Source organism: Notamacropus eugenii, chromosome 2, assembly GCF_028372415.1.
Source record: "Notamacropus eugenii isolate mMacEug1 chromosome 2, mMacEug1.pri_v2, whole genome shotgun sequence".
In the NCBI taxonomy this organism is placed as follows: Eukaryota; Metazoa; Chordata; class Mammalia; order Diprotodontia; family Macropodidae; genus Notamacropus; species Notamacropus eugenii.
The window spans coordinates 477883732-477944679 of record NC_092873.1 but is presented as its reverse complement, the minus strand read 5'-3'; the positions used below and the strand labels follow the sequence as shown (position 1 = coordinate 477944679).

At 38.3% G+C, this 60948-nt stretch overlaps 2 protein-coding genes and 1 pseudogene across 2 annotated transcripts; 2 read left to right on the top strand and 1 right to left on the bottom strand.

Annotated features, from left to right (window-relative positions):
* The first annotated feature begins 16208 nt into the window (after window positions 1–16208).
* On the top strand, window positions 16209–21393 carry LOC140529790 (cytokine SCM-1 beta-like). The gene is made up of 3 exons (XM_072648711.1): window positions 16209–16474; window positions 19419–19533; window positions 20761–21393. The coding sequence occupies exons 1-3, from the start codon at window positions 16414–16416 to the stop codon at window positions 20939–20941; spliced, it is 357 nt and encodes a 118-aa protein (XP_072504812.1). The 5' UTR covers window positions 16209–16413; the 3' UTR covers window positions 20942–21393.
* A 2236-nt stretch (window positions 21394–23629) lies between these two features.
* Window positions 23630–24147, bottom strand: LOC140524196 (myosin regulatory light polypeptide 9 pseudogene; annotated as a pseudogene).
* A 3725-nt stretch (window positions 24148–27872) lies between these two features.
* LOC140524195 (lymphotactin-like) lies at window positions 27873–33807 on the top strand. The gene is made up of 3 exons (XM_072638610.1): window positions 27873–27960; window positions 31714–31825; window positions 33104–33807. The coding sequence occupies exons 1-3, from the start codon at window positions 27900–27902 to the stop codon at window positions 33279–33281; spliced, it is 351 nt and encodes a 116-aa protein (XP_072494711.1). The 5' UTR covers window positions 27873–27899; the 3' UTR covers window positions 33282–33807.
* Window positions 33808–60948: the final 27141 nt, after the last annotated feature.

The following is a 60948-nucleotide window of genomic DNA, read 5'->3' as shown; positions in this document are numbered from 1 at the left end:
AAAAGAAATCCTACTAATGCATATCCAACAAGTGGCTATCCAACCTTCACTTGAAGACCTCCAAGGAGGGGGAGCCCATTCCTTTTCAAGGCAGATTGAGGACCTCACAATGAGTCTTTTTTGATAGGGTTGTATGTGTGCTTTGAGAAATGAACTTGTCCTTCCTGGGCACTGAATGGAAGCAAGATAAGAATTATGCAAAGAAGGACAATGGCCGTGATGATGGTAATATTAAACAGGGAGATGTATTGGAGTTCAAAAGGTGTCCCTTTACCACATGTACTCCATAGACTCTTCGGGGACTGCAGACTTTGAAGGCAGAGGACCTGAACTGGTATCCTAGCTTTTCCCCTTATTACCTGTGTGAATTGGACCAATCACTTCATCTTTTTTGGGGAAAGTCTCAGTTTTTTTCATTTGTAAGATAAAGTACTTGGGTTCAATAATCTTTCAGAACCTTTTACACTCTGTATCTGTGATCTGATGGAAAGGGGTAAAAAAATACAGAAGCCGAGGCTATGTGCTGAAATTTCATGCTGTAAAAAGATGTCATTTAAAAATAAATTCATTATGAACCATTATTTGATGATGAATGGAACTGTTCTCAGGTTTTCCATTCAGTATAGTGAGTGGCTAGGTCAATTGCACTGCTAACTTTCCCTTCAGGTGCCATCCAAGTAGAACTGGTCACTCTTCCCAGCCTGTTGGTTGGACAGCTTCCAGTGGTGGAACTCCACCCTTCAGGGGAATCCCCTAACTTCGTTTCTCTTGAGAGTTGGGGTTGAGTACATTGTCAGAGACCACCAGGGTTCTTCCCCCAAAAAATACAGTGTTATATTTTGGTTCATAGATACAAATGGCTGGGAACCCTGGGGGCTGGGGAGAATCAGTCATACTCCCCACCCAACTCAGGGGGTGCCTTTTGCAGACTAAAACTGGTTTCAGAATTGAAACAGTTTCCTCCCCACTCTGCCTTCCTGCCCACCCCAATACTTCAAGAGGGTCAACCACAAGCATTTTGCAGGGCCTAGTGAGTGATGAGCTCAACGTTCCCTTTCAAGGACAGAGCTCTGAACAGAGTAGGAAAGAGGCTGAGGTTCTAGCCACCCTGTGGTCTTAACCTGCACCAGAAAAAAAGACTATACCCCATGACTAAAGTTTGGTCAGAGTGATTAATGTAAGAACACGAGATTTAGAGTCCACAGATTGACATAAAAATAATCACCAACATGCATTTATTAACCACTTCCTATATACCATGCACAATGCTAAGGGCTAGAGATACAAAGAAAGGCAAACACTGTTCCCTCCCTTAAGGAATTCACGTTCTAATATCTGGGTTCAAATCCCATGTCTGACACAAGCTCTGTGGCTGTGGGCAAGTCATTCACTGAGCCTTAGTTTTGTCATCTGTACAAAGGGGATAATAATAATAGTTAACGTTTTTATAGCACTTTAAAGTTTACAAAATACTTTATCAATATGATCTCATTTGATCCTTGCAACAGCCCTAGGAGTTGGGTGCTATTATTATTTCCATTTTATGGATGAGGAAACAGGTAAATAGAGTCTAAGTGACTTGCTGAAGGCTACACAGATTAGAAAGAGCTCAAGGTTGGGATTTGAACTTGAGTCTTCTTGTCTCCCTGTCCAACATTCCATCCACCATGCCACCTATCTGCCCAGCTGGTAAATTAATGATAATGCTTACCCAGGAAGGTTCTTGGGGGGAAAGTACTTTGCAAACTGAGATAAATGTGAAACTTACGTAAACTAGTATTTTGGAAGCTTCCAGTGTTTTGTACCTTATCTTCTGTAGTTAAGTCAGAGATGGAGGAATGGGAAAGGCCATCTAGAGTTTGCCTGGGGAGTTCAAGGTACAGAAGCACTGCTGGGGAAGCATCTCTCCTCTCAGGATTTCATATAAAGGCAGGGTAAGCCTATACCCCAAAAGCCATGCTAGCCATAGGGTTATTATGCTTCTAATGTAGATGGCAAGTGGATAGTCTGGGTCTGTTCTTAGGAAGCCTCTGAGTTCAAATTTGACTTCAGATACTTGCTAGCTGTTTGACCCTGGGCAAGTCACTTCAGCTCTGTTTGCCTCAGTTTCTTCCTTTGTAAAATGGGGATAACAATAGCACCTGAATCTCAGGATCATTATGAGGATCAAGTAAGATAAAATTATAAATTCCTTAGCATAATGCTATTACTATAGCATTTTCAAATTTGCAAGCATTTTATCTTATTTGATAGAAAAGTCCTGTGAGGTAAGAGCTAGAGAGATTTACTTCCCTATATTATATATGAGGAGACTGAGACTTAGAGATTTCTCTAGAGTCACATAGAAACTTGATGAGGTAGAATTCGAACCCAAGTCTTCCTGATTATAGGTGCAGTACTCCATCCAGTAAGTCATGCTGCTCTCTCTTCATCTGAGTCATCCTACACAGGGACTAGAAGTATCCTGTTTGTCGCTATTGGAAATAACCTTAATGACCAAATGTAAGAAATACTGAAGCTTCCCCAACCCATTAAATGAGGAACACTTAGGGAAGTTGAGTCACCTACAAGTTGAGGCTGTATTTCCCCAGGAATCTTTCCTTTCTGTAGTAGCATGAATCAGCACCCACCTAGCAGTCCAGACTCTTCTCTCCCTTCCCCCAATGCTTGGTTCTCCTAATCTCAAATAAGCATCCTATGAAAACATAAGACTTTAATGGTTTAGGGGAGAGTGCCCATGCTCTCTGTGGCCACTGCAGAATATCCACTCGTCCACAGGGACTCAGTAGATTGTTCTTCATCATTGTCCTTCAGTTTTGTAAGTATCTCCCCTCAATTAAAACTTTCTTGTGAGCTTTATATTCCCTTGTAGTGGGCTTTTGGTATTTTGATCCTCCCTGAGACTTTATTAAGATACCAGACAACCTGTGCTTTGTGGAGGTTGCATGGTTTTGTAAAAAAAGGATTCTGGGACTTTTGTTGTTGTCATAAAAGTCCTTCTTAGGTAGATATTCATTCACTGTTGATTCCTTCCTTCACAAAAGGGAGAAAACACTTATAAGGATGACATTTTGAGCTTGGATGACTAGGATAATGGTAATACCATTAATAGTCATGGGAAAGCCAGGAAATGGTTCTTGTCCACATGAAGCTTATAAGGTAGAGTCAAAGTTTCACGGAATTAAGAGCAGGTTTAATGGAAGAGTTAAGAATCCAATTTTAGACGTGTTGAAAATTTAGGGGACTCTGGAATGTTTGCTATTAACAAACAAGACTGACCTTTTGGCAAACTACATAGCATCCCTAGTGATGTAACTTGAGGAATTCAGGAAAGGAAAGCTTGTCCCCAGATGTCTCTCTTATCTCTTCTTGGTGCCTGACATACCAAAGTTAGAGCTCTATTCCTTTATCTTCAAGCATTGCTCCTGGTTAAACCCTCGGAGGATTACAAGTTCCATTTCTCCCATGGATCACGATCTGTTTAGAATGAATAGTGTAGTCTACTGTAATCAATCTTAGCTAGTTGATAATCAGTTTTGGATAAAGGAGTGGGACGTGTGTGTGTGAAACAGGAGTACCTAATTTTTTTTTCTAATGGGAGTCTGGTAAAGCCTTAGGACCTCTTCTCAGACTAGTTTTTTAAATGCATAAAATAAAATACATAGGATTACAAAGGGAACCAAATATGTTGAAATAATTATTTGTATGTTTTTTTTTAAATTCATGGACACTGAGTAAAAATAGACTCTTAAAAGTCCCTAGATTACAGAAGTGAAGATTAGATCACCCAGGTGTGCCTTCTAGTCCACCCACCCTCTCCCTCTGGGTGACTTCCTCTAACTCTCTTTCTAGTCATGTTTTCAATCTTGCAATAAAGTCTTTTACTCTACTGTAGAAAAGATGTCAAATGTAAAGAGAGCAGACTGGGCCTATAGACCAAAGAGTTTACATCCTCAGTGATTCAGCAGTGATAAATGTAGCAGCGAAACAAATTAAGGAAGTATACCAAGAAGTCAGAACAAATGGAGGGAATGTATTATTTTAAATAATATTTATTTAAATTAAATTATTTTCTCCATGGATTGATGTCATTCATGCGCATTTTGCATTGAGGCCAAAATTAGTAACCTGCTATTTTGGCCTCCATGCAAAATTCTAGAAATAATAACATCTCATATTTGCTCAATATTCCTATTTGTATTTGCTGTTTCCTTTATCACAACAGTCCCACAAGTAGATAGGTCAGATCTTCCTATTTTCTTTCCCCATTTTCTAGAAAATAAAACAAAGTCCTTGAAGTGGCCAAGTGATTTGCATGGATAAGCAGCAACCACAAAATTCCAGCGTAGGCCTTCTAAGTCCACAACCAGCTCAGTTTTACCTACTCCCTATTTCCTCACTCTGGTGAACAGATGTGAAAGACACATCGATGGCTAATTGAGATTGGATACTGTTTCTTAGTTTTCATACAGAGATTTAATCCCCTCCCATTGTAGGACCATAAATCACTAACACCCCTCACCCCTATCTCAAACAAATTTTGGGCTTCTCTTTTCTGCTAAAAAGCACATATTATAATGATATCAAATTTTTTTTTTTAGGAATATAAGGTATTATCAATATGTTCTTATCCCTCTTCTGCAATAATTGGTCAACACGGTTCCAAAACAATATTTCTCATAAAACATGGCGCCCAGAACTAAATAGCTTTCTCTGAATGCCAGCTCCCAAGTTCAGTGGGCCTTCCTTGATCTGAATACTACATAGCCATTAATGCAGTCTAAGGTTTCATTAGCTTTTGGGACAGACACATCATGTCTATTGAGTTTCTAGACAACTAAAGCTCATGGGTTTTTTTTGCTAGCGATATCTTTCTCATCCTGTGTAAATATAAATAAGTTTTTCAACCTAAAGACATGCCTTTACATTTATGACTAATTTCATATTATGATTTTTTGTATCTGTCAATGTTTGTGAATCTTAGTTATGTTTTCCGATATAGCTAGCTTAGTCATCTCATCCAAAGGATGCTCTAAATCTTTTTCTAGTGACTTGCAGAATTCTTTCTACATTCCAATCCATCCTCCAAACAGTTGCCAAAGTGGTTCTTCTAAAGTGTAGATCTTACCTTTACTTAATAATTTCCATGGGCTCCCTATTACTTTCAAGTTCAATTATATTACTTTGTTTGGCATTCATGGCTCTTTATAACCTGATCTCTTCCTGCGTTACCGATCTTGAGGCAATTAAGTGGTGTAGTCAATAGAGGGCTGACTCTAGAGTCAGGAAAACCTGAGTTCAAATATTTCCTCAGACGTTTACTGTGTGACCCTGGGCGACTCATTTTATCTTGTTCAGCCTTAGTTTCCTTAATTATAAAGTGGGGATAATAATAGGACCTAATCTGCAGGGCTGTTGTAAGGATGAAGTGAAATAACATTTGTAAAATGTTTAACACAGTGCCTGGCACATGGTGTACTCTATGTAAATGCCTACATCCATCCCCTTTCTTACACCTTATTCCCTTTTGTCTTCTCTACGATGTGGCTGAACTGGCACAATTGTTGTTTCTCATATCTGACACTTCATCTCCCGTTTCTTCACCTTTGTACTGGCTGTACCCCCATGCCTACAATACTTTTCCTCCTCATCTCTGTCTCTTAGAATCCCTGGATTCCTTTAAGATTCATAAACTATAGGAAGCTTTTTCTCATCCTCTTACCTACTATAGTCTCCCATCTACTCTCTCTCTCTCTCTCTCTCTCTCTCTCTCTCTCTCTCTCTCTCTCTCTCTCTCTCTCTTGCTGTCTCTCTCTTTCTCACACACACATACACACAGACACAGACATACACACACAGACATCTCATTTTTTATGTTTCTCTCTTCATTACAATGTAAACGCTTTAGGGACAGGGATGGTTATTGACTTATTTTTAATATATAGCATAAGTTCCTGGAAGATAATAATTATTGAGTAAATGCTCCTTGCTCTAGTGATTGATGATATGATTTTTGTGGCATTCCTTAGATCTATTATTTTAATGTAACTCTTCAAAAAGAAAGTGAAGTTAGTCTATAATAACTTGGGACAGTGACCTCATGTTTTGTACCATTGATCATTATTTTCTCCCTAAGTAATCACAAACTATCAACTTATTACTATGTTTTAGAATTTTGCCAGGATCAACATTAAACTCATTAGTCTATATTGTATCAAAATGACCTTTTTGAAAATTAAGACATTTGGCCATGACTAGTTTTGTCCCCTTACTCAAAAGTTGTTCCATTATCAAGGATAGAAATGCTGTTAAGTACAGTGGAATGACATTTGTATGACATAGCTCACATTCTTAAGTAAAGCTTTAAGGTTCTGCTGATTGAAAAAAATGAGTTCTTATTGAATACCTAGCAATGTGCAACTTTATGCTTAGCATTACACACCAGAAGCTTGCTACGTTTGTTAGCTAAGCCAACAACTCAACAAGCATTAGTTAAACACCTGTTATGTGCCAGGCACCAAGCTAAGCACTAGAAGAGGCAAAGAAAGACACAAACTGGCCCTGCCTTCAAGGAGCTCACAATCTAATGAGAGAGATAACATATGAACAGTTATGTACAACTAAGGTGAGGGCAGCTAGGTGGTACAGTGGATAGAGCACCAGTGCAGGAGTCAGGAGGACCTGAGTTCAAATCTCACCTCAGACACTTGACACTCACTAGCTGTGTGACTTTGGACAAGTCACTTAACCCCATTTACCTCATCCTGGGTCATTTCCAGTCATCTTGATGAATATCTGGTCACTGGATTCAGATGGTTGTGGAGGAGAAGTGAGGCTAGTGACCTGCACATTACTCCCTCACTCAAAAACAAAGTCAAGTGCAAGTCATGTCATCATTTCTCTGATGGCATGGTCTTCTTTGTCAATGAAGGATGAACACACAGAACTAAGATATATACAAAGGATAAATTGAAGATAATCTTGGAAGTAAGGCACTAAGAATAAGAAGGAATAGGAAAGTCTTCTTGTAAAAGGTGATATTTTAGCTGGATTTTGAAAGAAGCCAGGATGTTGGAGGTGAGGGAAGAGGGGATTCCAGTCATGGGGGACAGCTAGTAAAAAGGCATAGTCTGGGGACAGTGTCTTGTGTGAGAGATATCAAGGGGGCCAGAATCACAGGAAGAATATGTAGAGAGTGGAAAGGTATAAGAGGACCACAAAGGTAGAAAGTGACCATGCTACAAAGGGTTTTAAAAGTCTAACAAAGGATTTTGCATTTAGTACTGAAGGCTACAAGGAACCATTGGAGCTTATTGTATAGGGGGTTGCTATGGCTAGATCTGTACTTAAGGAAGACCACTTTGACATCCCAGTGGAGAATGCATTGGAGTGCAGTGTGATTTGAGTCAGGGAGACCTCCAGTAGTCTATTACAATAGTAGTATCAGAGGAGAGGAAAAGATGTATTCGAGATGTTACGAAAGCCAAAATGTCAGGAACTGGCAACTCATTGGATATAGGGGGTGAGAGAGAATGTGGAGTTGAGGATGACATCTAGGCGATATGCCTGCTTGACTGGGAAAATGGTGATACCTTTCACAGTAATAGGAAAGTTAGGAAGTGGGGAGGATTCTCAGGGGAAATGATTAGTTCAGTTGAGTTTAAGTTTTGATGAGACATCCAGCTTGAGATGTCTTATGATGGCTATAAGAGACTAGGGATCATAAGAGTGGTTTACAGAGAATCCTATACATAGGGATGATAGTTGAATCCATGAGAGCAGATGGTGATAACCAAGTGAAGTAGTATAGAGGGATAAGAGAAGAGGGTACAGGACAGAGTCTTGGGAGAAAACCCCCATTGCTAGTGGGTATGATGAAGATGGAGATCTAGGAAGGAAGACAGAGGAGAGGTCAGATAAGTAGGAAAGAATTGGGAGAGACCAGTGTCACAAAAACTAGAGAGAGTATCCAGGAAAAGAGCATGATTGACAGTGTCAGGCAACAAAGAGGTCAGCCAGGTTGAGGATTGAGAAAATGCTTTGTCAATTTGTCAATTAAGATCGGTAACTTTGGAGAAACCAGTTTCATTTGATTGATGAGGTCACAAGTCATTCTGCAGAGAGTTGAGAAGAAAGTGAGAAGACAGGAAGTGGTAGCATCCATTGTAGACAAGCTTCTCAGTTATGAAAACCAGAGAAAAGCAAGTATCTAAGATGAAAGATTGATGAGCTCTAAGAAAAGGCATCTGCATTTAGCAATTAACCAGTTCCTGGGGCCCCTAGAATTGAGGCAAAGGAAGCAGTGGCTTTTTTAAAATGTCTAATCGAGTGGTCTCCCAACAGCCAGAAAGCCCTGACAGGGAACCTGAGGAATATAGGGCTCTCTGTCTTCAGGTAAAGCAGTAGACTCCAGTTAAGGTGACAATTGTTTTTGTGTTTGCTACTATCATGTCGAAGATGAACGATTTTCAGGTGTCTTTCTCTAGCTTCAGTTTCTGATGTTTAGCAAGGCTGTGAGTTACAAAGAAGTTTGTTTCAGGTTTTGTTCCTGAAAAGTTTCTTATAGTGCCAGACTGAGGCTGACACAGGAGATGCGTAAATATAGTGTCAAGGTAATTCATTGAATTTTGAAAAGGGATTTTTCAGGGTTTGTTTTAGATTCAGGTCATGTGGCAAACTCTGCTGATGGCATTCTCAGATGCCTTACCATGGCATGAAAGTCACTCTGGACTCTTGAGGACTGTGTCAGTGGAAGGCAGGTAGCAGCAGGTCCTAATAAATTGGGAAGACGTTGAGTGAGAGCTTTGTAAAGGAGGCTATTTCTGTCATCCAAGAGACAGTCCAGCTAAGCTTAGAGAAGCTTTTTCAAGACTGGCCACTACTGGATAACATTTCTGGCCATTACAGCTTGTGAAGACATGGAGTTGGTGGAGGAGGAATTTATAGATAGGAAAGAGAACCCACACCAAAGAAATCAAGACGCTTTAGAAATATTGATGAATTTAGCATTGATTAATTTACTGACAAGTTTTGAGACCTGAGAACAGAAAGTTCTGGAAGAGAGACATGGTTTTATGATTTATTTTTTTGGTCTATGGATGGTTTATGATCAGAACCAATCATATTTAGGAGTCTGGTCTTGGAGTCAGAAGTTCCATCACTGACCATGGGCAAATCACTTAATTTCTTAGAGACTCTGTTTCCTTATCTGTAAAAGGGACACTGCTTTCTTAACAGTGTTGTTATGAGGAGAATGCTCTGCAATCCATGAAATACTAGAGAAGTGTGAGTCAACAGCATTTGTAATATGTAAGCTCATTTTCATGTGTAAGTGACTGAGAACATAGTCAATGTGTAGCATTTCCTCTAGCATGACCTCAGCCCTTTGTGCTGTCACTGTGGGCTGTTAGGCACTGAGTAACAAAATCTGCATGGTTTGGATGGGGGACTTTTAACATTTTGATAGTCATAGATCTCTTTCAGAGTTTCTTCAGGTAGAACTTCCATAACCTCAACTTGCGCATTGTTGTATCAGGGTATTTAGTCATGGGAGACATATTGGTAAAGGAAAAATAATGATATTCCCATTTAAGCAGGTGGATTTACTTATGGGATGGGCATCAAAAGTCTTAGTCAAAATTAATAAGAGAACAAATAATTGAAATATCTATGGAAAGTTTTAGGGACTTGCAAAGTCAAAAGTTTGCTATTATTAGATTCATCTTACTGAACCTTGGTTAGCTCTGTGGGGAATCCTCTGTACTAAAAGTGAATCACTGGAATAGTGGTGCTGTAGACCCTTAGTTGGCTCTGTCTCTATCTACAGGCTTATGAACTGTGTTGATAATGGTCCTTTATATGTATCTTTCCCAGAGCTATTGGGATGTTTGATAGGTGTGACTGACTTTACTATTAGATGGAGAAGGTAGAAGTTAATATGGTGATTTCATGGCTTCTCTTAAGATTGGGTATTTCATTCTTCCCCACCTAACTTCGTTCATCCAACTTATAGGCAGAAGTAAAGCATGACTTAATTAGGAAGAGTTTTCTTCCTAATAACCCTGTGAGAAAGTCAAAAGAACTTTATTGTCCGCATTTTATAGGTGAAGAAGCTAAAGCTAGGCGTTAAGTGCTATTATTAGCCTCATTTTACACTTGATGAAACTGAGACAGATTAAATGACTTTCCCAGCGTCACACAACTAGTGAATGTCTAAGGCTGGATTTGAACTCAGGTTTCCCTGACCCTAGGCTTGGCATTCTATCCGCTGTGCCACCTAGTTGCCTCTAGGACGATATTGATTTCATTTCCCTAGCTTTCTACTGCATTCACATTGAGCTCTACCCATGCTTAAAGGGCAATACAGGGGTGTGCTGGTAATATTAGCAATCGTGCTGTGGGGAGAGGAGGAAATATAGGCACACACTCTTTTCAATTTAATCTGAATGAACACTCTCTGAAGTCTAGACAAATCAACCAAATAGCCACTGGAACCCTGATTGGTGGCTGATTTTTGAGGTGTAAATATTTACACTGGGAAATTAACAAGGGGCTCTCACAAGTGAGTTAGAGCTGGCTTCGCCACACCCATGATAGTATGCTAGCTATTACATCACACTGTGACAGAGGCTGCAGATACATAAGAGAAGTAGGGTACAATCTCTGTTTTCACAGAGTTTACAATCGAAAGTGGGAGAGGATGAGACATATTCAAATAAGTATGAGAAGAGGGGAAAATAGGCTAAGAACATGTAATCCCTTTCCCAAACCCATTGATAAGGAATTCTCTCTTTATTGGTGGAGATGAAGACCCTACCCTGTGTAAGGAGTGGGGCAGAATTGGTAAGAGGCAAAGCTTCAATTCTCCGCCAGACCCTTTTTGGGGAGATATTTAAGAGGGAGTCCCTGTTCAGGACTCTACAAACAAGTGTTTTCTTCTAGTGTAGTGACCAGTTGACTTACATTTTCAAGAGAAAGAAGGTGGAAGAGGCCAATCCGACTTTAGACTACTGAATGAAAAGGCATGAAGACATGAGGAAGACATGAAAGGGGTCCCTATTTCCAGACTGCTAGTGTAGAAAATTGAGGAAATTTAATTTTCCTTGGGTGAGATCCAGCAACTTCTTTCTTGGTTGAGCTCAGTTATTTTTCTCCTAATTGGATAACTTCTTCAGTCTGTATTGTCTGGTATATAGCCTCCATGTACATGTCTAATTTCTGTTTTGTTATAATTTGGAGATATATATATATATATATATATATATATATATATATATATATATATGTATATGTACGTATTCCAGTTCTCTATGTGTATTCATTATGGAACTGATATTAGGTGGAAAGGAGTCAAGCATTGGATATAGAACCTGTGGTTTCCTTTCTTCTCCCAAATGTTTTGTGTTCATCCTTTGTTGCTGAAGACCATGCCGTTAGAGAAATGATGACATGGCTTGCACTTGACTTTATTTTGAGTGAGGGAGGGCTGTGCAGGTCAGGAGCCTCACTTCCCCCAAATAACAAAGCAATTAAAAATTAGATGGAATCTGATCATATCCCCTAGATGAATAATATTTAAGGGAACAGACTGATATAATTCTAGCCTGGTACCCCCTTTTCTCTCTGAAGAGGAAAGCTTAGTGACCTCTGCATCCAACCTCTTATTTTCCCTCCTGACAGCAATGAAAGTCTCCCTTGAAGAAGGACTGGGGAAGAAGAGGCTGGTGATGGATATTCTTCCCCTTTTTGAGCCACACAAGGACAAGTTCCTTGTCAAACATGGGTTTCATTATACATGTAGAGTCCACTACTACATGCAAATGGAAGGTCCACAGGAAATATGAGCAGGGGGAAATAATTTTCCACTGAACAGGGAGGGGAGGATCAAGGGAATGGAACCTGAGTTTGGAAAATTGAAGTGAAGGATTTGAACAGGTATTGATATGGAGAAAGCCCATCCTAAGCATTCAACATTAAACAAATATTAAAACAAATTAAACAAATATTTATTATGTGCAAAGCACTGTGTTAGATGCTAGGAATACAAAGGCCAAAACCAAACCGTCTTGATCCTCGATACTCTTGAATTCTACTGGAGACGATCAACATACGGTCAAATAAGTAAACACATGTGTAGTGCCTGCGATTTTGGAACAATCTTCCAACCCCATTCAGACTTGTTGATTGCCTCTCCTGTGCTCAACTGCTTCTCCCCTCAGAGTCCCACAGGCAAACTGGAGAAATTGAGAGCTTTTTAAATACTAGCTTTAGAAATGCCCTGCTTGCAGCTCCCATCTGGTGTGTTCCCTACATCAATTTTCCCAATATCAATTTGACCAGTTGACCTCTCTTTAATATTACTTAATCAATTAACATAATTAGATTTTGCGGAAGGAAGATTCATCAAGAAGATATAGCGATAACCAAAGTATAGCAGCATCCTGAAGTAATACGTGAAAGTTCAGTTCCAGCATCAGACTTGAACTAGCTCTGTGACCCTGGGCAAGTCAGTTAATCTCGATTTGCCTCAATATTTTCATCTGTAAAATGAGGATAATGGTAATGCAAGGCTTTATGTAGTACCTATCCCAAGTTTGGTCTACCTATGCCAACCTGGGCTGGAAAAATAAATCCTTATTATTTAGCCTTACATGTCCAGATCAGGACTTGACCTGATGCTTTTCCAGGTCTTTGTGTAGTAGTTATGGGCATGAAGGAAGGAGGTTAGGCAGACTGGACTACACTGCTTCCTCAGGGTTGTTATGAGGATAAAATGAGATAATAACTGTAAAAGATTTTGCAAACCCTAAAATGCTATATAAATATTCTAGTTGTTTCTGTGGTTGTTATGGGTCAATCTTTTTTTTCTGTTTTGAATCATCCTTGTTTAGGCAACAAGGCTACACTTGTTTCATAGAAGGAATTTTGTAGGACCCCTCCCTCTGTTTTCTGCTTTTTCAAATATCTTTATAAAATTGGAATGAAATTTTATTCAAATGTTTGATAGAATTCATTTGTAAATCCATCTGGTCCTAATTTTTCTTTTTTACTTTGGGAGATCATTTATGGCTTGTTCAGTTTCTTTTTCCGAAATTTGGGTTATTGTATTTAGTTTTTGTTCTGTCACATTTTTTAAAACCAAATTTTCATCTGTTTATGTAGATTGTCAGTTTAACTGGTTTTATAATTATTTTCTTATTTCTTCTTTATTTGTGGCAAATTCACCTTTTAATTTGTGATCTTGGCAATTGAGTTTTCATTATTCTTTTCAAGATTCAAATTCATCAGTGATACATTTTAATGATTTAAAAATCCAAGCCTTAGTTTTATTTTATTTATTCAATGATGTTTTTCTTTTACTTAATTGCTGTTAATATCTTCTTAACTGGTTAGTATCTCTATTTAGAAGTTCATTGATTTGAAAATTGTTTTCTAGAGTTTTCAAAAGCTGATTTGCTCTTTCTTTTATTTTTGAAGGTGTTTATACAAATAGTTTTTCCCCTAAGGACTGTTTTGGTTTCATTCCACAGGTTTTGCTAGGTTTTCTCATTGTTGTCATTATATTTAATGAAATTATATAATGTTTCTATGAATTATTTTTGACCCACCCACTTTTAGGATCAAGGTACTTACTTAATTTTATACATTTTATTGATGCTTTCTATTTTTAAAAACATCACCAGTATTTCTATCAGTATCTCTCCTCTCCATCTCCAAGAAAGCCATCTTATACAATAAATAATATTTTTTTAAAAAATCAGAAAAGAGGAAGAAGATTCAAGAAAATCAGCAAAATCAATAAATATATAATAGTCTAAAAATACTTGGACTTTCTACTTTTGTAATGGGTTGATGTGGTAGCATCTTCTCATATGTCTTCTTTGGAGTCATGCTTATTCTTTGTAATATGGGCAGCTAGGTGGTGCAGTGGATAGAGCACCAGTGCAGGAGTCAGGAGGACCTTAGTTCAAATCTCACCTCAGACACTTGACACTCACTAGCTGTGTGACCTTGGGCAAGTCACTTAACCCCAACTGCCGCATCCTGGGTCATCTCCAGTCATCCTGATGAATATCTGGTCACTGGATTCAGATGGCTTTGGAGGAAAAGTGAGGCCGGTGATCCGCACAGCCCTCCCTCACTCAAAAACAAAGTCAAGTGCAAGTCATGTCATCATTTCTCGGATGGCATGGTCTTCTTCAGCAATGAAGGATGAACGTACACATTCTTTGTAATATTGCAGCATTCCCTTTTGATTGTTTTATGATTGTCCTTTCCATTTGTGTAATTTTATTCACTGCAAATATTGTTTTCATTATTCTGCTTATTTCACTCTGTATCAGATTATGTAAATCTTTTTATTATTCTTTGTATTTATCATATTTTGTAATTTCTTATGGTACAGTAATACGACATTCTATTCATATGCCTCAATTTGCTTAGCTACTTCCCAATCAAAGGACATCTACCTTGCTTCTTTCCTACTTCCAAAGTGCTTGGCAAGGGTAATTGGAGTGTTAGCCATTTCCTTCTTCAGCTCATTTTATAGATGAGGAAACTGAGGTAGAGTTAAATGACTTGCCCAGGGTCACACAGCTAGTGATTGTCTGAGACTGGATTTGAACTCAGGAAAATGAGTCTTCCTGACTCCAGGACCAGCACATTATCCACTGAACCACAGTTTCTCTTCAAGGGAAGGGATTGTCTTCAGCCTTTTTTTGTATCCCTAGGATTTAGTAGTGTCTTTCACATAGTATGGGCTTAATAAATACTTATTGATTGAATAATTGATTGATCAAGTCCTTCCATGATGGATTTGGTACTTCTTTTTTTGTCAAGTACACAACTAGGCTTTCATTCAATCTCTGAGTTTGAAGTCTCTATGTAGTACCTGTCCCAAGTTTTGTCTACCTGCCAACCTGGGCTGGAGAAATAAATCCTTATTATTTAGCCTTGCATTTCCATATCAGGAATTGATCTGATGCTTTTCTAGGTCTTTGCGTAGTAGTTATGGATATGAAGGTGGGAGCTGAGGGAGACTGGACCATACTGCTTCATCCTACTTCACCATTTTGGATGGTCCATAAAATTCAAATAGGTTGAAAACACTGATGGGAATAGTCAATAAAATTTCTATTAAAAAATCAAACTGCAGAAGGGCAAATGTGAGGAAATGAAAATCTTACATTTGGATTAAAAATATTAAGTATGAGGTGGGAGGCAAAGCTGGCTAGTTCTGAACAATTTTTTTTCACACACACACTATAAGCTCATAATGAATCAGGAGTGTGATATAAGAGTCCATAAAGCTAATAGTATCTTAAATCACCTTAGGAGGGGCAGAGTGAAGAAGATGAGGGAGGTAATATTCTTACTGTACTCTGCTCTCGTCAAGCTCTGTGTGGTGTTGTGTTCTCTTTTGTCAATGACATATGGCAAGGACATTGATATACTGTTTATAAGGATCATGGAATCATTTTTAAAGGAAGCTTCAATTACATTGGTACAGTTTTTTTTAATTTTAATATTCTTCATTCAAATTCTGAGTTCCAAATTCTATCCCTTTCCCTTCCCCTCTCATTGAGAATGCAAATAATTTGACATAGATTATATATGTACCACTGGTATTTCTTAACAGGCAGACATTATAAATATAAAGTCATCTCTATCATCTCCCACTCTTACCCACCCAACTAATATCTTTTCCAAAATAGTACCAAGTTCCAACATACATTCTTTAGTCTTTAGGGATTTGGAGGGGGTTAGTTTTCATTGAGTTTAAATGCTAATGGACACAGAACTAATACTAGAGCCTATTTTAGATGAAAGTTAAGTAATTCTAAGTTGAGCTAAGAATATAGCTCTGTGGGTAATATAACACAGAATTGATAACTAGAAGGGGAACACTAAGAGACATTGGTATAGTTTTTAAGGTTCCAATCATGAGGGCCCACTGTGAGAATAATTATCCATTTCGTTTCCACTGTCCACTCACTACACCAGCTTTGGTTGGATTTTCCCCTTTGAGACACATGTTGGGCAGTCTTGCTCAAAACAGTGACGTTGACATCTGTTCACTCTGTGGTTGGGGCATTAGCTGTGGATTGTAGAGGCTGGAGATTAAAGAGTTGCATTCTCTTTTAAATACCCATTTTGTTTCATAGACACATTAACCACAGATGAGGTGAAAGGCCACAGAGTGTGGGGTGAGTAAGAACCAGGAGAAGGAAAAGAAACTTTTTTTTTTAAAGAAGAAATTAGCAGATGCTGCTAAGACTTTCCGACAACCTTCCTCCCACCTTGAAACTCCCTCTCAAGGCACAGGAAGTTCACTGACCATTGTCAGGGCATAAAAACTCAAAGGGGTCCTCAGTCTTCATTCTCTCCTCCAGACACCTCAACCCAAAAGCAGCCATGAAACTCCTCTTCCTGGCTCTCTTCTGTTTCTGTAGCTTCACACAGTTCACTGTGGAAGGTAAGCTGGGAGATGAATTGCTAAAATTTGATGATGGGATTTCAGAAAGCATGAAGCTGGGAGACAGGAAAGCAATACTCTCATTTGGCTCTGGCAAGACTTACTAGAGATAGATCGCTTTTCCTGTGGTACTTAGGGATAGTGCTTTGGGTTCCCAGTTTGGGATCTGGAAGTGACTATGCCCTATATCCATAATGTTTGGTGACAGATCATGAGAGAAGAGACACAAAGGAAAGAAAATCATTATAGAAATAGCAATATAGATTAGCTCTTACAGATGCTGGTATTGATCACAAAGGAGGATGCCATGAGAGAGTGCACAGATAGATCATTGTCAACCTATTGTAACTATCAGAAAAAGAATTCCAAATGAATGCCAACCTGATTGTTGGTGGTGGTGAGGACATGTCATTGGTATTGGTTTTTTGGAAGACAGATTGTTCTTCTTATTCCTTTTCTTCTTCTTCTTACTTTTCCATCTTCATTTTTGATGAATTTGCCAAAGAAGTCCTATTCTGATGTCTCATTGTGAGGGGAGGGAGTCATAAGATATGGGAGATTGGGTCAAACTAAGCTCGCCAAGCTGTGAATGCGTTCTGCTAATAACCTTTATGTCTGCTACGATGGAGAGATGGGTTACTGATAAGAATGGCTGACAGGGACATAGTAATGTAATTTTCACAAAATTCTTTGTGTCTATTTTAACTCTCGTAGCTATTTATTGCTGTAGGTACTATAAGTACCCAGTAAGGGTACTTAGTAGGGACAGCTAGGTGGCGCAATGGATAGTGTGCCAAGCTAGGAGTCACAAAGACTTATCTTCCTGAGTTCAAATGTAGCCTTAGACACTTACTAGCTGTGTGACCCTGGACAAGTCACTTAATCCTCAATTTTCCTCAGTTTCCTCACCTGTAAAAGAAGATAGAAAAGGAAATGGTGAACCACTCCAGTTTCTTTGCCAAGAAAACCTCAAAATGGGGTGACAGAGAGTCAGACATGACTGAAATACCAAAGTACTATAAGTATTGTGCTCATTTTTAGGGGGAGGCTTTGAGGATCAAAGCAGTTAAGTGATTTACTTACTGTCGCACAACTAATACATATCAGAGAAGGGATTTGAATTTAATTCACTTAAACAAGCTTTCATTAAATTACCTACTATGTGCAAAGCTTTTTGCTAGACTTGAGGGATAACACGGTTATTATACTATAGGAGAATTGGCCTCTTCTGACACCAGATGTTCAACTCTTTCCATCCCACCAGCTTGTCTTTAACCTTGGACGACCACACTCAGCTCAAGAGCTCCCACTTCTATGTGGTCTCCATATTTTTCATTTGGTCTCTCTGGTTCCTAGATAGAAGTGCATTCTGCTCCCAGGGGTGGTGTAGTTAAGAGTCTGGGCAATAGCTAATGTTCACAGACTTGATTATTTTGGCCAGTTCTTTCTCTAGGTTGAAATTTTGCACAGTGTAGAAGTAGTTGATGTTCGGATTTGAATGAGACTCCAGGGAGGCAGGAAATAGGACCCATGTCTGAGTCTTTATTAAAGCTAGGTTGGGGACACCTAATTCTGACTGATTAGCACTACAATATTCCTCCTCCCTGTGCCTCAGTTTTCCCATTTATAAAGTGGGAAAAACCATCTTTGCTCTCTGATTTGACTCCTAGAGACATTATGATATTTACTTAGGTTAATGATGAAAAGCCTGAAGTCCCTTGGGGAAAAGATTTTGTGGTTATGTATGATTTCTCTCAGGAGGAAAAAAAAGTGACTTCACCGGATAATACAAGAATCGAGAATTCTTATAAAGTAATTCAGAGGAAGACATCAGGTTTCTTTCTTACACTGGGTTCAGAGAGCATTCAGTTTCAAAATAAATTGGCAGAGATGAAAAAAGGAAATGTTTGGAAGGGATATGATTAGTGTCAAAAGGAGAAAGTGGAAAGAGATGGGGAGGAAAGAGGGAGATATATTTGTTTGGATCCATCTAAAAGACTTGCATTCCAGTATCAGTGAGACTTTCTATTAAGTGCTAGGTCATCATGAACTAATCATTAATATTACAAATTCAACACTTCCATATCTGGCTTTGCCAGTTTGAAGCTAAGGCAAGTATCTATAGCAGAAAAGGAACACCAGCTATTAATATGGATTAAGTTTTACTTATGCACACTATTCTTTTGTCCCTGTGTCTCCTCCCCATTCTGCGGAGTAAACCTAGTCATTAAGTAAAACATATAGAACTTCAACCTGAACTCTCCTTAATAATTTCTAAGTATGAATACACAGTGACCTCCTTTGGCCAAGATATCTCCCAATATTTCAATAAAAACATATCTCTTCTGCGTTATTATATGAAGAATACAGGATTTTGGAATCAGAGGGTCTGGGTTCAAGTCTAAGTTCTGCTACAGGTATTTCCTGTATGACTTTATCTATTAAATGAGGGAGAAGGACAGGTGGGATGTAGGATTCCATCCAACCTAAATTCTAGGAGTTCATGTAATGGTTTTAGCTACATAAATGCAATGGGAATTTTATAAGAGAGAAAAGATGAAAACCCCACTTTTATGCGACTCACAATCTAGTACAGAGGTTGTGTGGTATAGGAGATACCAAACTATATTTAGAGTCAGAGGTTAGAATCCTAGGGTATTCTTGATCCTTGCCTCAAGATGATTCAGAAGAAAACACTTTATCCTTAGTGGTCATGGAAATGGAAATGAACTTAACACAGAAGGCACTCTGCTTGAAGGCTGGACCTTTTGACAATGTAACCTTAGTTCCTAACACCTTGCTCGGCACATAGGAGGTATTTAATAAATGAAGGTTGAGTGATTGGCTATCTCATTGGATACTATAGCTTTCCTCTATTTTAATGACTTAATTAAAGGATAGATTTATTTCTTTACCCTTTTCTTTTCTTTTTGTTTTTGACTAGGTGTGGGAAGTGAAGTCATGAAAAGGAGTTTTTGCGTGAGCCTGACAAGCAAGCCCCTACCTGTCATCTCAGTCAAAAGCTACCTCATTGAAGAGGGCCCAATGAGAGCAGTGATGTAAGTTTATATAAGCACCAGCTTCTAAAGAGACAATGAAATCCTTCCCTCCTAAAAAAAGTCCTTAGGAATAAAGTCTTTGCCTCCAATGAATCCCTGTCTCTCACCCTCCCGGCCAATTTTCTTTCAGATGTATAGTGGAAAATTGTTCCCATTGGTTCAAGTTAAATAACTGTGTCCCTACTACCAAGGGTTGAAAAACTCCAGAACTTTTAAGAGGTTCTTAGTCTTTGTTGCCTAACAGGGAATATTATGCTAATGTCTCTAACCAGCTCACCTAAGAAAATAGACTGCAAATTTAAAAATGTTAACAACATATTGTCAGGGAACAGTTATTGGATTCTCAGCTTGACAACTTGGGTTCAAAACCCCAGATTGCTAGTCATCTTCTTCTTTGGTCTTCATTTTCCTTTCCAACAAAATGATGGGGGGTTTAGCTAACTCATCCCTAAGGTATCTCCTAATTTCAAGCCAGTGATCTCATGATCCCAGATGTTCAGGAATGGATTCATGGATGGGAACCTCCATCATAATTCAAGTGTATGAACTATTTGATGTGAGGTCTTTGGATGCTGGCAGAGCTATATTGAGGAAATATACCTCAGAGGAAAAAGAAGGAAAGGAAAGGGATAAGCATGAATATATCACCTGCGATATGCCAAGTGTTTTATTTTAAACAAATATTATCCCATTTGATCCTCATAACAACCCTGAAAGGTTGGTGTTATTATTATCCCCATTTTTACAGTTGAGGAAACTGAGACAAATAGAAATTAAATAAATTATTCAGTATAACACAACTCGTAAAGTGTCTGAGATTAGATTTGAATATAGGTCTTCCTGATGTCATGCCTGGCCCTTTATTCAATGGGCCTGACCAGCTGCCTCAGAAATTGTCTTCAATATGCCGATTGCCAGATAATGCTTTGCTTATGTCCACAGTCATCCTATTGACCAACATGTATTTCTAATTTTTTTTAAAACTAAGATAGTAACATGAGGGAACTCCCCCTTGATGAAAGAATGAGATGTTCATCTTCATGAGATGAAGACTGTTAAGTGAATACAGGAAAGCAATCATTATTGTTAGCTCTTGATTTAGCATTCATTAAGTCTTCTCCAAAAGTAATCCAAGAGTAATTACTTATGTGCAGTCTAATCTGTGTCCTTGGCCTGATAGAGTGATAAGATGATTAATTATTCCTCTTTCTTTTCCTTCCATTGCAGTTTTGTCACCCGCAGAGGAATTAAAATCTGTGCTGATCCTGATGTTAATTGGGCCAAAGGAATCATGAAAGCTGTGGACAACAGAAACAAAAAGAGAAATATGATTCAGACTAAGCCAACAGGATCCCAACCACGCACTGACAGGACCATGACCATGTCTGGAAAGCCATCATCTATCTAGGAGTGTTATAGAATGGAGAGAATCAAGAAGATCTGAGTTCAAATCCTGCCTCAGACTTTTATTAGCTGTGTGACTTAACCTAGCAAGTGACCTAACTAGCAAGTCATTTAACCTATCTCAATTGCCTCACTTATAGAATGAGGATAATAGCTTTAAAATCTACTTCACAGGGTTGCTGTGAAGACCAAGAGGGAGCACTTATTTTTAGTGCTTTGTATATCTAAAAGTACTGCATACATATTCACATTGATATAAATAAATTATTGCTAGCACCTTGTATTTCCTTCTGCCTTTCAAAGAAAATAAAGTGACTGTATTCACATGGATGGATCATATCATACTCACCCTTCAGCGAGGACTATATGAGCCAGAAGACACTGTATTTTCATGTTTCATGTTCATTTTTTTCATATTCATCTTAGAATCATGATTAAAATATTTATTATTTTGAACACTCCTCTTATTTTTTCAGAATAATTTGGAAAAGTTTATTCTATCAGAAAAAAACTGGTTTATGGTGAACCCGTGGTGGAAAATAGATTGAATTAGTTTTTGTCACAATACTGATGAATTTTATAATATAACACATGAACAGCAATGGCATCAGCTCACATTTCTGTACTGATTTAAGGTTTGCAATAAGTTTTCCTCATACCACTCGTGCTAGGTAGGTGATGCGAATATTAGCTCCATTTTACAGATGAGGAAATGGAATGAGTGAGATTAGGTGAGATGCCCAGGGCTCCACATTACTGGTAGTTCTAGTTCATATGTCACATGATAAAAAAAAAAATCTCTGCTAGTGTCTATGGCTGAGCATCAGAAGGGGAAGAGCAAGAGGGGAAAAGGCATTGGACTAAGAGTCAGGACAGCTATTCTAGTCCAAAGTAGATGAATAGATAGGTAAATTGACTGATTGATTGATAGATAGATAGGTAAAGCATTTACTGAATGCTTACTGTGTTTATGGCATCGTAACCAAAGAAACAGAAATAAAACCAGCAAGACAATCCCTACAATCAAGGAATTCCATTCTGATGGGGGAGCACAATAGACAAGGAAGTAGCTTGAAAGTGATGTGGATACATCAGAAGCTCACCTATGACAGCCTGGCATCATAGCGACAGAGTCTAAGGTTCCACTTTTAGGGGGAAGGGTACAATAATTGGAATTCAAGCTCAGTCAAGAACTAGCTGTGTGACCTTGGAGAAGTTAATCTATTTTCCAATGGGTCAGAGATTTGGAGCTAGAAGGAGCTTTAAAGTCAACTACTCCAACCTCCCATTTTCTAGATGAGGGACCCTCAGTTTCCTTACTCCTAAAATGAAGAGGTTAGGTCTGATTACCTTTAAGGTTCCTAGTAGCTCTAAAATTTCATTAGTCCATGATTAGTTCTATTATAGATATTTTTAGGATGAGCTGGATTATAAAATGCAAATCATCATGATCAAAATCAGCTGCCTGCATACTGCTAACATGTCCTTTGTCACCCTCTATCAATGGGGCAACTGATACGCTAATTGGTCCTGCTGGGTACTGAATCTATGCCACTGACCTCATTAGCATAAGCAGCTAATATTATGTCTCATCTGGCTTTAAGGGGCATAAAGATTAGCTAGTAAATGGCAGAGCTCTAAGAAACAAGCACTGAGATAATCACTTTCTGGGGTCACTCCTGCCCAGAAATCCAATAGTTTTGTTTCTTCGTCTATCTGGTAATGTTCTTGTAGGAACTTGGGATGGCTTATCTCTTTATGACCTGTTGACTCCTCATTAAGAAGTCCAATGGACAGGACTTGCCATCTTTCTTTAACAAGGTTACATTAGTAGTATCTGTCTTTGGTGTTATTTTCTTTCTTTTTTTAGGTGGGGGGAGAAGAGGTTAGTTTCTTCTATTTTTGGTAGTCTTTCTCTTTCTTCCCAAAATCTAAAGTCAGCATTAAACCTTGGAAACACATGCACTTGAACGTATTACATTATACATATGTATATGAACATAATCACAGAGATGCATGGATTCATCCCAACCACACAAGTGTGCTAACATGCATGGGTGCACACCCAATAAGATATACTTCTTTGGACACTCAATCGTACCCCTGTCTGTAAGCTAGATAGGGTATCTGTGTCTTTTATGAAGCAGATTAATGATGCTGATGGGGCAAGGTGCATGCAGGGGATACAACTGAGAAGGAGGAATGTTTTAGAATCTCATGTAAGAACAAAGAATGCTCACCAGGAAATAAGCCCTTCTCCCACATTAACCAGATGAGGCAGTAGAACAGGACTGAGGGAAGGCTGGTCCCTGGAGGCCAATGGGAAAGAGGGCAGATGCTCTAGCTGACCTAGACTGGTTCCTCCTTTGTGTCCTTGAGCTGTACAATGAGGTGGATAAGCTGTGAAGAAAGTGTTTCCTAGAGCCTAAGGATGATACTTGCCAAGGAAGAGATCTACTTTCCCTTGAATATTCCCTTAGGCAGGCTAGGGGGCTGAGGTCCCATTCCCTTTGACAAGAACCAAGGGAAACCTCTACACAAAGCCCAGAGGATCTCAGCTTTCTTGCTCTGCAAATGTATTGGGTCTTGGATAAGGAAAGAACTCATTAACTCAGAACTCATTAACCTTTCTGGGACGTGGCAGGGCGTGAGGAGCATGGAAAGTGGGAGTGAGGTGGGCAGAAAATGGTGATTAGTTATCCTTATCCTTGGTCCCATGCTTCAGAATCTGGGTGAATTCTACATAGTTGAAGCTGCCCTTCTTGTTGATGGGTGCCCTTTAGTATATCTCATTCCCCTCCTCTCTGTGAATCAGTCACCCATGGTGGTGAGCAGCTCCTGAAGATGATCCATGTGGATGACTCTTGAAGCCTCCTCATCAAATCAAGTTTTGGATTTTGGATAACATCTTTGTGGTCTGTCCCATTCAACTTCTCTTCAAACATAGTCAGGGATGTGGTAAAACTGATGGGCTGAGGGACCTCACTCACTCATTCCTTTCAAGTATTCATTTGTGGAGTTCTTCCCAAGGAAGGCCAAAATATCATGGAGGTCCTCTTTGTCAAGGAATTCATCTCAGTTATGGTCAGTTATGTTGAGGGCCTCCTCAAATTCCTGAATCTGAGACTGGTCCAACAGGGTAAAAACACTGGAAATATTCCACTGGGAACATTTCTTTGTGGTCTTAACTTTGGCCTGTTTGCTCAGCATCTTGGCTTCTTGGGAGGAGTATGCCTGGGTCCAGGCAGAAGGAATAGAGGGGGCAGCAGTTTTGGTGGAAGTGGGGAAGGAATGAATTGGTGTCATTTTCCTGCCATGGTCATGACCGCCATGTTTATTCCCCTCTCTAGGCTACATCTCTGCACTTGAGGTCTGTGTTGCTGTAGCTTGGATTTTCTTATCTCCCCTACCTGGTTTCTTTGTCTTTCAGTCTTACCTAACAGACAAAACACAAGTTTTCCTCTTTCCTATCTTAATTCCATAAAACAATATACAACCCTCATATTTTTTAAGGGATCTTTACTAATTACTCCATTGAAACTTAATTGTGAGGTTACAATGCACAAATAGAAAGGTTATATTGCCACAAATGTTAGTCCTGGTCCTTTATGACTCAGTTTTAGACATTAGGACTTAGTCTCCCGTTTCTTAACCAACTGGCTTTCAGATTTTGTCTGGATTTATCCAGGCTACTCCTGTCTAGACTGGATGCCAGATCCCTTTCTAACTAAGGTCTGGCATGTGGCTAAGGTCTTCTAGAACCTATTTTGTTTTCTACTTTTGCTCTAGACATGAGAACACCAGACTTATAAGTAATCCTTCCTTCTGTATCAAATCTATGTACCACAGTGAAGTATCATTTGACTTCAAGTCTGTCAAACAAAAGCAGTCTGGTTCTATTAACCCTGGCAAATGTGAGAAGGAAAACCATAGGATCATTTAGACCATTCCACCAACAGGTTTCTCAAGCTAGCTCATGCTCTGGAAATGGGGGCCAGAAGTATCTGAAGACTTAAAATACAGCCTGAGTGACATTTATGAAATGTGGATGTCTCCTGCCCTTAAAGATTCACTGGAACCTGGAAGCTGGTGCTGGCTGCCAGAAAGTGAGAGAATCTGTGAGAGAACTGGATATTTGGATATTCATTTACTCCTACATGCATTGTACTTTAGTTGGTCTGTAAATTTATCAGGCTTGCTTTTTCCTTACTCATACCAATTGAAAACTCTTCAGGACTTCTTATCTTATGAATTTGGGAGAGGGGGATGTAAAAAATAGCATTTTTCCCAATGAACAAAAATCTATTCTTCCCCTTTCACACCTACCCCTATGTTACTTAAAAAAGAAGGACAAACACAATACTTATAACAAATATGCAAGGTCAAATAAGTAAATTACATCACTGTCTATATAAAAACCATATTTCTCAGTCTGTTCCCTGAGTTCATCATTTTTTTGTCAGAAGGTAGGTGGTCCTCTGGAATCATAGTTGGTCAATGTGTGGATCAGAGTTCTTAATTCTTTCAAAGTTTTTTGTCTTTACAATGTAATTACTGTACAAATTGTTCCCCTGGTTCTGCTCTCTTTATTCTGGATTAGTTTATGCAAGTCTTTCCATGTTTCTTTGAAATCATTTCTTACTGCACAATAATCAATATGCCACATTTTGTTCAATCATTCTTTAATTGAAGTTCAAATTAGTTCAAATTCTTTGCCACCACCTATAGGGCTGCTATAAATATTTAGATTTGTGTCCTTTTCCTCTTTCTTTGATCTCTTTGGGCAGTTTGGTCTTAACAGTAGTTTAACTGAGTCAACAGATAGGCACATTTGAGTAACTTTTTTGGGCATAGTTTCAGATTGCTTTTGAGAATAGTTAGCTGACTCCATAGCTTTACCAATAATGCATTAATGGCCTGTTTTGACCTGTCTTAGTTTTTGTCTTTTTATTAATCTGGCGACTATTAGGTGGAGCCTCAGAAGTGTTTTAATAAACATTTTTCTAAGTATTAGTTATTGGTAAAACTTTTTTACATGGCTATTGGTAGATGAGGTTTCTTCCCTGAGAACTTTCTGTTCATATTATTTGATCATTTATCAATTGGGTAATGGCTCTGACTCTAATGTGGGCAGCTAGGTGGTGCCAGATAGAGTGCCTAAACAGGAATCAGGAAGACTTCTCTTCTTGAGTTTAAATCTGTTAGACACTTACTGTGTGACCCTGGGAAAGTCACTTAATCCGGTTTCCCTCAGCCTCCTCATTGGTAAAATGAACTGGAGTAGGAAATGGAAAACCATTCCAGTATCTTCACCAAGAAAATCCCAAAAGGGGTCACAAAGAATAAAATATGACTGGAAAAATGACTAAACAAATCTTATCATACAAAATTTGAATGAGTTCCTTATAGATCTTTGAAATGAGATCTTTATAAGAAAACATTACTGCAAAGATTTTTTCCCACTTAGTTATTTCCCTTCTAAATTTTTTATATTTCTCTTGACTCTTATGTTTGTATTTCAAAGTTTCTACTCAGTTTCAGCCTTTTCATCAAGTATATTTATAAATCTATAATATTAAAGATCTATTTTTTCTGTTGTAAGATTATATTTAATATTGCTGGGTAAGTTATTATTGGTTGTAAACTCGTATCTTTCCCTTTTGAAACAACATGTTCCAAATTCTCCACTACCTTAAAGTAATGGCTGCTAACTCTCGTCTTTTCCTGACTTTGGTTGTTTGTCTTACTGACAGTGAATTCTTGTTTTCTAGTTACTTATATTGTTATTTTTTGATCTTGAAATTCCTGATTTTGGTTATAATCTTCCTATTAATTTTCATTTTGGGGTTTCTTTCAGAGGTAATGGGTAGGTGTTTTTCTATTTTTACTTTGCCCTATAGTTCTAAGAGATCTGATCAGTTTTAATTTATGATTTAATGATAACTAATTTATCCTTTTTTGGAGGGGAAGGTCATAACTTTCATGCAATTCAACGATTCTTAAATTCTCTCTCATTACTCCAGACGAACAGCTTTTTTATATCAGATACCTTATATTTTCTTCTATTTTTCAGTCTTTTGAATTTGTTTTTAATATTTCTTCTTGTCACTCAATTCTGTCTAATCCATTATAATTTTCAAGGTGTCTATTGCTTGGGTAAGATTATAGTTTTTATGTCAAGCTATTAATTTTCTTTCCAAGTATTTCCTTCATAGCTCTTATTTTCCCCAGTTATTTCCTCTATACTCTCATCTTATTTACAAAATCATTTAAAAACTCTTAAAAGTGCACTTTTACTTCATTTATTCCAGGAATTCTATTAGACCTTGTTCTATCCCAGCTTTGTTTTCTTTAAGGCTTTTTTGTAGACATTTAGAGTAATTTTTTCCTTCTGGGTTTGTAGCTTAAGCATCCCTGTTTTGCTTTCTTCAGCTTAATGATGCTTTGTGAAAAAAATAGGAGAATTCAGTCATGGGGAGTCTATTTTTCTAGTTCTAGATATGGAGGATGCCCTAGGAGGTAGCATAGCCATGGATTCTGTTCACACTGTTAACTCTCTATAGCCATTTTGGTTCCATCCTTGGATGGGTGCTGGGCACCTATCTACTCTCATCAGTGATGTTGATATCTGTTCAGTCTGTGGTTGGAGTGTGAGCTTTAGACAGAAGAGGCTGAAGGTGAAAGATATACATGCTTTTTAAATGCCCATTTTGTTTCACAGATACGTTAACCACTGGCAAAGTGGGGGGAAGACCACAGAGTATGTGGTTAGAAAGAAATGGGCAATGAAAAAGTTCTTTTTTATATTAAAAAAAATTAGTAGCTTCAGCTAAGATTTTTCAGCAACTTCTCCTCTACCTCAACAACCTAGTCTCATGACAGGAAATCCACTGACCACTGTCAGAGTATAAAACTTAAAAGGATCTTTTCTCTTTCTTCTTTTCTTCAGCCTAACAGCAGCCATGAAGCTCTTCTTGTTGGCTCTTATCTGTTTCTATGGCCTCACAGCATACATGGTGGAAGGTAAGCTGAGAAATTAATTTTTAGGGTTTGATGAAGGATAGGATTACAGGAAGCATGCAGCTAGGAAGCAGGAAAGCAGTACCCTCATCTAGTTCTGGCCAGACTTGCTAGAAATAAAACCCTTATTGTACAGCACTTAGGGATGATACTTTAGATTCTCCGTTCTTTGAAATGGGAATGATGATTCTTACCTCCAAGAGACCTGGTGACAATTCATGAGATGATAGATATAATGGAAAGTCATTAAAGAACTAGCAACATAGATCAAGTCTTGTAGATGTCTGTCCTGGCTATAAAGGAGGAAACCATACTAGAGAGCATAGATGGATTACTGCCAATCTATCTTCATTTCTGGAAAAATCATTTCAAGTTCATGTCCTAGCCAGGTAGGTGATATTGGGGATAATGTGCTTGGCCCATTAGAGTTCTGAGGACTTAAAGTTCAAATCCTTCTTAACTTCCTAGCTGTGTGAGCCTGGGTAAGTCACTTCAGTTTCAATATGCCTCAATTTCTCCATCTGTAAAATGGATACCCAACTATATATATATGAAAACATCATCATCCTATGTTAATACTAGCTATATTACTATAATTATTATTAGGCTCTTGTCTTAGAGGTCTTGCAATCAAATGAGCAGTATTAATTTTTCCAATGGCAGATCATTTTCCCCCTTTCTTCCTTTTTATCCTCGTGCTTCTATCTTACCTTTATTGTTGATGAATTTGCCAGTAAGGGTGGATGCTGATGCCTCACTGTGTGAAGGCTATACCAATGGTGCTGAAATCTTGTCAAGTCTTACTGCACTCTCAAAACTGCCAGTATGGGTCAATGTGACTGCCATGTAAGGGTCTACCTAAGAAAGATGGATCAATGGTAATAATGGCTGACACTGATATACTTCTTTAAGGTTTACAAATTTCTTTGCAACTGTCATCACAATTAATTCTCACAATAATCCTTTGAGGTCAGTGCTATATGTAAATTCTAATATGTCTATTTTTAGAAGTGAAATGAAGCTATGAGGCTGGGAGAAGTTATATAATTTTCCTATGGTCATACAACTAATACATATCAGAAGTAGAGTTTGAATTAAATTTACTTTGACATCCATTAAGTAACTATCATGTGCAAAGTTTTATGTCAGGCTCTAGGGATGGACAGAGATATAAGACATGGCCACTATCCTCAGGAGCCTTACTCTCTCCTGACTTAAGTCTTTATCTCTTTCCATGCCATCACCATACCATAATCAAGGTTGACCACCAGGCCTCAAGATTTTTTTTTGGCCACACCAATGAACTAATGTTCCCATCTAGTAAGGCCATCTGCATCAGAGGAAGGAGAATTACATACAGCTGGAAACATGGATCTTCGGAAATAAGGAAAAATATTATTCTTAGAGATACACTGGGGATTTTTGAAAAGGCTATACTTATGAGTTCTAATAAATGTCCAGATTCCTAAAACTATAATTGTACATGGAGATAGATATGTAAGGCCATTGGGGACACACACACACACACACACACACACACACACACACACACACACGCCCCTCAAGATCTTCTGCTTCTCTGATCCTGGGATGGAAGTACATTCTGCTCTCAGTGATGATGTAGTTGGGAGTCTGGCCAATATCCTATATCTAACAACAACTAGTTGTTGTTCTGGGCAGAAACTTTGCACAAAGAAGAAAGTGTTATCTGGTTGATGTCAAGATCTGGACTGTTCAATGAGTCTCCATGGAGGCAGGAAATAGTGCTCGTGTTTGTTTGTATTAGACCCAGTTGGGTTCTTCCATTTCTGCTGTTCACTTTCTGAATGACTAGCAACATGCTTCTTCTTCTTGCTGGGTTTCAGTTTCCCAGTTGGGGAAGCCAGTTCCTGTTATGATTGAACTCCCAGGGAATTTATGATACGTAAGTAGGTTGAAAGATCTGAAAAGCCAGAGGACTTGAGGAGAAAAGGCAGCATGGTTATATACCTCTGTTTAATCCTGAGGGTCTTAGGAGGAGCAATAGGTGACTTCACTGGGGAGAGTAAGAAAAGAATATTTTTCTAAAGTAATACAGAGATGAAAGGTCAGATTTTTCTTTCACTGGGTTGAAAAAGAGTTCAGATTCAAAATAAATTGTCAGAGTTGAGAAAAGAGAAAGTTCAGGAGCGGTATGGTGAGTGTTGAAAGGAGAGGGTAGAAAGAGATGAGGAGGTAAGATGAGGATGTATTATGTTTAGCTCCATCTTAGAGAACAGCCTTCTAGAACACTTTCCATCAAGTGCTGGAAAATCATTTACCACTGTTACAAATTAAATGGTTCTACCACTTTGGAATAATGGCAGGTGGCTATGGCAGGAGAGGAAAACAATAGATACTAACACTGAATAATTTGGTTTAAGTGCAACTATTCTTAAGTCTCTTCCCATTTCTGTAGTATCATCTTGATCTCTAAGAGAAACATGCTAATCTTAATTTTAAATTATCTTTAAAGATTTCTAGGGGAAACTAGAAGGTTTTAGTGGATAGAGTGTCAGGCCTGGAGTCAGAAAGATTCATCTTTGTGGGTTCAAATTTAGTTTCAGAACACTTACTAGCAGTGTACCTTGGGCAAGTCACTTCACCCTGTTTGCCTTAGTTTCTTCATCTGTAAAATGAGCTGGGGAAGGACATGACAACCCACTCCAGTATCTCTGCCAAGAAAACCCCAAATAGGGACATGAAGAGTTGGAAACAGCTGAAATGACTAAACAACAACACAAAAGGATTTCTAACTGTAGTGACCAGGTTATTGTCATACGTTAATAATTTGAATCAGTCTCCTTTATGAACAAAATACTGGATTTGAAATCCCAGGACCTGGGTTCAAATCCCAACTTTGCGACAAATGTACAAGTATTAAGTTAATTTAAAAGGAAATTTTGTTTGTTGAACTGATATTATCAGACCATCAGTAAGCATTTATTAAGCAACTACTATATGCCAGACAATGTGATAGTCACCAGGGACACAAAGAAAAAATGAATTTATGCTTTGTAAGGAGTTTATCATTCACATAGCATGGAAACTGACATTGGGGGTAATAATAGGTACATTTCCATCTCCATGACTACTAAGGATAAAATAGCTGCTTCTGAAACATTCTGAAGTGAAGTTCAAGGATGTCCCAGGATTCTAGTTACGACCTTGGGCAACTGACCCATTAGCTTTGGAAAATGAGATCCAGGAAACCTCAGTTTCCTTATCTGTTAAAGAGGAGGTAGGACTAGGGAATCTTTAAAACCTATCTAGGTCTAATTCTATTAGCCTGAAGGCCAGTCTCAACAATGGGAGGTAAATAAGAGAGAGAAGACAAAGACCCTACTTTCAAGGAAATTACAATCTAATGCAGAGGCAGCATAATAGAGGGAACTGTATACTGTATTTAGACTTTTGGGGCATCCTTCAGCTTTGCTTCGGAATATTTCAGAAACTACTATTTTATCCTTGGTAGTCATGGGGATGGAAGTAACCTTATCCTTATCCCCAATATCAATTTGCCTGCCATGTGAAATGAAACTCCTGTTTCATTTTTGTCTTTGCAATTCCAGCATATACCACATTTTATAGAATAAGTAGTAGCTTAATAAATACTTGTTGATGGTCCGAAAATCCCAGTGACATCAATTCGACAAATAAAATTTCCTTTTCACTTAATGAGTTAACTACAGGAGATATGATTTTTTTTCCCTTTTTAAAAAAAATCTTTTTTTCTAGGTGTAGGAACTGAAATCATGAAAAAGAGCTTTTGCGTGAGCTGGAGCCAGCCTCTACAAAGCAAGAGGGTAAAGAGCTACGCCATTGAAGAGGGCCCTATGAGAGTAGTGATGTGAGTTTATATAAGCCTCAGCTTCTAGAGAGATCAAAAATGCCTCCTTTTTTTTTCTTTTTTTACAAGAAATGATCTTCAGAAATACTGTCTTATTTTGAATGGTCCTTTTCTCCTGACTTTTAAATCCATCTCCCTCCAGGTGCATAGTGGGAATTTGTTCTTATTGGTTCATATTAACTAACTCTGTCCCTACTAAAGAGAGCTGAAAAATTATTAAAACTTTAAAAGATTCTCAGGTTTGTTGTCTAGTGGAATATTGTACTAAATTCTCTAATTGACTCAGCTAGGAAAATGCCCATTATAATTTATAAAGTTACAATATAGTTTGAGGAAATGGTTGCTGGACTTTCAGCCTGACCATCTGAGTTCAGTTCCCAGTTCTGTAAATTACCATATGTGAGGCCTTGAGTTTTCTTTAGTTTTCTGATTTATAAAATGATGAGGGTTTGACTAGCTGATCTTTAATTTACCTCTGATTTCAAACCAGTGACCCCAGTGAATCAGATGAGGAATAGACTCATGGCTGGGAGTCCCACACCACAATTCAAGTACATGGCCCTTTTTATGTGAGGCCTGTGGATGTTGGTAGAGCTACGGTGAGATAATGTATGTTGATATTATCTTTAATGCGCTTTTTGCCAAACAATCCTTTTCTCGTGTTCAAAGGCATCTATTGGCCAATAGACATCTCTAATATTTATATTAACTGGATTGAGAGTTAGATGAAGGAACTTCCCTTTCACCAAAGAATGAGGTGTAAATCCTTATAGACATGGAGAAGTAAGGCAAAGATTGTTAGGTAGACTCACAACAACTCATTCATGATTCTTAACACTTTACTATTTATCCATTCTATAAATATTTATTAAGAACCTATTATGGGTAAATCATATAATGGTAAATATGTACACATTACACATATGTAATAGATACTATGTGTGTAACATATATATTTATCTATCAACTTGGCCCTTGTCCTCACGCATCTTATGGCCTGCCCCATGAGAGGCAGTGTGGTACAGTGGAAGGCACATTGATCTTGGAGTTAGAAGATGTAGGTTCATCATCCAACTCTGCCTCCCATTAAACTCAACAAGATGAGCAAGTCCTTTCACATCTCTGAAACTCAGGTGCCCCATCCCTCCCAAGGATGGGTCATCCATTTTTCCCCAAAGGTAATCCACGATAAGCAACTTGTGTTCATTCTGAGCTGAGCTCTTGGCCTGATAGAAGGACAAGAAGACTAACAATTTCTGTCTTTTCCTTCAATTTTAGTTTCATCACCCGCAGGGGATTCAAAATCTGTGCTGATCCTGAGGCCCATTGGGTAAAGAATGTCATGAATTCTGTGGACAACAGAAACACCATGAGGAAAACAACTAGGAAAACAACAGTCTCACAACCACCTACTAACAAGGCCATTATCGAGTCTGAGTTGACAACACCTTTCTAGGTGTGTGATGGATTGGATAGCAGTGGTAGGGAATCTGCTATCTTGGGGACACATGTGGCCCTCTAGGTCCTCAAGTGAGGCTCTTTGATTGAATCCAAACTTCATAAAACAAATCCCTTTAATAAAAAGATTTGTTCTGTAAAATTTGGACTCAGTCAAAAGGGTGTACCCAGGGACCTAGAAGGCCACATGCAGCCTGGAGCCTGCAGGTTCCCCACCCCTGAATTCAATAGAGTGATTGACTTGGGATGAGAAAGACCTGAATTCAAATCCTGCCTCAGAATCCTCCTGTGTCACCCTGGTCAAGTCACTTAACTTTGATAACCTTCTGTTTTCTTATCTTTCAAATAGGAATAATACCTGTAGAATTTGCCTTGTAGGATTACTATGAAAACTAAAAGAGAGAATGCACATTAAGTGCTTTGCAAACTCAAATATGCTATAAAATATCAGTGATTCTTACTAGCATCTTGTATCTGCTACTGACCTTCAAAGGAAATAAAGTGTCTGTATTCATGCAAACTGATCAGATTGTATTTATCTTTCTATGAGTCTAAAGATTTTTCAGGTTATTGATGTTCATCTTAGAATTGTGGTTAGAAAACATTTATTATTCAGAGTAATATTTTGTTTATTCAGGATAACCTGGACAAATTTATACTGTCAGAACAAAAGGGGTTTATCTTTAAGAGAAAGCAGGGAAATGGTTAAACCGGTGGCAGAAAAAAATGGAGACTACTGTCAATTTCACAATATGATCAACAAGAAGCAATGCTATCAGCTCACATTTCTGAACTGCTTTAAGGTTTACGAGTTTTCCTTATCCCTCTTTTATGAGCTGGCAATGCAAGGACTATTTTCCAGATGAGGAAATGGAATAAATGAGGTTTAGCAAGATGCTCAGGGCTCCACAGCTTCATCTGTAGATCTAGTCCCTATGCATGTGAACAAATTCCTGCTAATATCTATGGCTACACATTAGAAGTTAAAGAGTAAGAGGGGAAAGAACATTAAACTAATAGTCAGGAGAGCTGGTTCTAGTTCAAGATAGCTATGTAACAAGAGAGAAGGTAAGTTTATTAAATATTTGCTATGTGCAAGACCCTGAAGAGACTGAAGAGACAGCAACTCTGATGGGAGAAAAAGATACAAAAGAGAGTTAGAAAAAGGGGTTGGCCAAGGGTAGGCTCATTTTGTGGAGGTAGCCTGGAAAAGATCTGGAGGCCTGGTTTGAGGTGAGAAAAGGCAAAATTCATCCATCAGGTTAGAGCATCTCATGGACAGTATCCAAGCTTCGTGCAGGAAGGGGTGCCAAGTCAATCACTCCCTAGGTGTATGACCTCTAACAAGTTAATTTATGCCACACAGGATCATAGATTTGTCACTGGAAAGAAGTTAGTCATCTAGTCCAATCTCTCATTTTATAGAGGGGGAAAATGAGGCTCGGAGTTTCAATTTCCTCATTTCTATAAAGGGGATTCAATCAGATTATCTTTAAGATCCCACACTTTCATGAATCTATGATTCTAGATTTCTAGATTCTAGATTTTTTTAAAGATAAGACGCAAATTTATCCAATGTAATTAGCTATCACCGAAGTATGCTGCATCTTTACTGTTAAAATAGTCTGACTGACCCTTACCTTCAAGGCACCTGACAAGATTTACAAGTGAATTCCATTATTTGAAAGTTATTAATTTCAATATTATGTAAACTGTTTACAAGTATGGGAAAAGAAAATTTTTCTATCAAATTCTTTTTATCATTTAAATATGATCTTAAGACCTAACCCACGCAGAGACATATCAGAGAAAGAATATTATAGCTTAATACTCTTAATGAATATAGATGCAAACATTTTAAAATACAATGTTAGCAGAGTATAGCAACATATCATAAAGACTATACCTTATTACCAAGTAGAATATATACCAGGGATGTAAGGTTAGTTCAATATTAGGAAAACTATGAGTATAATAGACTATATGAATAGTGAAACCATAAAAATCACTTGATATCATTAGATGCAGAAAAAACTTTTGATAAAGAACTTGCATAAGTATTAAAAGATGCCATATTATTACTTTGAGATGTAGAGTCACTTGCTGTTTTTTTCATAGTAATAGGCATGTTTATTTTTTATTTATTTATTTAATTTTTTAAATTTTTTTAAGATTGTTTTATTCACATAATTTTTCTAATTTCTAGAGTTTTTACTAGCTATAACTCATTACTATCCCAGTGCTTTTTGCCCATCCTTTGAGTTGTTCATTGCAACAAATATAAAGTAAAACAGAAGCAACCATCATAATGAGTGCTTCTGAAAATGCATATAACATTCTGTACCTGTGGTTCTCTCCCTTTATTCTGAAAGGACGAAGGAATACTTTGTTCTCTCTTCTTTGATGATCAAGGTTGGTTATTTTATCACAATGGCTGAGTTTATTATTTCCTTGGTTCTGCTTACTTCATTCTAGATCAGTTTATAAAAGTCTTCCTATGTTTCTCTGAATTCCTTATGTTCATTCCATGGAGCAATAATTTTCTAGCATTTTTACATATCACAGAGATTTTCCCAATCAGCCACTACTCAATTAATGGGCATCCATGTTGTTTCTAGTTTTAGTCAGGCTTGTTCTGAACAGCTGGTGGTCTCCTGCTGAGCTGGAAACTCTGAATAAGGCTCAACAGCTAAAGGAAGAGAATTTCCCCTCCTACTTTCTGTGGTCTGAAAGTTGGGCTATAGTTCTCAGGATTCTTCCTTTCTTTTCTTTTTCCAGTTGAGATTTTAGATAAGAATAGATATTCTTGAGACTTGGAGGGATATTTTGTTTATTTAATTGATTTGTGATTATGGTTTTCATATTTGGGAAGGACCTGAAAAACCATCTAGGATAATGATACCCTCAATAAAATGGAATATAAATTGATATGAACTGCTAGCATTTGTCATTAATGGGGCTAAAGCCTAGGACTTCTTAAGTTTAATGCTTGCCCTCTATTCAATACCCCACAGAGCCTCTGTACTATAATAAGTGTATAGGAAAAAAAGATCCAGGGCCTGGCACTGGGAATATTTTAGAAAAGGAGTAATGAAATGATTTTCAAATGAACCACAATGCTCACAGCTGTCTGTAGAAGAAAAAGAGAAAGATGTGTCACTTTCCTTTTGTCTTCTAGTTTTCTTGCTTCTTTTTCTTCCCTTACCTTAGGGAAAAATGATCCCTTCTCAAGAGCTGATTCTAGTCTTCCATTCCATAAAAGTCAACATGAGCAGCATTGACTTTCAAAGAGGATCAAATGTTGTGGGCACATACATCTAGATGTGCTTATAGATATGTGTGCACATATATTTAATGTGTACCAATGTTGATCTCTTGGGCAAAGTTCATCAAGGTGAATTGATTAGTGTATATACCTATACAAAGATATTTTGAAGCTTCATGTTTATTTTGCTATTCTCAAGTAGAGCTCTTGACATATCAATAAGGTATTCAAAGTGACTGGACATGGAGACACAATTCAATGTAATATATGTTTATTAAGTGTCTTTTATTTGATAATAGCCTACTTTAGATGGCACTTTAATGTGAATTATTAGTCCTTTATGCAAGTCATACAGTAACTCTAGACTCCAAAGAGTTTCATAAGGTGGTAGATAGATTTCAGGGGGTCTGTGAACCTGGGTAGGAAACAAAATGACATTTTACTTTTCACTGACCTATATTTGAAATTGAGTATTTCCTTAAATTACTTAAAAACATTCTGAGAAAGGTTTCATAGACTTCTCTAGACTACCAGATAGGTTTAGGGCACAGAACTCCTCTAGTAGAGCATTAATTACTATCATTTTCAGGTGAGGAGCCTAAGGCTGAAAAGGTTAAATGACTTGACCAAGGTCACAGAACTACAAAATGTCAGATGTACCATTCAAACCTAAGTCTCCTTGACTACAATTTTTTATTATGTTAGGTAATATACCACAACGTGGTCAATGCTAGAGATGCCAAGAGAAAACAGGATATCATTCCTCCTCTCTAGTAGATTGTAATCTAAAAGAATGAGGATAAGGATGATATAAATGTATGCATGTATGTATATCCATGTATATACATTCAAAATATATTGAACACGTCTAACACATATGTATGTCTATATAGATATAGTTCTCCCTCTCTAAATATCTATCTATATCTATATGTATATTTTCAACACGGCTGGAATATGCCCCTTTCCTTTGATGCTGCCACCACTTTAGTGCAAGTCTTCATTACTTCATGCTTCAATTACTCCAAGAGCCTGCTGGTGAATTTGGTTTCCTCAAGTCTCTCTCTACTTCAATCCATTTTCCATTGATCCACTAATGATTTTCCTAAAACATGAGTCTGATAATTCTATCCCCCTACTCAGTGGCTTCCTAGCATCTCCATGAGAAAATACAAAATGCTCTGCTTGGCATTTGAAGCCCTTCATAACCTAGCTTTATAAAGAAAAGACAGCATCAAAGGGGTTAAAAATCCTTCTGTAATTAAATATATATGTCATTCACTAGTTCAGAGGAAAGGTTAACACTGAATGTGGATAAAATATGAATAGGGAAAATATAAGTAGAGAAATTAGTGCAAAGATCAACAGACAGAGCTCCAATTATCTGACAAAGTAGTACAACCATCTGTATATAGCACTGGATAGGGGAGCACTAACAACATCTGAGTAGTGGAGGGAGGGCTCTTAACAAAGGACTACTCAGCGTCCCATCCAGGAAATCAAAAGGTCCTTCTCATAAGCAAAACCCCCAAAGCAAAATACCAATGTCCCAGTAAATATAGTTTTCAACTAATAGGCTCAAAGCCAGAAGGCATCACAACCCACATGACTCAGCACAGCTCTGAACTACCAGGGTTGAAAGGAGATTGAACGTTCAGATATATTCAATGAGCCAGGGAAACCAAACTCCAAAAAGAAAACAACAAAAATTCCACTTCACTTGCTCTTACACTCCCTCATTAGATAATAAACACTTTGAGGGCAGGGACTGCCTTTTTTATATCTTTAGCTCTTAGTACAGTGCATGATACATCATAACAGATGTTTGTTGAATCTCTCTCTCTGTCTCTCTCTCTGTCTCTGTCTCTCTCTCTCATCTGAATATATGGGCCACTATATGGCCTAGTAGATAGAGTGCTGGGACTGGAGTCAAGGAGACTCATCTTCCTCAGTTCCAGTCTGGACTCAGACACTTACTAGCTGTGTGATCCTACACAAATCATTAAACCCTGTTTGCCTCAGTTCCTCATCTGTAAAATGATCCAGAGGAGAAAAAGGCAAACAACTCCAATATCTTTGCCAAAAAACCCAAATGGAGTCATGAAAAATTGGATATGACTGAAGAACATTGGAGCATATATTCAAATAGGTACTCTTTAATGTAGAAAGTGCAGAGGGGATCTCTAAAGCCCTGAGAGTAACCTGAGGAGGGTTAGATTATCTTCCAGTGGGCATGTGGCTTGGGGGAATCAGAAAATTTTTCATGGAGGGATTGGCACCAGACTTGAGATGGTAGCTAGAGATATTCTGAAAAAGATTTGGTGATGTTCCCACTGTGGTCTGTCCTCTTTGGAATACACTTGGAGTACTGTATTCACTTCTGGGTATTGTATTAAAGGAATGGTGTTTATCTATCTATCTATCAAATTGTTTTCTTCAGTTAACTTTTGCATCTCCTTTTCCATCTCTAAAATTGTTCCTTTTAAGGAGTTATTTTCACCAGTTAGGTTTTGTACATCCTTTTCCATTTGTCTAATTTTCCTTTTTAAGGAGTTGTTCTCCAGTGAATTCTTTATTCATATTTTAAAAATCATTGGTCAGTTTTTCTTCTATTTCTCTAATTTGGGTTTTACAATCCTTCTAGACCTCTTCCAAGAAGGCTCTTTGTGCTTCAGACCACTTCATATTTGTTTCTGAAGTTTCAGATGGGAGTACAGTCTCAATGCTGACCTCTTTGGTATTTGTGTTTTGGTCCCTGTCCCCATAGAAAGATTCTATGGTCTTTTTTGCTTTTCTTATTACTGATAATAATAACTCTTTTCCTGGCTTTTAAAATAGATCTCTGCATCTGTAGCACAGGGAGCTCTGTCCCACAGTTCTTGTTCCTAAAACTCGAGGCTTTGTGTATTGTGGCCTCTGGTTCTGTCAGTTAGAAACTAAAATGCTGCAGCTTACCTGGTGCTTAGTTGGCTGGTGTTTGAAAGCAAAGGTCAGGTGAGGTCTTTTTGGGCTTTCCCAGAAGTTACCCAGGAGCTAGCTCATGAAGTGTGGGGGAGGGGTGGTTTGGATGCCAGAGACTCCTCTGCTGAGTTAGAGCATAGCAAACTCAGATGTCTGAACTAGTGTCTTCCCGATTCCACTGGGGTGCTGAGACATGCCTGGGGTCTTGGTGTTGGAAGTTGCTGGCCTCACCCCCCTGGGGTTCAGGATCTTCTCCTGGTTTGTTGAAGCAGGCTGTCTAGGACAGCTCTGAACCTGCACTGGTTAACTTTGGCCACAGCAAGAGGAACCCTCTATTAGCGATTTTTCTAGCCTCACTGACTGAGAGACAGTTTACCCCTTCTGCTGTTCCCACTGTTTCAGGGTTTTTCCTAGGGAGATATTCTCTGGGTTTGTCAAGGTCAACAAGGGAAGGGAGATAGTAATTACCGATCACTCTGCCATCTTGGCTCCCAGAACTGGAAATGTCTGTCTATCTACCTATCTATCTATCTATCTATCTATCTATCTATCTATCTATCTATCTATCTACATCCTAAAGATAGCAATCAAGATGGTGAAGGGCTTGGACTCTATAACACAAGAGCATTAATTAAAGGACCTGGTGCTGATTTTAACAAAAAAGAGACTGCTTTAGCTGGGGTATGTGAAGGACTATCATGTAAGAATAAGGATTTAACTTCTTTTTAGCCACAGATGGTAAAATTAGTAGCTGTAGGTTGAAGTTGCAAATAGAAACATTTAGTCCTGATGTTGAAGGAAACAATAATAACAACAGTTATTATAATATTATAATTATATTATAAATTATATAACACAATTATATTACAATAATATCAGTTGGTGCAATCCTGAAGTAGAATGGATTGGATCAGGAGGTAGTGTGTTCTCCTTCTTTGGGAGTCCTTAAGCAAAGGCTGAATGGGCCACTTGTATGGTATTGTTAAAGGAATTCTTTCATTATATGACTTTTGTAGTTCCAAGATCTAAATCTAAAATTTTAGTGACTTACAAACTACAGTGAGAAGTAGTATGGCAGAAGTGCATCAGAAGTGACATGAGAAGATACTTGTTTGAATTCTAGCTTTGTTAATTCCTAGGTAATCTTGAGAAATCTCTTGTGTTTCTTTTCCATGTTTGCAAAATGAGAGCTTGGTAGCATATGACCCTTGAGGTACTATCCAGTTCTCTAAATCCAATGATCCCATGCCAAGTCTCTCTTGAGCCTCAGTTTTCTCATTGCTTGGGATTAATAATAATAATAATCACACTTACGTAAAACTTTTAGCTTTATGCCCTTACCTCATGAGATCATGGAGTAGGGTACACACATATGATATTTAGTTCTGTCCTATGTACCTAGAAGGGAGTTGTGAGGAAAACGTTTTGGAAACTTGTTGCTGTTGTGTTTCTCCTTTGTTTTCAAAGAGGACCATGACGTCAGAGAAATGATGACATGACTTGCACCTGACTTTGGTTTGAGTGAGGGAGGGCTGTGCAAGGTCACCAGCCTCACTTTCTCCTCCTGAGTCATCTGGATCCAGTGGCCAGATATTCGTCAGGATGACTGGAGATGGCCCAGGCTGCAATGGGAGACCTTGGCATTTTAGGCTAAGTCCTTTTCAGGTACTCACTTAAAGTGATGTAATGCCAATTCAGTGAACAGGCCTCTTTAAGAAGCAGTCAGGGGATGATCCCTTTAAATAGAAAAGAAAAATAACTAAATAAATCAAACTTGGAGGAGGGGGTCAGGAGCCTCAGAACCCTCAGAGTTGTTGTTTCAAAGAGAAATAGATACTATTGACATTCACTCTAAGCCAGGAGAGTCCAAAAACAGCCATTGAGTGGAGCTTGGGCAGGGACCCATTGTTGTTCAGTCTATGGGCTTCAGAGTGCATTGGGTATAAGGTTTTAGAAAAGAAAGAAAGAAGAAGAAAGAAAGAAAGAAGAAAAGGAAGAAAGAGAAGAAAAAAAAGAAAGAAAGGAAGGAAGGAAGAAGGAAAGAAATAAATCTAACCAGTAAACCCCAAGTTAACTGGGCAGCTTCTGGCCATCAAAATTTACCTTTTGGAGAGAAGAAGGAAGGGGAGAAGGAGAGGTTTGGGACTGGACCTATGATTTCAATGGCACAAGGTACTTTTAGGAGAGGAAATTCCTATCAGTGAAGGTCTGCATTTTCTTTGAAACTTAGTTGTAGAAATTTACCTAGAGAACTGAGAGATCAGAGCCACATGGCCAGCATATAACAGAAATGGGAGTTGAATTCAATTTTCCATGGCTTTCCATCTAGTTCTCTATTCACTAAACCATGATAACATACTAGGAGAGGCTGTATATGAATATGAATTTTTATCATCCCCTTTTTACAGACGATGAAAGTGAGGGAGATTAAATGATTTACTTTGTCATTTTATGTCTAAGTGTCAGAAATGGAATTCAAAGCCAAATTCCCTAAGTTCAAGTCCAGTGATCTTTCCATTATAGAATGCATTGGACTCAAATGAAATAAAATCAGAATCTTAATCAGAATCTTACCTTTGCTTCTAACTAGTTATGTGTCTGTGTCAAGTCACTTAACCTCCATAGATCTTAGTTTCACAGAATCAAAGAAACTCGCATAGCTGCTTTCTTCTCTCTTTCTTGGAAGTCTCTGTGCTATGTCATCAATGGCAAATAGGGAGCATGGGATCCTGAACCCTTTTCAAAAACCTGATGATACCTTGTGAAATTTACAAAAATTCTTGATCACATTGGGACCATATTTTTAGTTCCAATAGTGAGGTCTGCCTTCTGAAGTAGAATAACCATACATCCTGTTTCTATTACCCACTCACTACCCACCAGTTGGGTACTTATCAGATGGATACTAGGTGGTGCTGCCCTCATCATTGATACTGGCATCTCTGTTCAAACTGTGGTTTTGGCATTCTTTAAGAGTCTAGAGATGAAAGAGCCGCAGCCTTTTTTAAACACACATTTATTTTATGGACACAGAAACCACTAACAATGTAGGTGTATGGTCACAGGATATGAGCAACTGAAAAGAAATTTTAAAAATTATTAATTAGTAAACCCTGCTAAGATTAATTAGTAACTCCTAACATCTTTCCTTCTAACCTTGAAAAATCCCACATTGTGATACTGAAGATTGTCAGAACATAAAATCTCAAAGATGTCTTCACTTTCCATTCTTTCCCCCAAATATCATCAGCCTAAGGGCAACCATGATGCTCCTCCTATTAGCCCTTTTCTGTTCCTCTGGCCTCACTGCATATACTGGGGAAGGAAAGCTAGAGGATTATTTGCTAGAATTTGGAGAGGGATGGGATTAAGAAAATGAGGAGTTGGGAGGCAGAAAAATTGTAATCTCATCTAGCTATGGCCAGACTAGGAATGAATCACTTACCAGAAGGCACTTAGGTATAATATCTCAGGTCTCCAGTTTAGGAAATGGGAACGATAACCCCACAATGGAAAGAGAGGAACTATCAACATATCACTTCTTACAGAAGTTAGTACTGGTTACAAAGGAGGAGGCTAAGCCAGAGAGCATAGGCATTGCTTTCAATTAATCTTTACTGTTGGAAAACCAATTTCAAGTTCCTTCCTTAGAGAGCAAGGTGAATGTGGGACTTAGGGTCAGGAACATGTGACTTCAGAGCTTGCCTCCCTTATTAGCAGCGTGAGTGGGAAAGTCACTTAAACTTCCATATGTCTGTTTTCCTATCTTTAAAATGGGGATAATAATGTCACATATCTCCCAAGGTAATTGGGAGGATAAAATGAGATAATATAAGTGAATCACTTTGAAATTCTCAGCCTACATTAATTTTATTTTGCTATAATTATTATTAAACTCCTAATGGACATCCTGGAGACATGTAAATAGCTTAATTTTTCAGAGGAGAGATTATTTTTCATTCTCTTGATTCTTTTACTTCTGCTTGCTATTATTATCATAAATAATAATTATAAATCTGCCATTAAGGTCTGGTGCTGATGCCTCACTATATGTATGGGTGGCCCTCAGAACTTGAAGGCTATATAAAGGATGCTGAAATTTTGTTAAGTCTTACTGAGCTGGTAATTATGTAAGTAGGAGTTCATGTGTCTGCCATGTAAAAGCCCAAAGCTGGATCAATGATAATAATGGCTGATAGTAATAGCTGACATCATGGTAATGCTTCAAGCTTTACAAAGTTATTTCCATACATCATTTCATTTTATCCTCTTGACAATCCCATGGTAGGTATTATATTTAGACATTGATATGTCTATCTTTAGAAGTCAGGCTATGAGTTCAGATAGGTGGAGTGATTTGCCTGTGGTCCCGTATGAGAGAGAATATGAGTTCAACTCATCTAGATAAGCATTTATTAAGTTCTTACTATGTGCAGGTTTACACTGGACTCTAGGGAGGCAGAGAGGTGGAAGACATGGTCATTGTCCTGAAGGAGCCTAGGTCTCTCCTGACACCATGTCTTGAGTTCTTTCCATGGCATCACCCTAGCTCTCACTGAATGTTTGATTGTTAGGTGATAAGAATTCTGGGCTCATGTCCCCTAATGTCTCTCCATCTACTAAGGCTTGTGATTTGCATCTAAGGAAGGAGTTCTCATGCAGATGGAAATATGGCCCTTTAAAGTATTGAAATGGCATTATGAATGGATAGACTCTGGGAATTCTTTAAATGCTTACGCTTATGTAGAGTTCTATTAAATATGTTGATCCTTCACATTCTAATGCATAGATTTCTAAAAATACAATTGCACATGGAGACAGGCATGTGAGGGTTCCATAGACATGCATCTGCACCTCAAAAGCTTCTGCTTCAGAGGGGTTGGCATGTATTGTTTTTGGTCTCTCTGATCCCAAGATGGAAGTGCATTCTAATCTTAGTAATAATAGAACTAGGAGTCTGGACAATATTCTATGTTCAGCAACTATTATGGGATCAGTGGCAGCTCTGGGATGAATTTTAACACAGAGAAAAAAATGTTATCTAGTTGATGTCCAGATCGGAGTTTTTCTGTGGGGCTCCAGGAAGGCAGGAAATAATGCTCATTTCTCATTCTCTATTAGCACCTATTTCTATGAGATAATATGTGTAAAACACCTTGCTAAACAGGTTGAGTCCACCTGGTCCCACTGTTCAATTCTTGTATCACTATCAGCATTTTATTGAACCTCAGTTTTCTGAACTCTAAAATGGGGGAGACAATCACTGTCTTTATATTTGACTCCCAGGGAGACTATGATATTTGTGTAGGTTAAGAGAGGTGAGACATCTGGGGTCCTTCAAGGGAAAAGTCTTGTATGAGGGTCTCAAGAGGAGCAGTAGGTGACTTGGGGAAAACAAGAAAAGAAGATTCATCTAAAAGAAAACAGAGAGAAAAATTAGTTTTTCTTTTCTTTTCATAATTATCCAATTTCAAAATAATTATTAGAGAGGATGAAAGAGAGTATTTAGAAGGAACATGATGAGTTCTGAAAAGGGGAGGATTGAAAGATGAGGAAGAAGGAAGGTGAATATTTTGTTTGGCTCATCAAAAATAGAGAGTTTATTCACCTTGGTTCCACAGTTCTTCCAAGGTATTAATGGATAGATTTCAGGGGGTCCATGAAATTGGATAGGGAAAAATGACATTTATTTCTACTAACCTCTGACTGAAATTTAGCCATTTCCTTCAATTCTGATTTTTTATTTTTCAAAGTTTTTACTGTTATTTTCTTTCTTATATTATCATAGTTATCCCAAGTAGCTAGTTAATATAGATAACATATTTATTTCTGTGCCCCTCTCAGAAAGCCATTCCATATGACAAATAATATTTATTTTAGAGAGGAAAAGAAAATCAATATAACTGACCTATCCATTGACAAAGTCCAAAAATATGTGCACTGATTAATACCTGTGAACTTCCCATCTCCATGAAGGAGCAGGTTGGGGGGTGCCTTCTCATATCTCTTCATTTGACTCCTACTTGTTCTTTTATAATTTTGTTGCATTTGCTTTCAATTTTTTGTGTATAGTTCTTCCTATTTACATTATTGTAGTTACTATGTATATTATTTTATTGACTCTGCTTACGTTTGTTGACTTATTTACTTCTTTTATTTACTCTGATTATGCATCAGTTCATATAGATCTTGTCATACTTCTCTGCATTCATCACACAGATCATTTATTAACAGTACAGTAATTCTATTCCATATGTATATGTATATTTATATGTGTGTGTACACACACACACACACGTATAATGTATTGTGATTTGTTTCATCATTCCTCATTTGAGGAACCTTGTTTGTTTCCAATTCTTAGCTATACAAAAAGTGTTGTTACAATACTGGAGTATGGGGGGGGGGGGGCTTTTTTCTTAATGATGGCTTCCTCAATGATTCAAAAGGTATGGGTATTTTAGTTACTTTATTTGCATAATTTGAAGTTGTTTGTTTTCCAGAATATTTACACCATTTCACAGCTCCACCAAGAATGTATCAGTGTGCTTAGTCTACTTCCCTCCAACATTGGATGTTGACTTTTTGGGTAATTTTTGTCAGTTTGCAAGATGTGAGGTGAAATCCCAGGGTTGTTGTGATTTGTATTTTTCTTCTTATTAGTGATTTGGGGCAAATTTCTACTTGGTTGTGGATATTTTATAATTCTTTTGAGAACTTTTAAAAAAAATCTTTTAACCATTTACTGATTGTGGAATGACTATTAGTCCCATACATATTTGTTAATTGTTTCCATATCTTGGATACCAATCCTTACACTGTGTTTAAAAATATTCTAAGAAGGGATCTCTTGCCTTCACCAACTGCTAAAGAGGTCCATGACATATACAAATACATATATGTATACACACAAAGACAAAGGTTAGAACTCATGGTCTAAATGAATTGTTTTCTAATCTCAATGATAATTACACCAGTTATGACATCATTATCCATAGTCACAAATTAAATCTTTTTGTAGCTGGTTTTGCCACTTTGAGGCCAAAGGTGGGTGCCTCTGACAAGAAAGGAATAAGGCAGCTCCTAGCATCTCTCAGGTTTGGTTAAGACTATGCTATTCTTATGTCTCTAAATCTCTTTCTGCAGGGCAAGCTTGGTTTCTAAGTGAAACACATTGACCTTTAACCTAAGTTCTTCTTGATCCTTTCTAAGGATGAATGTATAGTGACTTTGTTTAGCTTAGGTTCCTTCATATTGTATCATTGAAAATATGTTTCTCCTCTCTTATGGCATAAAGAATACTGTATTTGGAGTCAGATAGCCTAAGTCCAATTTTCAGCTATACTATAGGCACCACAGGTAAATATACCTGTCTAATCTCAGGCAACTCACCAAAGCCTTCTGGACCTATTTCCTTCTCTTAAAAATGAAAATATTAGGTGGATCCAAGATGCTGGAGTAGAAGGATGGAAATGCTCTAGCTTTCCCCCCATAGCCCTTAAAATACCTGTAAAAATGACTTTGAACAAATTCTAGAGCAGCAGAAGCCACAAAAATGACAGAGTAAAACAAATTTCCAGCCCAAGTCAGCCTGGAAGGTCAACAGGAAGGGTCTATGGCACCTGGCTTGGAGTGGAGCTCAGCCCAGTACGGAACACGTGGCACAGAAGGGACTGGAACAGGCTTCAGAGTGGGGAGTCATGGGCAGCTGCTGCAGGTTTCCAGATTTCTCAACCCATAAATTACCAAAGACAGCTTCAAAGGTCATTTAGAAAGCTCTTTCACCTGAGTAGGAGTGGAGCATGATCTGGCCCCAGCCTCAGGGTGATGGAAGCCACTGCCACAGCAGCATCCACTTTTGGAGCCCTCAGCCTAAAGACCCTGGGGGAATTAAACAGTTGATCTAGGTCTCAGTCCTGAGTGGTGGTCCTGGGGTGAGAGGGAGCACTGGCTTGGGAGAACTGGTGGTGGCTGTGGAGAGGGAACCCTACTCTCAGTTCCAGAACAGAAAAGAGTGCTTTTGGCTGCTCACAGACAAGAGTTCAGTCCAGGAGAGGATTAAACTCTTCTTCCTTGATTGTGCTACCTTGGAGGAACTGAGAACTTACAAGTCCATAGAGATATCTCAGAGAACAATTGCACAAAATCTCTGAAGCCTAGGGTAGTATACCCTCCACTTGACAAAGGACTCAAAAGTCGAGTACATTGGCTAGTAAATGCTCAAAAAGGAGAAAAAAATAAAACTATAGAAGGTTACTTTCTTGGTGAAAAGGTATTGCCTTCCATCCTTTCAAATGAGGAAAAACAAAGTATACAATCAGAGGAAGACAGCAAGGTCAAGGTTTCTGCATCCAAAGCCTCCAGAAAAAAATATACAATAATCTTAGGACATGGAAGAGCTCAAAAAGAATTTTGAAAATCAAGTTAGAGAGGTAGAGGAAAAGCTGGGAAGAGAAATGAGAGTCATGAAGTCAAAGCATGAACAGCAGATCAGCTCCCTGCTAAATGAGACCCAAAAAAATGTTGAAGAAATTAACACCTTGAAAATTAGCCTAACTCAATTGGCAAAAGAGGTTCAAAAAGCCAATGAGGAGAAGAATGCTTTCAAAAGCAGAATTAGCCAAATGGAAAAGGAGATTCAAAAGCTCACTGAAGAAAATAGTTCTTTCAAAATTAGAATGGCACAGATGGAGGCTAATGACTTTATGCAAAACCAAGAAATCACAGAACAAAGAGTGAAGAATAGAAAAATGGAAGATAATGCGAAATATCTCATTGGAAAAACAACAGACCTGGAAAATAGATCCAGGAGAGACAATTTAAAAATTATGGGACTACCTGAAAGCCATGATCAAAAAAAGAGCCTAGACATCATCTTTCAGGAAATTATCAAGGAAAACTGCCCTGAGATTCTAGAACCAGAGGGCAAAATAAATATTCAAGGAATCCACAGAACACCGCCTGAAAGAGATCCAAAAAGAGAAACTCCTAGGAACATTGTGGCCAAATTCCAGAGTTCCCTGGTCAAGGAGAAAATATTGCAAGCAGCTAGAAAGAAACAATTCAAGTATTGTGGAAATACAATCAGGATAACACAAGATCTAGCAGCCTCTACATTAAGGGATCGAAGGGCATGGAATAGGATATTCCAGAAGTCAAAGGAACTAGGACTAAAACCAAGAATCACCTACCCAGCAAAACTGAGTATAATACTTCAGGGGAAAAATTGGTCTTTCAATGAAATAGAGGATTTTCAAGTATTCTTGATGAAAAGACCAGAGCTGAAAAGAAAATTTGACTTTCAAACACAAGAATGAAGAGAACCATGAAAAGGCGAACAGCAAAGAGAAGTCATAAGGGACTTACTAAAGCTGAACTGTTTACATTCCTACATGGAAAGACAATATTTGTAACTCTTGAAACATTTCAGTATCTGGGTACTGGGTGGGATTACACACACACACATGCACACATGCACACATACATAGAGACAGAGTGAATTGAAGAGGATGGGATCATATCTTAAAAAAAAAATGAAATCAAGCAGTGAGAGAGAAAAATATTGGGAGGAGAAAGGGAGAAATTGAATGGGGCAAATTATCTCTTATAAAAGAGGCAAGCAAAAGACTCATTAGTGGAGGGATAAAGAGGGGAGGTGAGAGAAAAACATGAAGTCTACTCTCATCACATTCCACTAAAGGAAAGAATAAAATGCACACTCATTTTGGTAGGGAAACCTATCTCACAATACAGGAAAGTGGGGGATAAGGGGACAAACAGGGTGCGGGGGATGATAGAAGGGAGGGCATGGGGAGGAGAGTGCAATTCAAGGTCGACACTCATGGGCCGGGATAGGATCAAAAGAGAATAGAAGTAATGGGGGACAGGATAGGATGGAGGGAAATATAGTTAGTCCTATACAACACAACTATTATGGAAGTCATTTGCAAAACTACACAGATTTGGCCTATATTGAATTGCTTGCCTTCCAAAGGGAAGGGGTGGAGAGGGAGGGAGGTAAAGAAGTTGGAACTCAAAGTGTTAGGATCAACTGTCGAGTAATGTTCTTGCCACTAGGAAATAAGAAATACAGGTAAAGGGGTATAGAAAGCTATCTGGCCCTACAGGACAAAAGAGAAGACGGAGACAAGGGCAGAGAGGGATGATAGAAGAGAGAGCAGATTGGTCATAGAGGCAATTAGAATGCTTGGTGTTTGGGGGGGAGGGGATAAAAGGGGAGAAAATTTGTAACCCAAAATTTTGTGGAAATGAATGTTAAAAGTTAAATAAATAAATTTAATTAAAAAAAAAAGAAAAAAATTAGAATGGAGCACATGGAAGTTAATGACTTTATGAGAAACCAAAAAATTATAAAACAAAACCTAAGGAATGAAAAAATAGAAGACAATGTGAAATATCTCATTGGAAAAACAATTGACCTGGAAAATAGATCTAGGAGAGATAATTGAAAAACTATTGATCTACCTGAAAACCGTGATCAAACAAAGAGCCTAGATATCATCTTCAAAGTAATTATCAAGGAAAACTGCCCTGATGATCTAGAACCATAGGGTAAAATAGAAATGGAAAGAATTCATTGATCACCTCCTAAAAGAGATCCCCAAGGGAAAACTCCTAAGAATATTGTAGCCAAATCCCAGAGTTCCCAGGTCAAGGAGAAAATATTACAAGCATCCAGAAAGAAACAATTAAAGTACGTGGAAATGCAATCAGGATAACACAGGATTTAGCAGCTTCTACACTAAGGGATCGAAGGGCTTGGAATATGATATTCCAGAGGTCAAAGGAGATAGGATTAAAACCAGAATCACCTACCCAGCAAAACTGAGTATAATACTTCAGGGAAAAAATGGAATTTCAATGAAATAGAGGACTTCCAAGCATTCTTGTTGAAAAGACCAGAAGTGAATAGAAAATTTGACTTTGAAGTACAAAAATTAAGAGAAACATGGAAAGGTAAACAGAAAAGACAAGCCTTAAGGAACTCATTAAAAAAGAACTGTTTACATTCCTACATGGAAAGATGATATTCGTGACTCATGAGACCTTTTTTAGTATTAGAATAGTTGGTGGGCACACACATATGTGTATATATATATATATATATATATATATATATACACGTATATATATGTATGTATGTATATATACATGTATTTATGTAGATGGGTATGGGTATGGGTATACGTATATTATATATGTATAGGTATGTATATGTACATGGGAGTATATGTGTACATATATATACATATACATGTTGACACACACATATACATGCATATATACCTAGAGGACACAGGGTGAGCTGAATATGAAGGGAGAATACCTACAAAATAAATTTACTGTTGAGTGGAATGTACTAGGAGTAAGAGAAAGGGAGAGGTAGAATGAAGCAAATCATCTCACTTAAAAGAGGCAAGTAAGAGCTTTTATCATGGAGGGAACAGGGGGGAGATGAAAGGAAATAAGTAAGCCTTACTCTCATAGGATTGGCTTAAAGAGGGAATAACACATACTCAATTGGATATAGAAATCTATTTTACCCTGCAGGAAGGCAAGGGGGAAGGGGATAGGAGAGGGAAGATAATAGAAGGGAAAGCAAATTGGGGAAAGGGATAATCAGAAGCAAACATTATTGTGGGAGGACAGGTCAAGGCAGAGAATGGAATAAATGGAGGGCAGGATAGGACAGAGGGAAATGTGGTTAGCCTTTCACAACATAACTATTATGGAAGTGTTTTGCATTGCTACACCTAAGTGATTTATTTGAATTGCTTGTTTTCTCAATAAGGGTGGGTGGGGAGGGAGGAAAGAAGAGAATATGGAACTCAAAGCTTTAATAATGAATGTTAAAAATTGCTTTAGCATGCAACTGGAAAATAAGCAGTACTGGCAATGGGGTATAGAAATCTGTTTTGCCCTACAGGAAAATAGAAGGGAGGAGGATGGAAGAAGGGGGGGGGTGTAATAGAAGGGAGGACAGACCAGAGGAAGGGTGGATGGGGTGCATGCTGTCCTGGAATTGAAGGTGGGGAGAGATGGGGAGAAAATTTTGAATTCAAATTCTTGTGGAAGTGAATGTTGAGAACTGAAAAATAAATTATCTATCTTTTAAAAATGAAAAGATTAGACTAGAATATCCTATCCACTTCTAATTTTATGAACCTAAGCAATAGCCTCTATTTTATAAATACTATGGGACCTATATAGGAGAAATTAGGCAGATCTAACTTTCAAGGAGATTAAGATTTAGTAGATAGGAAGTATGGTGTTATGAATAGTATACTCTATTTACAGTCAGAGAACAGGTCCTGGGTAAATACTTGAACTTTGGGTCACAGTGCCCCAGAAGTAACTATTTTCTCCTTAGCAGTGTGTTTTGATCCTTAATATCAATCCTCCTGCTATATAGAATACAAATTCTTTGAAAACTGGACTTCATTTCATTTTTGTTTTTGCATCTGCAGTTCCCATCCCATTTCCTGGCACATAAGAATTATTTAATGTTTTTTGATTAATTGTTGGGCCATCCTATTGGCGTCAATTCAAGAGACAATCTTGAATTGGCATTCCCACTGGCATCAATTCAAGTGATAGTCATTCTTTTTATTTCAATGAGTTAATTATAGAAAATTCAGAGTTTCTTTTCTTTTTCTTTTTGAAACTAAGTGAGGAAAGTGAAATCATAAAGAAGAGTTTTTGTGAGAGTCTGAGGCTGGCTCCTAGCAGTCTAGCCACTTAAGAAATACACCATTGAAGAGGATCCAGTGATGTGAGTTAAGGCTACCACAAGATTCTGGTGAGATGAAGAAATGCTGCCCCCCTCAGGAGAAATGGGTCCTCAGGAATGAACCCCTTATCTTGATGAACACCTTGCCTCCCTAGTATGCCAGTCTATTTCTAGGTAGATAGTAGGAATTAATCCTCACTGGTTTGTATCATCTATGACCCCAGTGTCAGTGTTGAGAAAACATGTGAGCTGTAAAAGTTCCTCAGGCTTTAACTGTTTAATAGAGAATGTGGTATTAACATTTGTAATGAGATCAATCAAGAAAGTGAACTAGAGTTCCAATAATGTCATCATTGTAGAATAGGGAAAAGATTGCTGAACTCTTGGATTTACCAGTTATATGTCTTTGAGCCAGTCACCTCCCCTATATGGGACTCAGTTTCCTGAATTGTAAAATGATGGGGGTTGGATTAGTTGATCTCTAAGGTCCCATCTTATTTAAAATCTTTGACCTTGTGATCCTATGCTCAGGATGAGACTCATGGATGAGAGGTCCTGGTCAGGATTTAAGCACATTGTCCACTTTAAGTGAGACCTCCAGGTATAAGGAAATGTTTTATGACTTGGATTTTTTGGCATGGTTATTTTGGGGAAATGTGCCTCCAGATTACCCATAATATCCCCATTGTCAATCATTTTTTTCATTTTCATAGGCATCAAATTTGGCAATATGTATATTTGCTAGAAAGTTAGATGAGGGTTGGCACTTTGACCAGACTTGATCAAGAGGTTGCAACTAAGGCTTTGAGAAGTAATATAGAATATGTTAAATTAACACAGTGAAGCATTAATGATTCTCAGGACTTGACTTAACATTCATTCATTCTAGAAATATTCATTGAGAATTGTTATTGACAAGGCTCTGTAGGGTAAGGATAGGGATCTTACCTGTGGTATCACTTGTATATGGGACTCCTTGGCTAGGAAACTCCCTCCACTGATTCAGGTCAACCCACTCTCTAAAGTTGCATAAGGCTACCTAGTACACTGAAAAATTAAATTATTTACCCATAGTCCCACAGCCACCATGTGCCAGAAGCAAGGTATGAACACAACTTTCCTTTACTTCAGGCTGGGTTTATATCCACTATGCCATATTTTCCCTCACAGAAGGTAGTAGAACTGGGTTCAAATCCTACTTCCCATGCTTACTATGTCTGTGACTTTGGGCAAATCATTTAACCTCCTGTACCTCAGTTTTCTCACTGTATCATGGGGTACATTTGAACTACATATCCTCTTAAGTCCCTTACTGATCTAGATTTGTGTCCTGAGTTATCCCAGTTTGGAAGAAGGGTAGAATCATTACCAGTTGAATGATAAATTTGACTTCTGGGGAAAATTCTAAAAACTTCCAGGTATATCAAAATGATTGAGCTTGGTTGCTGCCCTCATGCATCTTATGGCCTGAAAACACGAGAGACAGTGTGATGCAGTGAAAGTCACATTCAATTTGGATTTGGAAGGTCTAGGTTCCAAATTTAACCCTGTCAGTCTTTTAGGTCAATAATGTGAGTAAGTCCTTTTACTTCTCTGAACCTCAGGTATCTAACTCACAGTGACCATTGGCCAGTTCCTCCCCAGAACAATTCTGTAGGAAACTCTTGCTGATTAAAGTCCCTAGCCTGACAAGGGAGAAGATGACTAACCTATCTTCACTATCTTCTCTTTCCCCAGTCTTACCAACTACCAGGGAAAGAAAATTTGGGCTGACCCTAAGACCAAGTGAAAGTAAAAGACACCATCAGGTCTGTGGACAGAAGACCCAAAGTGAGGAGAAACATGTGTTGGACTGTGGCATATGACAAGTTTGAGTGCAAATAATTAATTAAAAAGATGGTCATTTGATCTTCTCTCATAAACTAAAGATCCTTCCAAGAGAACTCTTGATGCTTATATGTCCATGGAAGAGTGGGTGTTTCCAACAGGTGACAATCAACAATGAGAAGTTAACCATTAATGAGAGATGAATATTATAATGAGAGGTGGACAACTTCTAATGAGAGGTAGTGGGAAGTAACTGTTCACTCTGGCTTGACAAAGACTCCATTCAGACCTGTCAGACTAGAACACAGTGAACCACAATTACCCTAGATTAGAATCTTTTTACCTTTTGATCAAATCTAAGCATTCCCAGTTGGGTAAGTCTCACTCAAGATTTCATATCATCAGTCCTGCCTTTCTGAGAGCTAAGCTTTTACCTAATCTTCAAATGAGGAAATAGGAAGGGAGAAAATCCTGAATTTCCCCAGTATTAACAATTGGTTATTTAATAATCATTTTCTAGGGGCAGCTAGCGGTATAGTGTTTTGAGCACCAGGTGTGGAGTCAAGAGGACCTGAGTTCAAATCTGATCTCAGATACTTGACACTTACTAGTTGTGTGATCCTGGGCAAGTCATTTAACCCCAATTGTCCCTCCTTCCCCATCCCAAATCATAATTTATCTTAGGACTAAGCCAACAAGATCACAGCCATCTACCAAGAGAGCCATGATCATGTTGAGGTAGCCACCATCTACTTAGAATTCTAGTGATGTGGATAAAGTGCTGGACTTGGGTTCATATCTTGCCTCAGACTCTTACTGGTTCTTTGACCCTTATGTTCTTTAACTTTTATCTATCTTATTTTCCTCCTCTATCAAATAATAATGGTAGCATTTACCTCATAGGATTGTTGTAATGATCAAAAGAGACAATGCATGTTAACGGCTTTTACATGCTGTGTAAATATCTGTTATACCTTGTCTCTCCTGCTGGCTTTCAAAAGAAAGGAAGCAATTGATTTACAGTGACTAAATGGACGGTCTTCACTTTTCAGGGAGGACTGACTGTGTGAGTCAGAAGATATTCTGTGCTTTCCTTTTTAAGGTTATCTGTGTACATCTTAGAAATATGATGAATAAATACTTAATATTAAGAATCATTTTGTTTATTCAGAATAACCTGGGAAAAGTTTTTCTAGCAGAAAAAAAGAGATTTTTGATTAATAGTCAGTCAACAAGCATTTATTCAATACTTATTTACTGAATTCTACTCCAGATGTTCGTATAGACTATTTGTGCCCAACCTGTGGTAGAGCTCATACAGGTCTGATCAACCACAGCTGGACACACTGTACCTTGATTCCAACATAGTGAAGTAATTTGGGTCTTCTTAGACAAAGAAAGACAATAGACAAAGAAAGCCAATTTCAGCCAACAATCATTAAATACCTACTATGCGCCAGGCATTGTGAGAAGCACTGGGGAGGAAAGAAAAGGAAAGGACAGTCCCTGCTCTCAAGGACTTTATAATCTAACTGGGGAAACAACATGCAAACTGCCATAGATATACACTAAGCTTTGGGTTACCTAAGAGAAAAGACACCAAGATTAAGGACCCCAAAAGGCTTCTTGCAGATAGTGGAATTTTTCTCTGGAATTTGAAGGAAGACAGGGAAGCCAGGAAATGGAGTTGAGGAGGGACCGCAAGGAAGTCTTTGTCACCGAATTGCAGACTGTGTGGCAGAAAGACTAGAAAGGTAGGAGGGGTGGTTGGGTAATGGCAGGGATTGGGGTAAACTAGTGGTTTAAAAAAAAATTTAACTTTAGTTTATCAGAGATAGCTGATGAATGTCCAGGCATGATGAATGAACAGCAAGGGTAACAGTTCATATTTCTCTACTGACTGGAGGATTACTAAGAGCTTTCCTCCAAGATGAAGTAGGCAATGAGAGTACTAGCTCTATTTTGCAGATCAAGAAACTGAGAATGGAAGAGGTTAAATGAGTAGCCCAGAGTAATATAATGCGACCTTCTGCTGTGTTGGCCAATCCCCACCAGGGGCTAAGGTTGTATATTAGAAGGGGAAGAATAGGAGAAGGGAAAGGACTCCAGACTAAGAATTAGGAGATCTGGTTCTAGTTTAATTGTATCCACTGATTAGCTGTGTAATCTTGGGCAAGTTAAGCAGTGGTATATAGCATCATCAATTTCAAGTTGGAAGGAATCAACTCTAAATCAAATCTTCTGGTTCAACCTTTCATTTTTACAGATGAGAAGACTGAAGCTTGAGACTTCAGTTTCCTTCCCTACAAAATGAAGGGAATTAGGTCAGATGAACTTCAAGGCCCCCTTTACCTCTAAAGTTCTTTGAATTCATGATTAGCCACATTTTAGATTTACATTATTAGGCTAAGGAACTAGATTACACGATGCAAATCACCACCATCAAAATGGGCTGCCTGTGGCCTATTAAAATGGACTTCTTGACCCCTTTATCAGCAGGGAATCTAGAATGCTTTTATCCCCAGGAAGCTAAGTAGATCTTCCTGGGACTGAATCTGTGCCTTTGGTCTCATTGACATAAATGACTTGAACAGTAAGAGTGGTCTGAATTTGAAGTAAATGAAGCCAGTGCATAATAGAGCTGAGAACCAAGAACTGAGATAGTCACCTTTCTGGACCACACTCATGACTATAAAGTCAGTGGATTTGACTCTGTCCATCAAACAGTGACTACTTGTGGGAGCTTGGGTGCGCTATAAGGACATTTGATTCCCCTTTCCCTTTAACAAGACCAAGTGGTCGGGCTTGTCAAATTTCTGTTATGGGCAGGGTGACACAAGGGGATATTTGTGGTAAAAAGACCACATCTGCCTTTGAGGTCAGTGGCAAGCCATATGCATGACCTCCCCATTTGTTTCCTTGGCCAGGTATCCCTGGAGTTGCTTTCAGGATTCCCATAGGCACCATACATCCTTTGTGTGCTTTCTTTGTTCCTCTAATAATAATATAGTCCTCTCCTTCCTCTCTCCCCTCATCCCAAAACAATGCACAGTCTTCTTTAGACTTTTTGAAAGATTTTCCTACCAAGTGGTATAGGGAAGCTTACTTATGGAGTTAAAATAAGCAAATGGAAAGTTTATAATCAGACATATTAGCCCTCTATCACCTACAAGAATATACAAGGAACTACCTTCCCTTGATTGACTGATCTGTACATTTTGTCTGGATTTAGCCAGTTCAGTTCTGTCTGGGCTGGATGCCAGCTCCAGCCCTCTGTTTCTAGCTGAGACAGATTTGATTTGGCAAGTCTGCTAGGTTGCTAAGAACCTAACTTACTCTCTTTCATCTTCATATGAGAGCTCTGACCTTGTAACAACTCCTTCCTTCTCTCTTGACTCTTGCTATGTCAGTGAGTACTCACCTAGGCTCTTGGCCTGGAAGATGCTTGTAGTTAATTCCTTCAGCCTTATTCTCAGTGGTTATGAACCTGTTGAAATTTTGTCCTTTCCCTTGTTCCTCTAAAAGGAAGACCATTACTTTTAGGGTCCCTTGATTCAGTTCATTTAAGGATAAAAATATTAAGCTTGATTATATATACATGTTGAAGGGATTCCAAAACTGTCCAATCTGCAATAAAAACCACTGGGGCAGAGATCTGAGTTGATGGCACTTTGTTAAAGAGTCTATGGCTCCCTCTAATGAAGTGGACCTCAGATCTTTCTCATAATCTGAGATTCCCCCTTCCTCCAGGACCTTAGTTTTTCAGTGCTTGATACCCAGACAGTTGAGGTGGAGCAGACCAAAAATACAGAATCTCATTGGTTTATAGACCTTGCCCTTGACCCTCCAGGAAGGTCTACATAAAATACAGAATTCCATTAGTTGATAAATAGGCTAATGAGCTGACCTTGAAGGACCTATCTTGACCTTTCAGGAGGTCCTACAAAGCTGATGAACACTATCATGGGCTGGGCTGATAAACTGATGTCACAACATTTACATGGGTCAGTAGAAAGGCAGACCATAGCCTGGCAATCAGGGTCACTCACTGGTCAAGTGCTTATGGTCATCTCCCCATATTGGGCAACAGAGGGATGTCAAGGGATAGAAGGGCAACAAAAACAGCTGAGGGACTTTCTACATAATTGAGTCACCTCTGTCACACTGGGCTTGGTCACCATAACAAGAAAAAACAAGGGTGGAGGTCCTCTAGTTGTTTTCTTATGATTAAGCAAGTAAAATTACAATCTGCAGTTTATAGCTCTAAGGACTATTATCAGAATTTATAATCACCACCCTTGTGGAATCACACCAAACTGATTAATGCTGATAGAAATAAATCAGGGTTCCAATGAAATAGAGGTCCAATTAACCATCCATTGCAAGGTTAAGTACTGGAGATATAAAGGCGAAAACCAAAACAAACAACCCCCCCCCCCAAAAAAAAACCCCAACAAAATTTAAATCAGGGATACATGTATACAAATCAATGAATACAAAGTAATTTGAAGAGGAAAAAGCCCCAATTAGGAGAAATCAGAGAAAGTTTTAGAGTTGCTGCCTCAGCTAGGAGCATAAGCATTCTAACAGGAGGAGATGAGAACAATATGAATTCCAGTCACAAGGGAAGTTCTTGCAAATAAGGAGAGATGGAAAATTGAATATTTTATTTGTAAAAGCCATGAATTTATCTCAAGTGTATCATGCAGGAAGGAGAGCAATAAGAAATAAGGCTAAAAACCTCTGTTGGTACCAAATTTTGGAGGTCTTTAAAGGTCAATCTGGAAAAATTTGGGATTTATTCTAAGGATAATGGGGAGCTTCTGAAAGTTTTTGGGAAATGGAATAACATGACTGGAACTCTCCCTTAGAAAGATGATTTTGATACTTTTGTGAAGGATCAGTTGTAGAGGGGGAAGAATGACTGAAGGCAGCAAGATTATAGGCCATTATTGTCTTCTTCCTTTGTTGCCAAAGAAGACCATGCCATCAGAGAAATGATGACATGACTTGCACTTGACTTTGTTTTGAGTGAGAAAGGGCCATGCAGGTCACTAGCCTCACTTCTCCTCCAGAGCTCCTCCAGAAAGTCATTCTATTAGTCTGGGAAAGAGGTGATAAAGACTTAGGGTGATGGTTTTGAGAGTAGAGAGGAAGGGGTGAGCATAAAAGATGTTGTGGAATTAAAATAGGCAATACATGGCAACTGTTTGGATAATGGGGTGAGGGAGAGAGTGCCAGTGACTATGAAGTTATTAACTTGAGAGGTTGGGCATGCTCTCAGCAGAAATAGGGAAGGTTGCAGGAAGATCAGTTTTACCCTGGCTGTGATGACTTCTAGGTGCTAATGGGGCATCCTGCAGTAGATCTTAATGGACAGTTCATGATGCAGGCAGGATTTGAGTTTCAGAGAGAGGTTAGGACTTCAATCTATAGGTCTGGAAGTCGTGTATGTAGAGATGATAATTCAATTCATGGAAGCTAGTGAAATCAGAGAATGCTGAGAGAGGAAAGACAGTATAGTGAAAATGAGCACCCAGGTTCAAATCCTGATTCTACCATTGTGTAACCCTGGGAATGCCCCAACCCTCTGGACTTCAGTTTTCTCATTTGTAAAAAATGAACAGGTTGGCCTCATTGACCTCTAAGGTACTTTCCAGAACTCAATTTATAATTCTATGATCCTTTGGCACTGGAAAGACTCTGGGGGAACATATAGGGAAATGATAATTGGTAAACTTTGAAAGAGTAGTTTCAGCAGAGCAGTGGTGTTAGTGGTCAGAAAGCATGTGCTTGAGGGTGGTGAGAAAGTGAAGGCAGTGAGTGAAGACACGTCTTCTCATCATCTGGCAGTGTCAGGAAGGGGACACCACAAGATGATAGCTTGAGGACACTAGCTTCTCTCCCACAATATTCAGGTTCTTAGATATGAAATCTTTTTCTCCTTCACCCTTGACCTTGTTAAGTTTGTTTGAGCAAATACACTAGTTGACTGTCCTTTAAAGCAAAAATACTTTCTTCCCTCTTAGGGAATTTGGCTTTCATTGATCTGGATGTGGACCATAGCAACCTTTCAGCCATAAGATCTAGGGCCCCAACAGTTGCTTCCCTGAGTCTGGCATCTCCATGCTGTTTCCAGTAAGGCTTCCATCAAATCCCTAATTTCTGGATCAAACTTGCTTTCCCTGTTAGATCCTACTACTTCTAAGCCCTAGTCCCCAGCTTCCTTTCATGCATGACCATCCCCATTAGCATGTAAGCTCCCTAGGGCAGGGGTTGTATTTCTTTCATTTGTATTCCCAGCAATTAGCACAATGCCAGGAGTGTAGCAATTGCTTAATAAATGATTATTATCATTGTTATTTTCCCAAGAAAAGATGCCTTGAATATATGGTAAAATATAAGAACAATCCCCAAACCAATAAGTGGAGGTCCATGGTCACAGCAACATATTTAAATCCTTCCAAATTTCAGTGCTTCTTGATTTCATCTATATGTCTTTCCCTATTTCAAAAGATCAAACCCTACCTGTGGCTTGTCATTTTTTTCTAAATTTTTATATTTTATTTTTCCAGTTATATGTAAAAACAATTTTTAACATTCATTTTTTGAAATTTGAAGTTTCAAATTCTCCAAAAAAAACCCAACAACAACAACCCAAAAACATAAAACCCCAAGAAAAACAAAGTAAAAAAGAGTCTGATCTGCATTCAGACTCCATTAGTTCTTTCTCTGGAGGTGGATAGCCATTTTCATCGTAAGTCCTTCAGAACCGTTTTGGATCATTGTATTGCTGAGGGCAGCTAAGCTTTTGCATCATTCATGAAAGTCTTTGAAGACTTTCTGAAAGCATCCTGCTCA

Excerpts from the sequence above, each read along its gene's own strand:
- LOC140529790 (XM_072648711.1), top strand. The coding sequence starts at position 16,414 with ATGAAACTCCTCTTCCTGGCTCTCTTCTGTTTCTGTAGCTTCACACAG. Across the intron at positions 16,475-19,418 it reads CACACAGTTCACTGTGGAAG|GTGTGGGAAGTGAAGTCATG; the intron begins GTAAGCTGGGAG and ends GTTTTTGACTAG. Across the intron at positions 19,534-20,760 it reads GGCCCAATGAGAGCAGTGAT|TTTTGTCACCCGCAGAGGAA; the intron begins GTAAGTTTATAT and ends CTTCCATTGCAG.
- LOC140524195 (XM_072638610.1), top strand. The coding sequence starts at position 27,900 with ATGAAGCTCTTCTTGTTGGCTCTTATCTGTTTCTATGGCCTCACAGCA. Across the intron at positions 27,961-31,713 it reads CACAGCATACATGGTGGAAG|GTGTAGGAACTGAAATCATG; the intron begins GTAAGCTGAGAA and ends CTTTTTTTCTAG. Across the intron at positions 31,826-33,103 it reads GGCCCTATGAGAGTAGTGAT|TTTCATCACCCGCAGGGGAT; the intron begins GTGAGTTTATAT and ends CTTCAATTTTAG.